Raw genomic sequence first — 72,089 nt, forward strand, 5'->3', positions numbered from 1 at the left:
CCAAATCACTTCTTCCTTTTTACTCACAAGGCCACAGCATTGTGCATGCAGATGGTGGCAGAGGATGGATGAGCCAAGACACAGTAGCACTCCAGATTTTCTGCAACCCACATCCTCCTTAGCACACAACAACAATGGCAGCCTTTGAAGTATGTTCTCTATTGCAATAGGAAGAAAAAATTTCTGATCTAATATTAGGAACTTTCTTCTGCATACAGGTGCACAAAATCTAGCAGATAGACTAGCTATTCCTGAACCTTGGAATAGATGCTTTGCTGTCATCTGAAAAGGAAATGCTGGCACAGAAAATGAGATCTGGATTGATGAAATATCGCTGAGATCTGAATCTTGCTATGAATACAGATTGATGGTTCCTGGGGGTACTGTTCAGCTCCTGACATACCTTCAAGCTTGGCTTTAAATTGCCAAACCAATTTAATCTCAGCATTTATCTTGGCCCTGCCCTACACATATCATCATCTTGTCTTTTACACTGCTACTTTCTCAAGGTATCATTTTATTGTCAGAACCTCTCTCACAGGGGCAGTATACCTACAACAGGTGCACTTGACTGCAGCTGTGTCAGACTTTTGATGCAATCCCATTATATTATACAGATGCAGTAATATATAGGAGATTGCATAATTTAGCAAGTCCATATTTTTCACACAACCATTTTGAGATGTAAAAGGAAAAATATTCCTCATTAAAAACTTTGGAAATGTTTCACAAATTTTCATTAGGACACTATGGAGGCCTAGAGGGATGGGCCAGCAAATAAAGGGGGACAAATGAATAGTCACATGAGAAAGAATCTCCAGTATCTTAAATTCCCCTTTACCCCTCTTACAGCAGAAACATTTTGTGGACTTTAACTTAACTGGCACATTTTGTTTCTTCTCCATTGCCCCTTTGTTCTACTCATTTTTAGACCCTCAGAGCTACAGAAGAACGCAGACCTTTGGCTGTATTTATATTGCAGGTTTAATGGGTGGTCTTAAGAGAATATTAGGCATGCTAAGCCCCTCAACTGCTACCTATCTGTTATTATTATGTTTATCAGATGAGCTTGGATTAGAAACCAAGATTGAGATACAAGCTCAGAGTACTTACTGTCATACTAAGTTATAACATGAAAAACCCTAATTGTGCTGTGCGCAACCCCTCCAGGACCCATTCTTGACTCAAGACATGCTCAAACCTTACCTACCTCGTGCTTCTGATTATGTACTGAAGACCCACCTTTATATACAAGTACACAAAAAATTGTATGCGCATATCTATGCATGTGTGTACATTTATATATGTAAACATGCATACATGTGGATGAATAATGCAGATAATAGGTCAGATACGTGAAGACAATATGTTTTGTCTTTGGATGAGCTTATACTTCTCGTAGGGAGAACATGCCTCTCTCGAAAAGGGTGCCTTGGAAACGTAACAATAAGAGGATCTTTCACCCCGTAGAGAAAAGGTAGACAGAAAATCCTACTTTTGGCTTACATGTTTTAAGCTTTAAAAATGTTACCCATTACAGTTCCTTATTTCCAGAAGCATGAAAGCTTTAGACAACAGCGTTATTATTCTCTTGTAAAATGGACACACTTTACCATGAAGATCTAGTCAGATTTTTAGCTGTGGTTTCACCCTTCACTGCTGCTTGTTGCAATGTTTATTTGTATAACAAATTGCACAGTTAAAGCTGAGGTACTCAATGCCTTTGCTGTCTCAGTCTTCATCAACAAATTCGCTCTCAGGTCGTTCTGCCTATAGGTAAGATTCAGGCAAGGGACTGCCAGAAGTGGAATAGCATCAAGTCAGTGATTGCTCGAGAAATCTTAACCTATGCAAGTCCATTGCACTTGATGAGATGTATCTGGGGCTGCTAACAAAGCTGACCGATGTCACTGTGACACTCTCTCATCCTGGAAGGGTCATTTAATCAGGGAAGTCCCACAATGGCTGAAGAAAAATACATGTGGCACTCATCCACAAAAAAGACAAGAGAAGGATGACTCAGGAGCTACAGGCTGCTTTGCCTTACTTCAGTGCCCAAAAAATCATAGAGCAAGTCCTCCTGATGCACATTTCTGCACAGATAAAGAAACAAAAAGGTAACTGGGAATAAATAAACAGCATACATTTGCCAAGCATGAATGAGCCAATAGCAACCTGATTGCCTTCTATGATGAAATGACTACATTAGTGCATGAGAAGCAAGTGGTACCTTTCCACACAGTCTCTCACAGCATCCATAAGACCTTAGTGTCTTAAGACATAGTGTTAGAACACTATGACTGGACTACCAGACAGGTAAAAATGGTTCAAAATGGTATTGGTAAATAGTTTGCACTCCATTTGGCTGCTGGTTAAAAGCAGAGTACCACACGGGTGCAAAGTAGTTTAATATCTTTATCAATTACCTGGAGGAGATGGAGGGCCCTCTCACCAAGTTTGTAGAGCATTCCAAACTGAGGTGTATGTTCAGAGGCAAGGTAGAAATTCGGAGAGGACGAGAGAGGCTGGAGAAATGGGCCAACAGGAACTGCAGGGAAGTCAACAAGGATAAATAACATTTCTGGCAACTTCTAGTGGACTAACCCTGCAGCTGTACAGGCTGGGGAGTGGGTGGCTATAGAGCAACTCTGCTGCTGGTAGAAGATGAGAGACAACAGCTATAAACTGAAACAAGAGAGGTTCAGCCTGATGAAATTCCTTCCCTGTGAGGACAGTCAAGCAGTAGAACAGGCTACCTGGAGAGTTTATGCAGCCTCCAACCTTAGAAGTTCTGAAGACTTAAGTGGATAAAGCCCTGAGCAACTTGGTCTCAGGTTAGTGTTGGCCCTGTTTTGAGCTGGAGATTGAATTAGAGGCCTCCTCTGGTGACATTCAACATAATGATAGCATGATTGTGTGTTTGTTGCATTCACTTGGCTGGGTAACTACCTCCACCCTTACGCAAGTACACTTTGAGTCTTTCTGCTTAAAACTCACAAAAACACTGAGATATTGTGCACTCTCTTCAGATATCTATTGTCAAACATAATCCACTGACCTATATAGTGCCAGAATAAAGGCTGTTGTTACTGAGCTGCCATCCCCCTTTTGTAAGATTCTGCTTTTGTGCAGTAAGAGGGTTATACATTTTACACCTAAATTCAGTTGTCATTTTCCTAAGGAAATATCAAAGAACACTAAAGTCTTTAGAACTGACAAAGAATTCATGTTCAAATCAAAACAAGTTTAATGGAATCTTCTATTCTTAAGAGTGAAGGGAGAAGTTTTTCCTGAATGCTCTATTTTCCTCCACACAGACTGTGTCAGTCATCTGCTTCATAAATAGAGTGAGTAGGAAAAAAAGGAGGCATTTTGCCAGGCAAAGATGACCCATGAATGCAGAACTATGATTAGTTTCATTTTAAGAAATTAACAGTAATGAGGTAGGAAAGATATTTTTATTAAACATTAATGGTACATTTACGTAGCTGTAACTCTTCCTACAGCCTTACACAAGTCAAGGAGCCTACTCAGTTGCTTCCCTTCCCACTTCACTTGTGTGTGGCACTGCCACTGATCTTGGTGGCATTTAAAGAGAATGCCTCCTGTCAGTGCAGCATGGTACTTCAGTTAATTTTTAAGTATGTGAGTGTAGGAGGTTTTGGCCTCAGAAACTCACATGTTTATCTGAGCTATCCAAACCTCTACAGTGTGGGAGACTGGGCCAAAAGAATCCCTAAAGACTGCTGTTCTCATGAAACTGCTACAGTGAGCTGCAAAACAAACAAACAAAGAAGGACATATGAAAACTCAAAGTACTTTCACAAACTGCAGGTCAGGAACAGCACGGTTTCAGGCTCCATTTTTCTGAAATGCCTTCTTGGAAAGAGTGGGAATGTAATTGACTTCCGGTCCATCTCTCACTGATAGGTAAAGCCACTGTGAAAGTAATGCCAAGAAAGCTACAGCAAAACATCATGCCTGCCAAAATCCTGAAGCCTTTGCAATCAGGCTTTCAGCCAGGTCATAGCATTTAGAAAGCAACAGCAGCACTAAAAGATTGTCTCCCTGTGGCAACGGATCAGCTCTTTCCCAATGCTGAAATTACTCCAACTCACCATTGTCTCCAGCAGTCAGTCCCTCAGGGTTGCTGTCCCACTTAAGTGACATTTATAAAGGTAGCTTTTATAACTGTACAATGAATTACTATTATGAGGACCCAAAGAGTAGTAATGGTAAACTGTTACTCTACTAAGGAGTAGTGGAAAAAAGATAAACAAGATTACAGCTGCACCCTGTTAGGAGATGTATCAGTTTATTTTGGATTATGAGAAATCCTGTTCTACATCGGTTTAGGTTGGAACTGAAATGAGTGACCTGCAAATGTGCCAGGATGTTATCCATACCAGATCAATTATGAGACACCTGGCTGTCCTGGAAGTCCAGCAGGCACAGAGCCCTGCCAACAGGCTCCGGAGGTATGTGTGGATAGCCTCATCCTTCCAGGGCCCAGGACGCCAGATGCAGTGCCTGACTTCAGCAGTTAATGGCTGACACTGAGACAAAACCTAGCATTAGCATTTCCTACCACAGGAATATTAGTTAAATGCCAGCGAATACATTTGTAAAGCCTACTCTGGAAATTCTTTAAAAGTCCCTTCCATGATAAAAATTTCTGAGTTTTGTTTGTGTTCTAACGTTACCAGAAGTTCTTTACTGTGAGGGTGGTGAGGCACTGGCACAGGTTGTAAAGGCCCCATCCCTGGCAGTGCTCAAGGCCAGGTTGGATGGGACTTGTATCAACCTGGTCTAGCGTGAGGTGTTCCTGCCCATGGCAGGGGTTGGAACTGGACAAGCTTTAAGGTCCCTTCCATCCCAAACCACTACATAATTCTATGGCACTATGGTATTAAGACGTGGTAGTTTTACTACTGTAACAGAACTACCAAGGCTGACATGGTTTCAGTCCTAGAAAGGAAAAAACCCAAAAGCTGAAATGTGGAGGACAGATACTGAAATATTTTAGGGACCTCTGCTCTGATCCATGTCTCTTAGGTGGTTAGAAGCATATTCCCCAATATATTTGTTCTGTGGTTCTGCATTTCTTTTCCAGATAAAGTCCTGTTTTTTTTTTCACTCTTTATTTTTTTACACTTAATTTCTACATTTTCTGCTAACCTGAGAGAATATTCCACACTGATTCATCTCAAAATCATCACAAGTATTTAGGGTGCACCAAAATAGATGTCTGGGTAACGGCAGGTCCATGATAACAGCATTTGCTTGGTACATATTTGCCAGTCTTAAGACTAGAAAAGAATTAGTTCTTGTCCTGAGTTTGAGTCTAATCTTGGAAGCATCTAGATACACCAAGCTCTCTCCTGTCCCCAATTTATTCTGCTGCTGTAAGCACAGTCTAAGCTTCATTTATTATTATTTGGGTGTGAAATGCTTTAATTGTAAACTGAAGAGAACACGATTTTTTATTCTGGATGTGAAAAACATTTAGCATAACAAAAATCCTGAACAGTTCAAGCTTTTGGATCCTTCTTTGGTAAAGAGAATTTCTAGTATAAGACACAGGGTGAAATGAGAGAACAGGAAAAGTAACAGCAGTGTTTTAAAAGCCTAACCAAAAGAGGCAAGTTGACTTTGAATACATGTTTGCATTCACAGGTTGACTCAAAGGCCACATAGTTGATGAAAATTATTTCAAGGATCCACGGTGTAGGCCCTGATAAATTTCTAACTTCTCAATCTGCTGTGTGATCTTGTTAATTCTAGGTGTAACATCGCCATGAAATTGCTGGGTACATGAAAGGTTATTGTCAAGTACTAACACAAAATTTAACAGCACAAATTTGTCCTGAACAGTAAGCAGCAATGTTGCTCTTCCTACATAGATCACTCCCTTGATTGCTGTTAATATTTTCACATTACCATGTCCTGGTTTCACTTGGGATAGTTAGATTTCTTCTTAGAAGCTGGTACAGTGCTGTGGTTTGGCTTTAGTATGAAAATAACGGTGATGACACACTGATGATTTAGTTGTTTCTAACTAGTGCTTACTCTTTCAGTCTCATGCTCTGCCAGTGACGAGGGGCACAAGAAGCCAAGAGGGAGCAGAGACAGGACCCCTGACACAAACTAGCCAAAGGGGTACTCCATACCACAGCACGTCATGCCCAGTACAGGAACTGGGGGGAGCTGGCCAGAAGCCATGGATTGGGAATGGGCTGGGCAGCAGTCAGTGGGTGGTTAGCAATTATATTGTGCCTAATTTGTGTTTATTGGGTCTTATTCCTCTCTGTTTCCCTTATTATTACTACTGTTATTATCATTATTACTATCATCATCGTTGCTGTTGCTGCTGCTGGTGTTGTTATTATGACATTTAACTTTATTTAAATTATTAAACTGTTCTTATCTTGACCTACGGGTTTTACCTTTTCCAGACTCTTCTGCCCATCCCACCAGGGGTGGCAGGGGAGAGGGAATGAACAAGCATTTCCATGGTACTTAGTTGCCAGCTGGGGTTAAACCACAACATAACAAATGAAGGCAATTAACGGGATTACACGGCTCCTGGTCTCTCAATCCTGATCCCACTGTCCAAAACCTTTGCTCTATCAAAGGGATAGTGCTCTCTCCATGTTATTATTCTATACTGGTACTGCAAGAACAGCTATAAACTAGCTCATTACTGAATAATGTTTCTGTTTGGCAGTGTGAGAAAGGTTCATACAGAAAGTCACCAGCTGATGCTAAGCAGTGTTCCTAATTTTGATGGGGATGGTGCACTAAAGCAACATTTGAGACTCCTAGTAATAGACCTTGAGGTCCATAATGGGTTGTCGGGCATTTTTCTAAGCCAGGCGGTTCTTAACAGAGAAAGTCTTGTGGTTTTACTGCTTGCTTTGCTCACTGCATCAGACTAAGGCAGCCACAAGTACAGAGGTATAAATATTGTTAGTGGATTGCCACTAGCATATTGCTGATTTGGTGGATCTATATTACTGTAGTCAAATTTAATACTTTCCAGGAAAGTCAGCAGCTGATGGAAGCACTGTGTGTAATACACCACAGTGTGTATGCCCTTACTCCCTTCCTGTTATTCCTCAAAAAAATACATCTCCTTAAAATCCAAAGTGTAGTATACATTGATGAAAACTACGTTGTGTAATGATTGGAGACCAGGATCAGAAAGTCAAGACATCTGGGTTTCCTTCTATAAGCTGTCCATAGTCTGACTCTGTGACAATTCACTCACTTCCCTGTGGATCTGTCTTCTCCACTAAAATGTCTTAGGCCAAAATCTAGCAAGAAGGCACCAAGTAAACTAAGGGTCCTTGTGAACAACAGATAGTGACCAAAATCCCACCTTACAAGTTCACATCGAAGTCCATCTGTCCCCCAGGAGGCTGGAAAGATGTAGGCAAGAACCTCAAAAAAAACCCAGATGGTCCACTAAGACAAGATGTTCACATCATCTTAAATCTGGTTTCAGCCTAGTTACTTTCAGCACCTTTTCATGAGATGGTTGCTCCAAACTGTCCCTGCTACCAGCTCAGTCAGTCTATGTGTCCTCTACATTTACAAGTCAGTTCCCAAAAGAAAGGATTCAACAGGAACAATTAAGGTAACTTGAAGAAGATCAATAGATTCAGGTTCCTCCCATCTTCACATAACACACACTGCAGAGGGGAAAGTAAGGTTCTGTTTATGCAGGTAGAATGTGGGTTAGCCCTCAGAAATGAAGAGTACTTTCTTCTCCACTGCGACTTAAACACACACACACTTTGCATGGAATAAAAGCAGCTCAAGAAACGAGGCTGAGGTTTTGAATATCAATAGAACTACCTATTCATGATAGCAATCATAATGCTTGCTACCTTAAGGTGACAGAATGAATAAGGCTAGACTGTATCTGAGTAATATAATTTATTAACATTAGCACTGTTCTACACGTGGGATTTTGCAGTAGCACTTATCTGGCTTATATTAAAAAAAGACTAGACTAAAATACTTGAATGAGTAGATCAGATTTTGCATTATGATATTACTTTGTTAAAGCCCCTCCTGCCTTCTGGGAGGCACTGCTAAAATGAATAAAATTTAAAGAAATAAAATAAAATGCATTAAAGAAAGCATACCAGTCATGAAGTCCATAATCCTTCATCACTGGAAACATCAAATCTCGCCCACTTTAAACAGACAAACTCTGTCTTGGACAAAAATGTTAGTCAATGAGGGAGACTGTTCTTCAAAAAAAAACCAGGAATATATTTGTAGAGATGTGAGGATTGTTCTTTGCCTACATGAGCTCCAGGGTTTAATAAAAAGAGAAAAGATTAGTTGCCTTGGGAACTACGCTGCCTCCTTTGCTCCTCACAGTACTGACTTTTCTCTTTTTCTTTTTTAATAACTTGTTGCCTCTTCTACATATACTTACAGGAACACAGCCACACACAAACAGACTCTGTACTATCATTTCCACACATTCTGTATGCACACTTCAATCATTTGTAGTGGAGAAAAGTTGATGCCTGGCAAGAATAAAATGGCACAGTGGAAAGGGTGGAAACTCACCTGCATGACTAAGCATGCAGTCTTGTTTCTTGTACATACAGAGAACTGGCAAACCCTTTAATGATCTGGTTTCACTTGGAAGCTGGAGACAGGCAGTGCTTGTGAGAAGATTTTTATACCACTGTAGTTGATAGTGTAAGGGCTTCTACTGCTGAGTTTGTGTAAAATATGCCAAATTAGTTTAAAATATCATTAGTTTAAAGCATGAAGTTTTAACATTAACATGTTTTACTTGGCTGTGAAATTACCTAGGGAGTAGTCACTTGTATGCAGAAGTAAGGAGGCTTAAGATACTGGTATCTTTGTTTTCACTTACCCTTTTCTCATTTGAGGTGCTAGCAACACTGTAACATGAATGGGTTTAGCATGCTTCAGCATGTCTAACATGGCCATAGACTGGAATAGAATAGATAGGAAGGAAAGAATAAACCTAGGAGAGAATCCAATATTTGATTTTATGACACACTGTGTGACATTAATGCAATTCCTACAACCTTAGACTCTAATAGTCCCTCTTCTCTTCCACTACAAGTCATGGCTGCTTGTTAAAAAAACAGAGGTAATGCAAGAGCAACGAAATTTTCAGCAAGACCTATTTCTGTATATTCTAAATATTGAAGAAATGGTTTGGTCTCGACAGCTTGGCTCCTGGCACTCTTCAGATAAGTCCAAAACCAGAGTCCTTTCTTCCTTGCCAGAATCAAGTTTCACACTTGTGGTGGATGGTTACCTCTCAAAGTATAGGTGTTTCACAAGAAGATGTAGTCTTTACGCAATTAAAGCACTCATGCAGATTCAGGAAAGCACAGACTGTATGTGCTTCAAGTGCACATTTTCCATACTTAGCAAGCAGAGCCTTCGGGGCTCCCACTGGAACATCTCTGTCTTCTCTGTGGGCTAAGAGGGAAGGAAACTTGTCCAGGGTGCAATCCAGCACAGACACCTTACTCAAGATATTCTAACCTTCTAGTGGAAGGTGTCCCTGCCCATGGTAGGGGTTGGAACTACATGATATCTAAGGTCCCTTCCAACCTAAATCATTCTGTGATTCTACGAAAGGGCAGTACCCCATGCTTACTAGCTCAAAGCATAGTTCAGGCATATCACTACACAGTAATAAGGACATCCATTTACTTTACTACCATGTCATGACTCATCATGTTCATGAGGCAGAAAATGAAAGATAGAGTAGTATTTGTAATTATCATACAACGTAGTTCAAATGAAACTCAGCACTGTATTGAATACATATATACGAAACTCATATATATACATGGTCTGTTCATGCAGTAACTAAAATTGAGGTATTTTTAAAAGTAAAACAAAATATTATATAAGGCAACACTCAGTGACACAGACTCCTGCACTTCCCTCCACTCTTCACATTCATGCTTAGGAACCAGAAGAGAGAAGACAGGAGAAAGAAAAATAAACATGCTTTTGACAGATAGGCAATACAAGTAGCAAAGGTTCAAGTCATTGTATCTTCCTGGCCTCACCACAGGTCACTTAAATCTTACACCTTAGCACCTGCTAATACAATTCTAGAATCCCAGAAAACTCTTGAGCATGGCTCTGGCAGCTTGCTTTAGGTGGGTTGGACCAGAAGACCTCAAGGAGACCCTTCCAATCTCAACCCTTCTGTGATTTGATCATATGTGACTTTTTAGCACAGTGCTGAATTGTCTATCGTGCTGTTACACGAAAGGCAAAGAACACTGACAAAACTTCTGAGTTCATGGTCCTCCCCACTGAGGTCAACAATAACACTGTCATTACTTCAACAGAGCAATCTAGAGCTCAATTCACCCAGAGCTAAATTCAATCTTACACCACAGAAATCTAGCAATTTTCCCAAAATAGTAAGAAACAATTCTAGTATTTCACAGAGTATCAGAGGAACAGAATTCTCTTTGGAAAAGACTGGCACAGGAGTGGCAAAACACCAACCCCATTTCATGGCATTATTAACGTTTTCACCTACCACTGCCATCACCAGAAATGCCAACAACGTCCCACTAGAGGCTGATATTGTAGCATCTCAGTTAAGAAGTATTAAAGGAAGATTTTTCAGACTACATTTTCTGAACCAGAAAATCCAGTCAGTTCAGATAGACATAATCAATTAGGCCAAGAAAAGCATCAAGCCCCATTAGTAAACATGTATTAAGGAAACACATGTACATACAGTTTGTGACAGGTATTGATGAAACTGTCAGTCTAACACCGATGGGATCTGGTGCGGTCTGTAAAGGAGGAAAATAAAACATAATGTTTAAGTGCTCTGTGAGGAACACATTTAATTTCTGGTAGTGCCTACTGATGAAACACAAAGTCCTGCAAAATCTATTTCGTGAATGCAACTTTTTAGCATGTATCAAAGTAACATTTTTAATTGGCCTAAACATATTCCTACCTTTTTATTATTTACATAATGGAGGCACACATATTAATCTCTCTAACCCATAAGACAATGGTACTGTCAGTGTGGTATTTAACTTCTGTTATAGAACATGGAAAGAAGAAAGGAACACATTATACTGTATTTCATGATATTATGCAAAATCAATGTTGTAAATCCATTTACAATCTCATAATCATTTACAGTCAAGAGCTACACAGCACTTCTGCTAGTTAGCTATTTGCTTTAGTGACAGATCTCTCTAGATGATCCAAGTCTCACTGATGCTGCACCGTAATGGAAATTTATTGCACACTCGGGATGATTTTATGTATTATAAGGGATAAAAAGCATTTCCACTCTCCAAGAAACACTGATTTAGTGTCAACTTCAAAACATTCACCTGAAAATGTATACAAATTTTAGAGAGAAATTATGAGGAGGTAGAAAAGACAGCAGACTTAAGAAGAACATTTGAGCACAGTATTTACTAACTGCCCTTTCCAGAGAGTTCTGTTTCTATTTTACTCTGCTCGTGTTACAACATTCTCAGTGTTCTCTGAGTACAAGAATAGAATGATGAAATTATACAGAATACTCAGTTCATTACAGTTGAGTGCACTACCCTAAGCTTATCAAATGAATACTGGTGGGTTTACTGCTTGTTCCTGAATAGACTTAATTTTAGTAAGTTTCTTATTAAAAATTCATGTTTAATGGAAACAAAAGAAAAGGCTATGTTAGCTTTATGTGTGTATTATCTAATGCTGGTCAGGTACTATTATGCTCTTTTCCTTGATCTAATGAACTAATGCAAGCAGCCAGTGTTTATGATCAGATGTTGGGGTTTGTATTTCTTCATTGAGTGGATGACAATAAGAAGACTGGAGAATGTAATTAAATTTTTATATATTTTGCTTTTAATATTCAAGGGAAGAGAGGAGGTGAAGGAACCAGAACAGAGACACTGAACTACTAAGCAGATAAAAAGCCATAAAAGGAAAGAAAGACAGCCAATTTTGATTTTACTTCTCACTTGAATTGGTTTAGCCAGCATGAAATTTGATGCATAAAACTGCTGATTCCTAATTTCATTGGATAAAAAATAAACCCTCTGAAAGTTTGCCCATATATATTGGATGTGGAAATTAAGCTGGCCCATTGCTTATGTTTGAAACAATGAGCAAAGCCTGTTCTTCCACACATTGCTGCTTCTTATGCATCCTCTTGTGCTGAGCTGTTAAAAAGGAGCTGTGACAGTTTATGCGACACACTATCCCTTTAATATCTCTTCTTCATGAAATCTGGCTATTTTCTGATGCAATTCCATAGGACAGGTTCTATCCCTTCTATCCCCACAAATATCAAGCATTCTTGTTACTGCCATCATTTTATTACAGTACAATTATTCACCTTATCAATGAAAAATCAACTCCTGGATATTAAAAAAAAAGGAAAAAAAATGCTATTTTCAGTTCAGCTTTAAAAGAATAGCTGCTTGCAACTAAAGAAACATTACTACAGTCATCCTTGTATTCATTGCAAACCAGATTTTCTAAGTCCCTTAGGCATCTGTACCATGGAAAACACAACATGCAAAAATGCACACACCAGTTCTTCCTTCTACACTGCCCTAAAAAATACATGTCCTCAGAGCTGGGAAGCAGTAGTCAAGGCAGTGACACCATCTGATCCTGTGAAGAACATAAGGGTCAAGTCATGCAAGGAGTATATCCTGAAATAAAACCAGGATTTTGTGACAGCTCAGGAAATGGGTATCAGCCTTCAAAGAAACGTCTTTCATTTAAAACAGAAGGGTCAAATTTGCAAGAAACAAACACTCTACTGTTTATGCACAACAATATAAGGTTAGCAACACCTGAATGCAACCTGGAATTTAGAACACAGAAGATGGTAGGTTTCTTATTATACAGGTGAAAAGGAGAGGTGTGATAATCTAAGAATCAGACATTATAGGAATCCCAAGAGGGGTGTAACGGATATAAGCATTCTCCCTCAGAAAAGCCAGGATTTTCATTAGGAATCCAGACTCATTCCCTCCTCTGTAGTTTTCTTCATCACTGTATTTGTTTTTTTTTCTTTACCATTTTCTTGCTTTATTTTTCTTTTGTTTTGTTTTGGTTTTTTTTGAGAAGCAGCAGACTGCATTCGCTATCTGCACTGTTTTCTTCTGATAAATGGATGCGGAAAGATGGTCATCACTGTTTGGTTATTTAAACTACAGCAACACCCTCTTTTTGCAATAAAACAATGTAAGCAACACACTGACTTTCATGTTCCACCCTCTAATGAGCTTTTGAGGCTAAAACTGTAAATAAATTATGGACTTCTTATCTCCAGAACAGACACTAATCAATTAATCATTGGGTTTTGGCCGTTGTAAGTGCTCCAAAGAAATTGTTTCTATGAGATATTTATCACTTGCCAATCAACACACCCCACAGGGTTAGAAATAATTGTTGTCTTATTTGTAGCAAACCAGATAATGCAGTTCAACTTCAGCAATAAAACCAAGTTAACATTCAGCAAGGCTTTTGTGCTGCTCATTTCCGAGTTGGAACTTCTTCAGGCTGGAGGTTTGCAATACACTAAGTTAATAAATAGGCAACAATAATTAAAAAGAGAATAATAAAAATAATTAAAAATATAATAATAAAGGTGTTTCAGGTCAAATTCAGCTCTGGAAGGACTATATTGAAGGGCATGGCATTCTGCTAGGAAGATTACTGACTTACTGCACTTGAATATTGGAAGTGTGGTGTTGATTTGAGACAGCGACATTCTGCTACATATTTCTGCTCCAACAGGAAACTCTTTTACAGTGGTGGTGAAATCTTTTTTCTCCAGGAAAGAAGTTTCCCTACTTCTCAACGCTGCAACTAATGGTTTAACCCACCTGAATCATTTACCGCTTTCTGTCTATTCAGAGAGCATTTTTACAGTTCCAAATTCAAATGGGAAAGAAATATTGACTCTTTCCAAAACAGCAATCACACCTAGTCATGGGTGGAGCAAATATCCACCCTGTAGCTAACGTGGGACTTCACACTGGAGCAAATGGATTATTTCCTGAAAGAAAACCTATAGTGGAGCAGGTTTATCCGGAAGGACTGGAGTCCATGCACAGGACCCACACTGGAGCATGGAAAAAGTGTGAAGATGAAGGATTAGCAGAAAGGAACTGTTACAGACTGACTCAAACTCCCATTAACCACCCCCTGTGGCATTTGGGAGATGGAGGCGGTAGAGCAGTCGGGAATGAAGGAGAGAGTTGAGCTTGGAAATGAGGGACACGGCGGATGGTATTTTCATTTTTTGTCTTTGTTCCTTTCCATCCAACTCTATTTTAGTTGTCAATAGATTAGTTTTGCCCCAAATCAAGCCTGTTTTGCCTATGATGGTAACTGTTAAGTGATGTCCCTGCATTTATCTTGGCTCATGCTCTCTTTTATCTTACTTCATCTCCCTGTCCTGGTGAGAGGGAGAATGAGAAAGCAGGCAGGTAGATGTCTGGTAGCCAGCCAAGGTCAGACCACTACGACAGTTTACACAGCCTTTGCTATAGATGGATTTCTCCGTTGAGTTAGGACCCCAGTTACCAAAGAGATACAGCCAGCACATCATAACTTACTCATAGGATGCCAAGTCTGCTTTCTTGCTGTACAGCAAGAGGGCTGCAAGGCTTCCCCACAACACCTTAAAGAAATGTTGTGGAAACAAATGCATTACAAAAACATTTGCATCCAGAGTGAAAGAAGGAAATTCTTAGATGGGCTATGTGCCTCACTGGGCTGAACAGCAGAGACTCCTTTTCTTGCATTTCTGCTTAGCGATAAATCCTGTTACAGTGAGTGCTACAGAACAGGTGGCATCATCTTTGATGAGACAGAACGTTAGACTTGAAGGTTAAACCAGGGATTCTTTTTCCAAGTCCCACATTAACAAAATTCCAACCCTATGTGCCTCAAAAACTAACAGTAACTTTACTTTCCAGGAAGCACGGGGTCAAACTTGAATGCTTTAGACCTCTGTACAACTACCCGTGAAGGAAAAAGAACGTCTTCCAATGACTTGTGTGATTTTTTTCTGTGACTAGAAGAGACAACAATCTATCTTGCCTCCTACTCAGTGTATGCCCTGTTTTGCCTGTGCTATCTTCTCCAAGCCATTTAGCATACCCTACATTTCCTACAGGAGGTTACTCAGTCTAGCAGCTACTTCAGTCTTTTTTTCTTCATTTCCTCTTTCATTTTGGCAGCACCATAAGAGCGCAATGTAGGCTGAAAGAGCTGAAAAAAGCACAGTAGCTGCTCCAAGAACTTCCAATCTGCAATTGAAATGACTTTTTATTTCTTCCCACATGCCTGTTAAACACTTCTAAAGCTATCTGTAGTTCTAGAAAAGCTGACCTTCCAAAAGCATATCAGAAGCAAAGAAAAAACCCAGACACTTCCTTCACACCCTTGCTTATCAGCTTTCCAGAAAATCAGGTTGCAAAGTCCCTACCAAGCCTAGAGTATAAACCAGTGCTGCTGCTCAAGGCAGAGTCAGTTAGAGAAGGTGGCTCTGGATCTTATCCAGGGTTTTGAGTGTCTCCAAGGATGGAATCTCCGGTCTCCCTGAGCAACCATTTCAGTGTTTGATCACTGCCACAGCAAAAAATGTGCTGCTTACACTTAAATGGAGTTCTCTTGTATCCATTGTCTCTTGCCCTTTCACTGGACACCACTGGTAAGAATCAAGCTTCATTTTTCCTTACTCCCTCCCGTCAGATATTTAAGACTTAAGCATATTGCTGAGATTCCCCTTTATTCTTCTCTTCTCCAAGCTAAATAGTCCCTGCTCTCTCAGCCCCGGTTCATGTATCAGATACTAACTCCTCCATCATCTTTGCGGCCCTTTGGTGGATCCACTCCAATATGTCCGTGCCTCATACAGGCAGGCTCACAACTGGACTTAGCATTCCAGATGCAATCCCACCAGTTTTATAGAGAAATGTCTCTATCCTCCCCTCAACAACCCTACCTCCATTCCCAGTTGCAGCTCATGGAAATGAATACACTTCTAGAGAAGTCAACGGAGTTACAGCATCTTAGAATAGCTGAAAAACTGTCTCAAAATGTCATGATTCTGTGATATATTCTCAAGCCATTCCCTTTCTAGTCACCTTGTGGTTATTCTGCTTACAGCTTCAGTGTATGCTAGAATATTTGAAGACACATTTCTTTCACTACGAGTTTCAAACGACCTTTTAATGAAGGGCTGAACTGATTTTAAAACCCAATTATGTTGTTAATTAAACTTCTATTTTCTCCTCTTTTCACCACCAGCTTCACATATTCATATTCCTGTTTTCTGGTACAGTCTCTGGAGTTTTTGCTTTCCTGGGCATTCTGACAGTTACCTTTACAACCGCTTCTGAAATACCACCTCCAGCATTAACTTTATTAGATTCTTCTTGAAGCAGCAGTGGGTCAGTCTCAGCAGCACCATTCTGATCTCCTCAGCCAGCATCCTCAGGGCAGACTTATTTTAGTTTTCAAAGTTAATAAAGAAGTAGCAGTAATCTGCCTTCCAGTGAAATGTTCCAACTGACTGGAGCATTTTGCCAATAATTTATTTTTCCCTGCACTAATCTCTGCAAATGGTAAGTCTGCTTAACTGCAGACCTTCCTGCCCACAGACTGCACTTCAATACCTTTGCTCCATCATTAATGCTTTTACAGCCCAAAGTTTTCATCAATATATCTCAGCCTATGGATTGCCCCTGGACTGCTGGTGTCAGCATCCAGTGCAAAGGAGGAAATCCAGCAGTTTAAACTTTAGAAAAAACAGACTTCCAATGAGCAGGGATTTCCACTGAGCATTTTGTGGCTTGCTGCATAATTACACAAGTTCAGTATAATGCTGTCTGTTATTAAAGTTATATGCTGACATCCATGTCTTTGACATGTATGGGTAATAGCAGCAGCTACGTTTTAGATAAAATCTGGTATTTATTGCTTTCAGAAATAGAAATTCCCATGGAGGTAAGATTTAGTTTCTTGCATTTTTGAGTCTCTGGCCTAAGTTGTACTACAGTGTTTCTTCTCTCCAGTAGGTAAGCACTGAACCCCGAACAAGGGACACGGTGTTCCCTCTGATGCAAAGGCACAAAGAACTTTTCTCAAGGAGCTGAGTGGTGCTGCTGTTCTGCTGCACAGAGCCTAGCTCAAGAGTAAAGGTGATCCCTCTAAATCAGAGAGATCCCTCTAAATCCAGAGGGATCAGGAAGCCAGTTAAAATCTAGAGACACTCTAACCATCATCCTACATTCCGGTGCTCTCATTCACCTTAAGGTGTATCAGAAAGACCACTTGCATATGGAGACACTAACTAATATGGAACTGGCTTATAAAACCTATTCTTAAAGAGGTAGAAAGAAGTAAGCTTGTTTAAGAGTGATGCCATAAATGAAAGGTTCTACGTGGAAGAAGCTCTCAGTCCATGACCTGCTGGTCAAGATTTCGAGCTGCAATAAATATCTCCGAAAGTCAGAAAAAGACATGAAAACCTTTCTTTTCAAAGGTTTTGGGCACTCCTTTTTCTCCCTGGACTTCATCAGAGAGCTCAGGAAAAAAAAAATCAAGCTCATTACTTTTCCAAACAGCAATTACTTTAGAAGTTTTAAGCATTAGAAACAGAGAGCCTGGAAGGAAAGGGGAGAGCTAACCTACAAAATAGGCTTATGAATAAACTTGTGAATGTAGCATCCATAATCACAATATGATTGGGAAAAAATATCAAACAATAAGGCTCAGGCAGGAAAAAAATGGTGTCTTTTGTTTTAAATGTCCAGAACTGCAACTTTATTGTTCAGATGCCTGACAGTTAAAGATTTCCTTCTTCCCTTCTGTTTCCAACAGACATTTTACCCTTTGCCAAAACTGCTACTTATGCATTAAATGTTATAGATGGAAGCAATTTTTCACTATATTCTGCAGAACATTTTTAGGGGTGTAATTTCTCAGACTTAAGTACCAATTCCTTTTAAACTAAAGATTCAATCAGCTAGGCTTTGTAATATTCAGGACACTTTGATCCATGCTTCATTCATCAACATTTATATTTACACAGGAAATACTGTTAACACTCGCTGTTTGATCTTTGTTACAGTATGTCCACTTTGTTTCCCTCAGCCTTTGCCCTCAGTACAGAGAAAAGAAACATTGGAGCAATTTCACGGTAGAGCACCAAGCGAGAAAGGCAAGCACTGAGATGGCATCAGACGTTTAGTTTTTGCACTTGCAGCTTGGCTATACAAAAGCATAAATTAGAGCAGAAAGACATTCAGGAGAAATTGCAATGGTTCAAACTGTGTTGTACATACCATAACTAAATATTCAGCAGGGAAAAAGAGTTAATATCTTGACTGAAGGATAAAAAGTGTTATAAAACCAATTATGTTGAAACATGAGCCAATCTTCTTATCTGGAGAGAAAGGCATTCAAAGGCACCATGTTTAAAGAGTAAATGGAGCCTTACTTTTAATCAAAACAGTGGAGAGGTAAACAATCAAAGGCCAAATCTGAACAAGGACTTAGGTCATATTTACAAGGCAGCTATAAAAACATGACTGCCACCACCACTCAAGTAGGCAGCTTAAATTTACTTGAGTTTGTTTACAGTGCATATCAATAGTTTACTGCAATCACTTTTCAAACCCCTCAGTTGCCTTCAATTGCTCTGCAGGGTAGATACACCCAGGCTGGCTTTACACTACCCACCTGAGGTGCTAGCAGCACAACAGATGTCTGATTTCTCCATGTACAAAAAAAAACTGCCTGGTTTTCTGAGGTTTCAGCCAGTCAGAACCCACTCTGTTTTATGACAACTAATGATCCAAGCTGCAGCTGGCCACCTGTTCAAGGTGGGAGCTGTGGATTTATGTCCTCTTGAGCAGAAGAGGAAAAAGGGGAGCCTGGAAGCTCTCAAGGCTGGGTGCTCAGGATCAGAGTTTTGAATGTGGATAGGATTCAAGGCTTAGGGAAATGAATCCTAGTACAAATTTCAGGTCACAAACCAACAGCATTTTAAGGGAGCAGCCAGTTAAAATTTGTCTTAGTCTGCATAATAAAGAAGAGGTATAATACTTGAGGCTGAAATCTTGGAAGGAGTTCACACATTAGACTAGGTGAGTGCATGAATCAACAAATATACTTTGACATCACGTATTCATGTACAGTTGACATCACATACATTAAACATAGTTGTGAAGTCAAGCTCTGACAATGAAGCGTTAGGTGGCTATATACCTGCTGCTGGACATGCAACGCTATATGAGTTATCCCATACTGTATTTTGAAAGGCATGCTTCTACTCAGAAATATAGGTGAATATCGGACAGATTTCAGGGGTAAAAAGGACATATTTGAGGAGTTTGCTCTGTAATGTTTTTTCTGCCGTGAAAGACTTGATCTCTGACATTCATCTGCCTCCTGCCAAGCTGAAACAGGAAGCAAGCAAGGTAAAAAAAGCTCTGCATTATGTTGAAATAATCCTTAATTTTAGCACTGAAGAGTGTTAAATTTGCATCGTGTTTGCTTCTGCTGTTTAAACACACAATACGCTGTATAAAGATTGTGATAACTTTCAGGTGACTCCATAGAAAGATAAACCTATTAGAGGAATAAACATATAGCCCTGTTTGTTGAATACACAAAAACCACATAAAAATGCTGCTAAAGACCACTTCAGATACCTACTTGCTTTATTGAATCTGGTTCTGACTCATAATATCCTTTTCAATTTGCCACCCTTAACTTCAGAGATTTTTTAAATAGCCAGGCCATAAACCAAAGACCTACTACTCTGTGATGAGCAGAAGCAATAGAGGCAAAACGAACTCTTCTCTTTATTATTCAAAACAAGGTTGGATGGGGCTTGGAGCAACCTGGTCGAGTGGAAGGTGTCCCTGCGTGTGGCAGGGGGTTGGAACTGGATGAGCTTTAAGGTCCCTTCTACCTAAACCATTCTATGATTCTGGTGGTTCAAAACGCAATGCAATGCAAATAAGCTATGTGTTCCCTATATTGAATGAGCAGCAATGAAAAACAACTCAGATATGACCAGTTATGCTTCCCAAACACTTACTCAGCATCTTTCAGCATGCTATCTCCGGACACTGAGAATTCAGAAACACTTTTTAATGATAAACTAAAAACTTTGCTTCATGCTTTATTTTACTTAGCTGGAGTATTAAATGGATGATGATCTTAAAAATACATATTTTATTTAAATATCAGTTCAGACACAGCACAGCAATATTTTTATATGAGTCCCAAGTTAAAAGAACATGGTCAAGGGGAATAAAAAGCCATTTCACCAAAGTCAAATGTGGAGAAGCCACAGCCAAGCTCCCGTAGTCTTAACAGATGTTTCAGAAAAACAATGTATTCAAAAGTTTTAAGACCTGGTTTTAAGCATTTTCCATCAAGTTCCTCATTTCTTCCTCAGGAAAATCAGAAACGTCCTTCAAATTAAAACAGAAATTCTAACACTGTTATCTGACCCCAGAAATTTTGTTGTTGCTTTATTATATCAGTGTTGCTTTATTTTACCAGTTGTTTCCAAAGTTCTCAGAAGAGGCAGAGTCCCTGTTTCAGGCACCCAAAAAAAAACCGCAAAGCAACACTTCAGAAAGACTATGACTTTGTGAAAGGATTTTCACTCTGGCTCATGAGGTTTCTGCTGGGGGGATCTTAACACTTTTTCAGCCTTGTCCCTCCCCCACTTCCCCTTAACATCTTATTCATGCTGCCAGCGTGAGCCACCAAGCTCCTAAGAAGAAAACAGAAAACTTAATGTAAAATAATAGACAGACCCTTGAACAACATTAGATTTTGCAACTAATATAAGGGTAATAAAGATGGAAATAAGTAAGATTATATACAACAGCCAGAAGGAAGGACTAACTCGAATTTTGAGTTATGCCATCAACATCCAAAGTAAAAATTAATACAGTTAAGAAATTAAGAAATATCAAACCAGTATCTGTCCAGAATTAGGAGGTTAGCTCATTACAAGCTAATTATTTTGCCTGTTCACATACCATGGTTTCTGCATTTCTGCTGAAGCCAGGAGAACAACTCAAGGATTCCTGACATCCCTGTGACATCAAGCTCTTTGAAAAGTAGCACTGAAACTTGTTCTAAAATTTCATTCCTTAGATTTAGTTCCTTTTAAATTCAAAGTATACCCATACACTATTCCCCCCTTCCACGCTACTAATACATGCCATACCTTGGGTTTTTGAAAATGCATTATACAACAGGCCTTATGCATTCACACCAAGCTGATGTTAAGGAACTCTTTAAGTCCACTGCGTGTGATCTCCTAATTTTCAAAACAGCTACTGGGAGGTAGGACCTCCAACTGCCAAGTGAGCATATCTGTCTTCAGAGCTGCAGTCAGCTTTGGCCAGAATTCATTCTTCTGGCCCAATTGGAATGTACATGGCTCATGAATGTACTCTATAGGTCCCCATGAGCTGACTCAGCTGACTCACTTTGCTCTAATGCCAGCGATCTCACTGCAGCTTACGGCTATTCACATTCATTGAGCATCTGCCTCCACATGGAGAACCAAAAGCTTGTAGATGTTTGTGTCTAAAGGCACCACCTCTGACTATTATAACACCAGTGGAAAAGGTCCACTCTATTGCATATTGCCCATTAGCCCTTCCTTTGGCAATAAAAGAAAAACTGCTCCACTCATACCAACTTCTACAGAGCAACAAACAGTTCAGGAGAAATAACAAACACCACCACCCCTGCTGCCCCAGATTTGTGCGTGAAAATCTGCTTTTGGAACTATTCATGTTTCTTTTCCTACAAGCTTCAGTTCTGGAGGGGAGAGAAGGAAAAGGAGTGACAGCCTTCTTAGAACAATGTACTGAGATGTGTTTGGGTCCAATAGCCAGAGACTAGTAATACAGCTAAGAGGTAGGCTTACTGGTGTGCACATGCATGTGAGAGGAGCAAATACATAACCCTATGTTCTACAATGGTAAATAATAAAGCATGTGTATCTGGATAACTTGTAACGAAAGTAATCATTAAACTTATGTACCATTTGATGAAGAACAGAAAAAAACCCCTCTTTATGGTCTTGATGCAGCTAGGTAATTGCCCAGGCTCTTCACTGAAGGTAAAGTTTGTGGATTGTCACTCAAATGCCTTTTAAGGTTAGCATTTTCAGTGCTAGAAGGCAATACTCTGTGATTACAGGGCACCTTTCTGAACTGAAAATGAGTATGTGTGGTTTCAAGTCAAGATAATTACTTTTTGGTGCACATTTTTAAGAACAACAGGTGACCTGTGAGCCAGCTAAACATCAAGGGTTCAGAAAAGTTGAAAAATGAGAATAAACCTTTCTTTTTCTGTACATGGCTACTGCAGGCGCATTTATGCATGAAGTCTGAATACACTGGTCATGCAGCCAAGACATCAGTGTAAACATACAGATTTCATAACAAACGGCAAAATTAACTAACAAAAACAATAAAAAACATCCTACTTGACTATAATTGTGTTTGAGGTGTGATTACCAGACTATCAGTTCTATCAAGTCACATTAAGTTGTCTATAAGGCAATTCTGATCAATACACTTTGTGTTCTCAGTTAAAAGGTGAGTGTGAGAAATGTTGGAGAGCTGAGTTCACTGATCAAAATCTGCTTGGAAACCAGTACATCAACATGATATACAATTGATCCACAGTTCAATAGGATGCTCATTTAATTTCAACCACGCCAATGAATGGCTTTCATTCTTATCTAAATAAGCAAGGTGCTTAGGAAGTGTAACAGCCTATTTGACTCCTGTGATCAATGAACCATGTGTCACCTGGACTGAACTCCCCCTTGCCCAAAATGATGGAAGGAGCTCTGCTGAAAGAGTGCTGAGGTGGCTACTAATGAAAGCTGAAGATCTTCTACAGAAATAGATCCAGTTTTGTCTTTGCCTCTTAGTAATTGTTTCTGTGGCAATAAACCACCCTTTTCATTATTATTATTTTTTAGTGGCAGAAAGGAGGAGATTTAGTTACAGTTGCTGAAACTGCTCTGAGCATCTACTGTTATTACTGTAACAGAATGCTTTTGTACTGTGGCACCTTGTCATTTCCCTCATACAATCTGAGTCAATTTGGGCGGGTGCAACTCCATTAAATACAGTCAACTTCTGTAATAGAAACATTTATGTACCTATACGTTACATAGATTCTTTCATTATACTTTGAATTAAAGTTGAGAAAATCTCCAGTGAGAAGCTAACTGCAGTATCTTGTTTTTATACTTCACTGCTTTGTACTGTACTGCCAGAAAGCTATTTTTAGACCTGCTCTGCAATTGCACAGTTGTTGCTTATATCTCGTCTAAAGGAAGTCAGGTTGCCCTACTGAGACTTCGCCCTTCTCTCAAGGGTAAACTGAAATCCATTAAACTTGAATATATACTGTAAACCCTGCACATTAGTGGCTGTGATGGAAATATTATGTAGTTATTTATAACAAGATATCCATTTGAGGAAGTGAAATAGATAGGCATATCTGAAAATTATTGCCTCTTCATTCTCCTCTTAAAGTCATTGCCTTTGTGCCTAAAGCTTGGAAATTTCTTTTGCTGGAACCATGACAAAGCAAGCAAATGTATGTCCACAGCACAGACCAGTGCTGCCTACAGCCCCACACCAAATAACTTGTGAAAGTTAGCACAGACATCCAACCAGATCCTATACTGCTCCAAAGAAATCCACACATAGTTCTGATTACAGGAGATGTTTTTCAAATGCAGGTGCTCATATTACTGGGGATAAGCAAATAGCAGTCAGGGAAAAATGTTAATCTACCTATAATATAGCTAGATAGGCATATACCTATAATGACAGAGATTAGCATCTATGCACACACACATGCACACGCACACAAAAGTTATTGTAAAACTGACTATAGATACAGTGAAGGTGTCTTGTCCTGACTTGGCTTTTATAAATTACTCAGATTCAGGTAAATATTATTTCACCATCATCTTTCACGGTTGATGCTAAAACAGGGAATGGAAGATGGAGTGAACAGGAAAGGAGGAAACAGAAAATCTCACTGAGGGATTCCTTGGAATACCTTCTATAACCTATAAGCCATGCTGTAAGATACAAGTTCCCTTGAACTAAAAGAAAAGACTACTTAATACTAGTCCTTCTAGTACTAAGTAATCTTCTCCAGTCTTCTTGTAATCTTGTTCTCTGAATCTATGTTATGCATCCAAATGTACTCAAAGTTAAAGGGCAAGTGTTGTATCCTAAAGCAACACCCAGTGACTTACAAAGAGGACCAGCAGCTGTGGTTTTCCCTGCTATTCTTTGGAGGGATCCTGTACAGTCCTCATATTAAATCCACTTTGATTAAATTATACACACACTAGATGCAGGAACTGACCTTGTCAGTCTCTCAGATAAGCCCTTCTACCTTCACCCACCTACAAAAACATTCTTTATCACTTATGGCAAGAAGCAAAGAGATGCACTGACAGCTAGTTGATCTTACAAGACTTGATGGGCTCTGCAGTCAGCTGTCTTATAAAATGGTAAGAAAAACAGCCACAGTAAAATCCTTAACAGTAAGAGCTAAATTTGTCAGACTGAAACTGTAGCTTTAATTGTTCTAGCTCAAAATTCTGACCAAGATTATGACTACTCTGAAAAAAACAGAACACAGACAGCAGCCACATCTAGGTTTCTCAGTTGTGAAGCTGAACCTCAAGGCTTCTGGTTTGTGCGTTACTACAAAAGAAGGCAGGCATCATGAGTGAAAAACAGAGTATTAAAAGAGGATGTGTGCATATATGTGTGTGAAAATGTATCGCCTCTCTTCTTGCGATCACATACTGCTTGCTGATCTCCATTCTACTTGAACCAATCTGTGCATTATCTGCATCCTAGTCTCATATATTTGGGGGAAAAAAAAATAGATGTCAACAATAAGGGAAAGTTACATAGAGAGTAACGGGATGGTATTGCTCAGTATGAGAAAAAGATAAAAACAAAGCCAGGCACGGCACTTGACTGATAAGTGGGCAGGTTCTCCTACCTTGTCTCATAGCTTACCATGAACGTTTTGTGAGTTTGACACCACAAGCGAGCCTGTTGCTCTTCTAGCAGTGAGAAGAAAAAGCAAGTAGGTGCTTTTTATTCAGGTAATTGAGGGAACAGATCAAATGTACCCTTGAGAACAGACCCATCAAAAAATAATTGCATTAAACATAAGTAATCCTGAGCTAGAATGACATGTTCAGGGTATAGAATTATTTTTCTAAGGTTACATTGAGCTTCTAGGCTCAGAGAGGCCACATGGGAAAATCAAATTGATGCTTTGTGGAATTTCAAACAGTTATGATTTTACTAACATGTTCTGGCAGACAGAAGCATGTACTGTATATATAAATGGCCAGGATATGTTTTGCTTCAAGTTCAAAGCCTAAGCTGTCACATTTCCATGGCCATTTGCAGCGTCTGAAAACAGAGTTCATGTGCGAAGAAACCTTGAGACAGACACCTTGAAACAAGACAGACAGGTAAGCAGGGACCAAGAGCTGTTTCAGATGCAAAACCAAAATATGCCAAGACACTGAAAAAGTTTGTGTCAGCTTCTTATCCTGCTTTACAAAACATCCTGAATTCAAACAAGCTAGTGCGCATGAACTGAAGAGAAACTTTCCCCTCTCCAAAAAGCATGTCGCCCACCTTAAGCCCAAGAGCAGTAAAACTGATAATACTTTTGCTCCTTTGGCTATTTACCTTCTTTCTATTTAAACACACGCTATAGAGAGGACTGTGATTACCATTAGTAACACCATCCCACCATCTTCCTCTCCAGTCTTACTTCCCACACTGAATTCTTTTCAAAGCTTTCTTTGATGCAAGAAGGTTATTTGTTTCAGCGTGACTCCCCCAGTTCCCCATGCTTGCCACATGTCACTGCTCAACACATCCCCCAAAGTATTCTGTAGCTTCCAGGTGCTGTGTTCTGGCACCTTATCTGCTGTTGCCGTAACTGCATTCCTGGTACTGGACATACAGTGCCCCCTTTGCTTGGCACCATCTCTAATTGAGTAGAGGGCTGGAGAAAAGGCCTGCACTGCGGTCAACTGCAGCTCCCAGCTTGCCCCTCATGAAGCAGCCGTATTTGTGCTGCTTTCTGATGGGATAGCTCCCACTCCCCCAGGCAACTATTCACTGTAGCAGCAGCACTAGATTTGCTTGACAGGGAGCAGACATAAAAAGAAGATCATCTCCTTTTCCACATGACCTACCCCTATCTTGCTCTTGCTGCTATGCTCGCAGAGCTGAGCATGTTCACTGTGCCATCAATGTATTAAAAGAAAAAGCACAGGGGCCTAAAGTACCAGACTGCAACAGACCAGCTTAATAAAAAGGTATAACCATCTCATGAGACCAAAGGAGTTCTCAAGGATACATAGGATGAATAAGCACTATCACATTCTTCTCTATCAGTTTTGGTACTTTGTATCCAAAAGGGAAGATCTAGTAGAGCTTTTTTTGACCATGGTTCTAGTGTGATGATATCAGGATGAGGCATAAAATAGTTTCCATAACCTGCAGAAAATCTAAACATTTCAAAAGAATCCTTATCCCAAACCAGGGAGGGAGAGGGAGGGAAGAAATCAGAGTGTCAAGAAGTTCACAGTGCATAAATCTTTTCTTATATATCCAAAGCAAATTAAATCCCTTTGTTTTGTTTCAGTAACTCATAATATTCTACTTCACTAAGAACTGCTTTCTATTTGAGTTACTTTAAGTGTGAGATCAAAAAAAAAATCCCCTTTTTCTACCACAGAACTGGAGTTTCTCAGTTTGCCATGTCAAGCAGTTTTACAAAACCAAAACACTTGTCCTGTGTTAAATTATTCATGCTTTCTGTGCTGGCACTTGGTGAAGCCCATTCTGCAGAACCAGACTTCCTCCACACACTACAGAATAGCTTAAGGCACCCACCTCAGCATTGACAACTCCAGGATGGAACCAAACATTTCACAGCTAGTTTGAAGGCAAGCTTTAGAGATGCTGGAGACACAAAAGCTCTACAGTAGCCCCCAAATGACCACAAGTAACCACAACAGGCACTTAACATATTAAGCTTCATCTTCTTTATACAGAAATACAAAATCAATGCTGTGTTTTTGTGCAAAGAAATGTCACTTTGATCTTCTAGTCTTTGACATCTACACACAAAGCTATCTTTCCGAATATTTAATGTGTTAATTTCTCTCCTGAGCAGAATATACACTAAAATCCAGCAACGGACAAAGCACTTGGGGGGGGGTGGGGGGGTGGGGGGTGGAAGGCAAGCAAACAAAAGCCCCTACATCCTAAGCAATCTTTGGAGTCAGAGGCCAGATGAAGCATTAAAAAGATAAATACACATTCTCTGAAGTTTCTTCCCCCACCTGTTTTTGGTTTCAGTGATTTCTGCTTGTTTGTTCTTCCTCTTCATTACTCCTTGTAGAAATCTCAGGTCAACTTCCTTTTGCAAAGCTTCCAGCCAAGGTTCTTCAGAACTTTGGGCTGACGCCACAGGTTCTTCTTAATTGCCACTAGGAAAAGAAAAGAAGTGATTTGCAGGCCATATTTTTAATTACTAGCTTAGCTCTTTTTAAATGTCATCTATTGTTTAACGCTCTCTTTTTGACTCCCGCTGTATGTGAGTTGCATTTCAGGCCTGTCAGGAATAAAACTTGTCATTTGGAAGACAGCCACTTCAGCTTTGAGAAAGGTTACCAATACTTTACCTCCTTCTGTGAGAAAAGACAACACCCAGGAATCTAGGAGGCTAAACCAACTGTACTCTTATCGTGGCTGATACTGTGGCAGCTCTCTCCCATGCGGAACAATGCTACACCATTAACACGGAAGCATGCTGACAAAACCAGAGCCAAGATATCACCACAAGCTCTTCAAAAGGGTGGGCACTTGCAAATCCAAATGACTGTTTTAGGAACTAAATACAGAGATAAAGTATTGTGTTCATTCTCCAGAAAGAGACACTTGTGTCATTTAAGAGGCACCAGGGTTTACAGAAGAAGGAATTGGAATTAGGGTTTCTGTAATGGATTAATAGTCATGGCGAAGTGTTTTGGTGCAGTGATGCTGCTTTGATAAAATATATACTCCCAGCTTTCTCTGCCATATGATCCAAATACATTTGACCCAGAATTTCAGCAAAACCCTAATCCTGCAGTGGAGGATGTCCTTTACATTGCAAAGTCTTTATCCTATACTTGAAAGAAATAAAAGGGCAAACAATTCTTATAGTGAATAACATGAGAAGTATTCCTCTCCTAAGTAACCCAGTAGAATTCTATACGTAAGCCACTTAACATTTTATAGAAATAGGTGCCTGCTGTCACAGGGAACAAAATCCCTGTAGTACCTAAGGGTTGGAAAGTACCCTTTGGTTTTGTTACTTGCAGTAACAGCTGGTTTTCTGGGAACAACTACAACCAGTCCCTCTTTTGTTTCTTTGTAAAATGAAGCTTTACACTGTAAGACTTCTTTGTTTGCTGTTCTAAAGAGAAAGTAAGGAGGAAAACTATGTCAGACCTCATGGCATTTGAGAAGGATCATGCGAGACTATACTGTTACTGGTTGGTAGCTGGAATAGCAGCAAACAAGGAATTCTATCACCACCTTTTCTTTCTTTGTGAAAAGCATTACCAAAATGGATGACAGGGGTTGTTCCCATCACATTCTCATCAACATACTCTATTATAAGACACCATGAGTTTTTTCCATTTCTTAATATTTTATAGGAAGACACATGGAAACAAGGAAAAAGACTTCGTATTGACTGTTCATGTTAGATCACAGCTTTCAGGCATGACTTCTAATGTATATTAAACTACTCATGATTATGCCCATTCCTGGGTTCAGTATGTTTATACTAGCTATACTTATTCTTGAACCTTTCCACTGTAAAAAAAGAACAAAAGTGAAATGGCTTAAAATCTACACAGAGGAGAGGATCACCTAACCTGAGCCCACATGTACTGCCTGCTGTTTAGTTTAGGTTCTTTATGAGTAGAAACAGAGTGAGTATCTTTGAATGCATAAGGACAGAATCATATTACTAAGCTAGGTGTATGATAGCAGGTGCCTGTATAAATTGCTATGACAGTGTGCCAAGGAAGATGTGACACCTACATTTCCTCATGTAGATCAGGAGGGAGAGGAAACTAATATTTCTCTTATCTAAACGAGGCATGTTTACAGGGAAATGAAGGCTTAAAAAAATCATATTGGCTAGGCAAGAACCAAAATGGATAGTGCCTGAATAGCAAGACTGTCACATATATCAAGTTCCAGATTAGTAACAGGCAAACACTGAAAGGCTTGACTTAGATCTCCTCTTTTGCATTTAGGAACTGATTCCAATCTGCCTAAGCAAATGGGGGAGAAAAAAAAAGAAATCAGTGCTCTGTGATTCAGTTGCATACGCATTTTACATCAGAATCTCAACATAGTTTACTCATTGTTTTTATTATCTAGACGGGAGATAAGCACTGGGCCTTTTAAAATGAGGTTGATCACAATGCAAATCAGTGATTTTGGATACTCATGTTTTCAATTGGCTCCCTGATCCCAAACCCTTGGAGTATGACTTTTAGAAGCATAATACTGAGTTCTGTCACTTCAATAATGTCTAATTCTGTCATGGGGTCTCTTCACTTTGAAAACCACAATTTGCATAAACTCTAAGCACTGGCCTAGGGAAACTAGATTCAAGCTTGCATGATTACCATACCTTCAGAAAAGAACAACGGTACAGGTAATATCTCTCAATCATCAAGCTAACATAAGAAGGGCATGCAAGAAGGTATGTGAATAACAGTCTCAGCATAGCTACATGTTGCAGAAGCAGCAGTATAGATATAATTAAACATCTAATTCACCTTCTGAACCCCAGTTTAAAATAAATTCCCATAAATCATCCTGCCTTTGTACTTAAAAGACTAACTAGTTATTGCCAATGTTTGAGCAGACAGACACTTTTTTTAGCCACTGGTAAGAGTGAAACCTTGGTAGTTTGTGAGTGGAAGTGAAACATGCCATCCGTTCTCAGTGGCCACAGTCCTGCGTCTCTCCTACCCCAGGCAGATAGAAGGTGTGCTGTGTGGTAGGTGTAAGAAGAACTTGATTGCAGCCAATTCCGTAAGGAGAGAGTAGTTGCTCTGCTTGGGAGGGGAGCATAATTTCACAAGAGCTGTGAGAAAGCATAGCCAAATCAGTTCCTGACTGGACAGGACCACACTGACACTAATTACTTTATTCCAGAATATGACTGTTGTTTCAAAATTCCTCTGACAGGTCAAGAGTTATTTTTAAGGTACAAGACATTACAGTTCTTCATAGCCCACAGAGTTTCTGCTTCAACTATCACAATTCTCAGTTTACTGTGATATTCAGTACTTGTTAAAAACTTGGCTGGAACATTAAAAGTTTAGTGAAGGTGAGTCTCGAAGGGAATCAGGTGTTTCATCTGAGACCTTCATAAGTGATCTGAAAATCAAGGTAAGCTGCTCTTTTCTGTATTTCCCCTCCCATTCACACACACCACTAACACATTATTTATCCTACATAGAAATTGAAGACATTATTATTCCATTGTTAAGGAATAACTTAAGCAAAGTGAGTCTAAACAGAGATGTAAATAAATACCAAATAAATTTAGTTATAGCAAGTAAGTTTAGTTTTCTTTGGTATATCTGAAATTAAGGTCAAAATAACTTTTGATCCCATCTGAATAAATACATTTGCCTTCCACATCATTAGCAAGGTAATTCACTGAATTCAGTGAATTTCAAGGGTCTCAGCAAATGTTTAAAGTTCTTCACATAGAGGAACTAAATAAATTCTCACCTGAATATTGACAGCTATAATCAAGAAGTTCTGAGTCACATTTTGGTCTCCCCCTTTATAATGGTAAAGACAACAAGACTTCCAAAATATTCAAAAGCAGAAGAATGAACATGAAGAAACCTGGGAATTACATGGTAATAAATATGAAATCTTTCAGATGAAGCAACTTTCAGTACTCTGAGGGAACCTGCAGAGGAGGCCACTTGAAGCAACAGTGACGGCAGTGCTGGTTATCAGGCAACATGCAGACAAATCTTGAGTAGTCTGATTATGCATCATCCTACACTCTCTTCACCTCAAAGTGTTTTAAGCCATCTGTTATGAAAGGGCAGAATTGGTCAGAAATAAAGACAGAGCTACTGCATTTTCTTCTGTCAAATTCTCTGCCTGGCAGTCTAAACAGACTTGACAAAAGGAGGGCAGCCAAATAAACAGTAAGACTGTTACATTACATCCCACTCTATCTCATGTATTTCTTTTTTTTAGCCACTGTCCAGTCTTACAATTAGATTTTAACACCTCAAGTCTGACTGATACAATTCTGCTGCACCTGGATCTCAGACCCTTGGAAATCATTTAAACTTCCATGTCTTCCACTACCAGCGATGTCTCAAAGTAATGGACTACGGGACATTATTACAAATGCAGCCATAATCCTAATATTTTATGGCTCTAGATATTAAATGCAGTCCAACAGGTGACTTCAGATTTGATTGCATCCATAGGTAAGCATGAAGGCACAGATATTTCTTAAAAGAAATAGATTATTCAGCCCAAGTGAGGTTATGCCAGAACCCTCTGGCATGCAGCTAACTAAATACTCCAGTTTCAAACAAGTACCATTTCTGAGTAGCTCTAGTTTCACATAATACACAGTAGTGACCGAGGCGATGTTTCTACCCAAATTGCCAGATTTAAGCAACAAAAGTCTGTGATTGCTTTGAAAAGCAGGGATCCCTGGATGCTGTTTGAGAACAGCATATTTGACTTAGATATGTCTGTGAGCTACTCATGCACTCACAGAAGATGAGCTTAACATCCTTCCCAAAGAGTACAGCTTAACAATCAGCCACAGAAGTGACAAAAGCAGTGCTATAGCATATGTCATCACCAATTTACTGCTACTGCTAAAGCCACTATCCATAGGTCCTGATAAGGGTTGTCTGAGATTTTCTCATTAGTCATTTCCTTTTTCCGTTTTGCTAGACATTTCTGACATTGACTTTGTTATTCACAAGTTGTCTTTGTCTAGGAGCTGGGGATAAACCTTTTCAACACAGACTGTGAAACAGAGAAACAGAGGAAATGAGTTACAAATTGAAAGGACAGCTTTGGTAATCGCTTTTTGTTCATCTAGTCAACTGTGCTACAGTACAGCTGAATGAACTGTTTCCAGTATACTTCAGAAAAAATGTGAAGGAGCAATGAGCATGTATTTCTTTTCTCCTTTTAGTACAGCACATAGAATCATAGAATAGTTAGGGTTGGAAAGGACCTTAAGATCATCCAGTTCCAACCCTCCTGCCATGGGAAGCGATTCCACACACTAAACCATGTCACCCAAAGCTGTCCAACCTGGCCCTGAACACCACCAGGGATGGAGCATTCACAGCTTCCCTGGGCAACCCATTCCAGTGTCTCACCACCCTTAAAGAACTTCTTCCTTATATCCAATCTAAACTTCCCCTGTTTAAGTTTTAATCCATTACCCCTTGTCCTGTCACTACAGTCCCTAATGAAGAGTCCCTCCCCAGCATCCTCATAGATCCCCTTCAGATCCTGGAAAGCTGCTCTGAGGTCTCCAAGCAGCCTTCTCTTCTCCAGGCTGAACAGGCCCCAACTTCCTCAGCCTATCTTCATATGGGAGGTGCTCCAGTCCCCTGATCATCCTCGTGGCCCTTCTCTGGACTTGTTCCAACAGTTCCATGTCCTTTTTATGCTGAGGACACCAGAAGTGTACACAATACTCCAAGAGGGGTCAGAAGAGCACAGTAAAGGGACAGGATCACCTCCTTTGACCTGCTGGTCATGCTCCTTTTGATGCAGCCCATGATACGGTTGGCTTTCTGGGCTGCGAGCACACACTGCCGGCCCATGTTCATTTTCTCATCGAGCAACACCCCCAAGTCCTTCTCCGCAGGGCTGCTCTGAATCTCTTCTCTGCCCAACCTGTAGTTGTGCCTGGGATTGTTCTGAGCCAGGTGTAGGACCTTGCCCTTGGCATGGTTAAACTTCATAAGGTTGGCATGTGCCCACCTCACAAGCGTGTCATGATGTCTTTAATGCTGTTTCAACTTGCAGAAATTAAATTGCTACCAAATGATCCTTATAGTATAAGTTGTTACTGTCTATGAAATTTGAAAGTAGTAGTATATACAAAAAAAACTACAACACCTTACCACTTAAGCTCCCAGGGAACCACTGGTAACCTCAGAGAAAACTATCAGCTTGAATAACTCGCATCATGTCTTGCTCAACTGACTTCTTACAACACCTGTTCAACTGGATCAATACAGCTTAAAACTAGTTGTGTAAATGTGTTGTAAACTGCTTTCCAAATACAGCTCTTGGTGTCTGATACTGATGTTTAGGGGAATGTAGAAGGTATCCGACATGAGGGACCTAGCTTCAAGCTGTCATGAATACAAAGGACTCACTAACTAAAAACCTGATTTAGAACTACATCTCAGTATTCAGGGATTTCAAGAAATCCTGACTCCTGGATTTGCTTCCGTGTAATTTGCAAACCAGTTAAAATTAGCAATATTTGTTTTCCATACACAAACTTTCTTAGTAGGGAAAATAATATGTATTTGCATATAGATCTATACAGAGAAATCATATTGCACATATCTGTTTAGTAATTAATTAATGCAACTGTACAAATATTCTTCAAAGAAAGGGGGAATGAAATAGTAAACTCAAGATACATTAAATTTTAACTAGGACTATTATCCATATGAGCTGGGAAGCTCCTGGAAATCCTGGAAAATCTATAGACAAAAGTCATTCTAGACACTTGTAATGGCCATGATCAATGTTAGCTTACATGATTACGGATCTTGATTATACGGTTAAAACATTTCCTACAACAGATGAAAACATGAAGCAAACTATAATGAAGAGAACACAAAAGAGAGAATAGGAGACAATCTCAGATTTCATTTTGTTTTTAGCAAGAGTACTCAGCTTAGGCTGATACTTCAAACAGACCCTGTGCTCATGTGCAGGAGTTATGAAACCACTGGTTTGAGATGGCGCAGTAAAAGCAGTAATAAACAATGGGACCCACATTTGTATGTTACACTGAGAAGAAAGAGCATATGCAAAGCTGCTGCACATACCTTGATAGAAGCAATTTAGTCCAGTTTAAAATTTAGCTGCTGTTAGGAAACAAACAGCTCACCACTGCATTCCTCCCTTTGTGCTCCTGTTGATGTGTGTCTTGCTTCAGATATTGTGAGGAGGAAATCTGCAGCCTTGGGGAAGCTCTCTAACTCTTTCTAGTTGCTTGAGCTTCCACTGACAGAAACAAAAGCTGGTGCTTTGCTTCTTATTTCTATCTCATACCTGATCAGCCATGAATTTCACATTTACTGAATTAAATCTACTGCTTACAACATTGTGACTTCACTGTGTGAAGGCAGAGACAATGTCCTATTTATAAAAATACACACACTCTTTGGAGTTATGTTTGGCCCAAGGTTCTGAATGCTGTTCTGACTACCTTGAAGAAATTACAACTGAAACTATTTCTATAAAGGAATTATTTTATATAAATTATATAAAATGCGAGCTCAGACTTTTGGCGTCAAGAAAGGTATTTAAACTCAGAAGAACTCTGCATTCAGTCAAGAACACAAAACAGCACAGTTGGCACAAACTAAAAACAAATGCAAAAGCAAAAAGCCTTCCTCTGTCTACAAAAAATTGATATGAAATTCTAGTAACATTAATTTGGGGGGGGGGGGTTCTTCTTTTCTTTTGTTCCCATTCCTTGAGATATGGTGGCAATGTAAGTTTTGATAGGTAAGTAATAGCTACCTGCGGTAGATTCATAATGTTCTTGGAAAAATACCTTACCTTCATTCAATGGACAGGGAAATGGAGGCACAGAATGACAAAGCAAGCTGGTAGCTCACCCAGCAGAACAGTAACAGGAATAGAAGTCAGCATCCCTGAACCACAGCTCCAGATCCTAGCATCCAGGACACGCTATTTCTCATAATTCATAGTGACACACAAAAATGCATTTTTCCCTTCAGGAAAACATTTATATTGTTTCTACTGCTATCCCTTGTTGAATCATTTCCACAGTGATGCTCTTAATGCCCCAATACCATTTTCTGTTACACTGTAGCGCTGCATCCCAGATAAATATGCTAGGGGAAGTCTAATTATGAGTATATTGGAACCTGCTCATTTAATTTATAGTTTTAATGTTCTCTGAATGCAAACTTTTATAGTGAGTGAATACAGTAATTGATCCACTGTGAACTAACTGCTTGAATTAATTTCACTCCTGCCACAAAGCCTTGTCTTGAGACTTCAGGCCCCAGCATTAAAGGTAAGTAAAAAAGGACTTAAGAAAACAGTAATGAGCAGATCAATAACGTGCATTACAATAGATATCAATTTTTACATGCATACAAAATGAGTACAAGGTGACAAATTCTGATACGACTGAAGCTTGCCCAGTTTCAAGATGGCACAGAACCTGCTTGGATTCTCTATTATCTCTTCTCTGAGTAAAACAGACTTGGGAGGGGGTGACTGCTGTGAAGATTTAGTGACCTCTTCCTCGTACAAAGCAAGACACTCTGGAGCTGTAATCAAAGGATCTAATCAAACTACAAATCAATCACTTCCTTAAGTATTTCCACTGTACGGGACCTACAGAATCATGAGATTGCCTACTGGCCTCCCAGCTTTTAAAATTTGGAAGAAATTGTCCTCAAAACAGAGGTCTAATCCACCCTATAAATCCAAAGGCAAGGGTGCACCATTCCCATGCTGATAAAGGGACATTCTGTTCCCCTGTCCCAAAGAACCCAGAAATATAGAATGAAATAACTTCATCACTGAGTGATGAAGCTCCTCCTGTAAATTGCATTCATCTTGACAGCTGTGAATATTGAACCACAGTCAGTCCCTACCTCCTCCTCCCAAAGTTATTTTTTCTGTCCCTGAGGAAAGCTATTGTTCACAACAGTATTTCACATGGAATATAGTTAACGTAATTATGTATTATATTATATGTTATATAATATATATATTATATAATATGATAACACATGTAGCCATTGCTACTGGAAAATGTTTTGACCTAAGAAGCCAGAAAAACTGTTTAAGGTCTCCTGGCTATCTATTGCTGGAGTTTTGCTATACCGGTACACAGATGCCATTTGTTGCCTGACATTATTACTTCAGTATGGTGCCTTATCTAGCTTTGTCCTGCTGTTTTCTTTTTTGCTTTTCCACTTACGTAAAGCTTTGCGTACAATAAGACAGGACTATTGGATTTTGTTTTTAAAATAGTCTTCTCCTCCTCCCAAGAGAAATACCCTCTATACCAAGTAGTAAAGCTGCCTGCAGCAGCCTGTGACTTGATTTCACGCATCTCATGCCTGATGCATACACGAAGTCCAGTCCGTTAAAACTGAGCTTTGTGAACTAAGCCTTATGTTTCAAAAGTGACTTCAATGCTTTTTAAAGACATCACTGGAAGGGAAAAAGACCAAAAACATCCAAGAAACCAAAAAAAACCCCACACACCAAACAACCACCCCAAAACCTAGAAAAGAAAGAAAAAGAACTAGTGCTTATGAGACATGACCTGGGTTTGAAATTAAAGCTCTTCAGAGACCTCCTATTTTAGCTCTGTGAGACTTCCCATGGTGGAGCTTTAGATTAAAGCTTTTAATGAAGCTCAAATGCGGAACACAACAAAATACCAGCCTTTTATCACTGTTTTGCTGAATTACAATTAATTTCAGCTGATAAAAAAACAGCAAAGAACATTGGATAAACAGTAGCAGCTGTAAGAGGCCAATGTAATTTCAGCACTAATTTGCACAGCATGGAAGTTCCCCACACACACATTTGCCAGTCCCAGCTCTCTAATAGGTGTGAGCTCCCTGGTTTCTCTTTTCAGCAGCCCTGGTTGTTGGGAGGTGTCAAAGAGTTTCTAATGTCTGCTACATTAACAGTAATGGTTTCCATCTCCATTATTAAATCTTTAAGACAGAGTCAGAAGCAAACATGAAAGTTACTTTTCCTTTTATTCTACCACTTGTGCATTTTCAATATTGTGCTTATCCGATGTTTCTTCGACCAAGCATCATCTCTGGAGGGAACAACTTCACTTGAAACAAATCTAACTTAGAAAACGGCTTTATTCTCATCTTGAAATATCACAAGTAACTTTGTAACAAGTGAACAAATAACACCCCCTTGCCTCTCAATTCTGGAACAATAAAATAAAATTTAAAAGCCTGTTTGAATAATAAGAAACAATAGGCTGTGTTTTACTTGTTGAAAAACTGAAAAGATGTGGTAGATAAGTAATATGCAGTTACTCAGTGGCCTGGGAAATTGGCAATCTGTTCTAAGACTGGACTGGGTCTGGCTGTTATTGAGTTAACTGTCTTCATAGCAACCCCTGTGGTGCTGTGGTTTGGATTTGTGACTGAAAAGTTTTGGTAATACACAAGTATTTTGACTGTTGCTAAAAAGCACTTGCACAGCAGCAATGGGTTCTTTTTTCCCATTCTGCACTCCCATCCCTCCACTGAGAGGAAGCTGGGGGTGGAAAAAGGTTGGGAGGGGACACTGGGACAGCCGACCCAAATTTGCCAAAGGGATGTTCCATGCAATATAACATAGTTAGCATTAAAGTGGGGGTACAGGAAGAAAGGTGTAGGGTTCCTTGGTTTACAACGTGATCGTTACTTAGAGACGGGCAAAGCAGCAGTCTGCTTGTGGGAGACGGTGAATGACTGATTTGCTTTGGTTAGCTGGGGGGGGTTTAGGGGCTCTCTGTGTGTTGTTCTTTTCCTACACCTGTTAAACTGTCGGTATCTCAAACCATGAGTTTTGTGTCAGGGTTTCTGTTCTCTCCTGTCCCACTTGGTTGGGGTGGGAGACAGAGCAGTAAGTGGCTGTGTGCACGTTCAGCTGCTGGCTGGGGTCAAGCCGCCACGAAAAGGAAGGAAGAAGAGTCAAGGCAAAAATGATTCCTCTGGTAGAAACAGTCACTTTCAGATAAAAGGGGACAAGTTCAGAGTGATACAGATCAAATCCTGTACACGCACAACAGAAGCACATGTAACTGTAAAAGGAAAACTTTGTCTCGAACTGTATTTAAGGGGGGGGGGGGAAGAACAAATCCCAAACAAAAATATCAAAATGTCCCATTATGACCTTTCTTACCTTTCCTGAAATCTTCTCTTGCTTTTCCAAATCAGTCTACCTTACAATGTGGAAATGACTGAAAGTCCAAATCCAAGCAAAAATCTTGACTAACCTCAAGCTCTGGCCTGAGGGGGAAGAAGCTCCCCCTGGCTCTGGTCTGCGGGGGAAGAAGCTCTCCGGGCTCTGCTCTGAGGAGAAGAAGCTCTGCGGGCTCTGGTCTGAGGTAGAAGTTCTCCAGGCTTTGGTCTGAGGGGGAAGAAGCTCTCTGGGCTCTGGCCTGAGGTAGAAGAAGCTCTACGAGCTCTGGTCTGAGGGGGAAGGAGCTTCTGGGCACTGGTCTGAGGGGGAAGAAGCTCTCCAGGCTCTGGTGTGAGAGGGAAGAAGCTCTCTCGGGCTCTGGCCTGAGGGGGAGGAAGCTCTGCGGGCTCTGGTCTGAGGTAGAAGAAGCTCTCTCGGGCTCTGGTCTGAGGTAGAAGAAGCTTCTGGGCGCTGGTCTGAGGGGGAAGAAGCTCTCCAGGCTCTGGTGTGAGAGGGAAGAAGCTCTCTCAGGCTCTTGTCTGAGGAGGAAGAAGCTCTGCGGGCTCTGGTCTGAGGGGAAAGAAGCTCCCTTGGGCTCTGGTCTGAGGGGGAAGAAGCTCTCCCAGGCTCTGGTCTGAGGTAGAAGAAGCTCTCCGGGCGCTGGTGTGTGGGGAAAGAAGCTCTCCCGGGCTCTGGTCTGAGGGGAAAGAAGCTCTCTTGGGCTCTGGTCTGAGGGGGAAGAAGCTCTCCCGGGCTCTGGTCTGAGGTAGAAGAAGCTCTCCGGGCGCTGGTCTGAGGGGAAAGAAGCTCTCCCGGGCTCTGGTGTGAGGGGGGAAGAAGCTCTCCCGGGCTCTGGTCTGAGGTAGAAGAAGCTCTCCGGGTGCTGGTCTGAGGGGGAAGAAGCTCTCCTGGCTCTGGTGTGAGGGGGGAAGAAGCTCTCTCAGGCTCTGGTGTGAGGGGGGAAGAAGCTCTCCCGGGCTCTGGTGTGAGGGGGGAAGAAGCTCTCCCGGGCTCTGGTCTGAGGTAGAAGAAGCTCTCCGGGTGCTGGTCTGAGGGGGAAGAAGCTCTCCTGGGCTCTGGCCTGATGAGAGAAGCTTTTGTGGGCTTTTGCCATGTCCCTGTCCGTCTGGGTGTACCTGCCACAGCTACTTACAGCCCTTTAAAATACTTGTTTAAATATTTATTAACATTTATTTGTTTTACAAATTCCTATTTATTTTTTTTTACTTATACTGGTTGATTTTCCAGCCTTACTCTATTATATCCCAGTCAGTATCTGCCTAACTGGCCTCCCTGTCACTTTACAATGAAATAAACCTTAGGGCAGTGTCTTGCTCTTGATACAGGCAGAATCTCAATGATAAGCAGCCACTTAGCTTAGGAAATAAGGTTAAACCTAGCTCCGCTAACATCAGTGTGGCAAAATCAGCAGTGATCTTTATTCCAATCCACACACATTCCCAGTTCAAACTCACACTAGCTCATCTTTAGGATGTACTCATCTCCAGCATGCTCACTGGGACCCCAGCCTGGTTGATCGTATGTTCTTTCCATTCAAGACTTCCTACAGTTCTGCTACATTAGTTTTGCTTTCTTCTCTCTCTCAATTCAAAATCCTAAATAGTCAACAGAGGCAGCTTCACCTGCTGGTACTGCAGCCGTTCATAGGCAACTTCTATGCCTTTTCCTAAGAGGTCTTGAAGATTCCATGATGTTCAACCCAGTCATCATATCCTCATCCTTCGTGGGCTTTAACCTTACCAACAGTATTTCTGTTGCCTTAAATTCTGCTATTATGTGAGAATTAACATCTCCAAGAGTGATTCAGAGCTTTACATCTTATTGAACCCCTCCTGTACAGGAAATACCAAAGCGAAGAGTTGTCATTTTCCACTGCACAAAATTAAAGAGGAACTGAAGGATATACTGGGAAAGATTAATTGCTTGGTTGTGAATGGAAATATTATATACAGTGATATCACACTCATGGCCACGTACCAAAGCACATCTTCATATTAATCTTGTAAATAGCATTCAAAATTAATTAGAAATCCAAGCACTATCATTCCTTCTGAAACACAAATGGTTTATTTCAGCTGTAACCAGAAAGATAATAACCAGCACAAGCATTTGAAGGGAAATCATGTTCCAAGACAGCAGTGCTCAGAAGCCCCAGTGCCTTTACACTGCTGAAGCAGAGCAAAATTCTTTCACATGTCAGCCTAGATGAAAGCCATTCCTGGAAAGATGTGCATCTCAAACTGGCACAGTGTGAATGGCTTGCCTGGAACATGATTCGTGTTTTCCTTTGCCAAAACCTGTGGCTGACACTCAGCTGCTTCTCCCTGTACCCAACCCTTCATACCCTGAAGTTTCTGGGAAGGTTAAGCCTTCAAAGTCTAATGAGGAAAAAGGAACACTTTTCACATACTAGCTCCCATTCTTTGGCTTTAACCTTTTGCTCATCCACACACCACTTTCATTTGCTTAATACATGTAGGTCAGACATTAATTTGGGCTAGGCATAGCCTAAGATTAAATATTTTCATGAGTGTGTGACTAGTGCAGAATTGCCAGCCAGCTACTGACTTCAGCGCTGCTGTAGTGGTTTGGAGCAGCTCAAGGTCCACTCTTGGTCGTATTTGACAAGCAACACACCCAGTGCCATAATTTTTAGACCACAGTGCAGGAATTGCTGGAAAATAGTTTTAAATATACTTCGCTTATGATGAACTTTGTAAGATTACAGCTTTTAGTACCTGTCAGAATTCCAGCTCCCCGAGTACAGGGAAAATGAACAGGATAGGAAATTACATGAGAAAAGGTTTACTTGTGGATATATTTGTATTTCCAGTGATGAATTAAAAACTGTAATAACAGCTTCATTACTGGAATTTTGTCATTGCTGCCTTGACCAGAATTTCAAGTTATTGAGGCTGGGGATAGGGAAATAACTGCGAAGAGTAAATACAAAGCTGAGGGGTTGTTTCCCTCCCATCTTCCCAGAATTCTACAGTTCTTGGGAACCAGTATCTAATGTGTGGCTCCCCATCTCTCTTCCTCTTCTGCTTTTATGTACTAATTTCTTGATAAATATGCTTCTGAAGGCTTTAGCGATTTAAGATGAAAGAATCTTCCAGTATCTGAAGGGGGTCTATGAGGATGCTGGGGAGGGACTCTTCATTAGGGACTGTAGTGACAGGAAAAGGGGTAAAGGGTTAAAACTTAAACAGGGGAAGTTTACATTGGATATAAGGAGGAAATTCTTTACTGTAAGGGTGGTGAGGCATTGGAATGGGTTGCCCAGCGAGGTTGTGAATGCTCCATCTCTGGCGGTGTTCAAGGCCAGGTTGGACAGAGCCTTGGGTGACATGGTTTAGTGTGAGGTGTCCCTGCCCATGGCAGGGAGGTTGGAACTGGATGATCTTAAGCTCCTTTCCAACCCTAACTATTCTATGATTCTAAAGCAGAATAGCATATTGTTTCCCGTATGAAGTGAAGCATAATAATTAACAGTATTGTTTTTTTTTAATAGTATGTAAGGCAATCAATTTTGAAGCTTACCTCTCAGCAAAACAGACAATTCAATCTCTGTGAAATTGCACTTCAAACACGTTTCTGGGGTGACAAAAGACAGAACCTGGGATATCCAGGTGACTTATCTGCTTCCACATTTACCTTCTGAATGCTGCAGTGCAGCCACAGTGGAGGAATTTTTCCTTATGTGTGAATATAAGTGTTGATATTGCCTGTCAAAACACCCCACAGAAGTACTGACTTACATTAGTAAGGGCACAGCTTAAAGCAGGTAGCAAATGGCATTTTGTTACTATTCTTATTCCCTATCACCACCTTCAATGGCCCCATTCAGTACTTCCAAGCGCTTGGCTCTTCCAAACAACGTGAAGCACGCTGGTTTATGAACAGCAGGTCCTGACAGCAGCAAGGAGATCTCTCGGCCATATCTTGGTCCTGTGACAAGCAGGACTCTATGATCCCACAGGCGGTTCAGCAAGTAGAGTCTGCAAAAACCTTCCTAGTGAGGGGTCAGGAGTTTGCCTTGCTGGAACTGCAGCCCTAGTTCATCTCAGAAGAGACTGGGAGCATTGAGCTTTTTGTTCAGCGGCTCCTTGGTCATTCAAAAGTCCTCTATTTCAAGATGCTTGCTAACCACTTCAGATGGAAGAATAGTTCTTTAGTATAAAGCCTCCTGAAACAGGGTCTTACTTTACACTAATGGCTGTGTAGGCCCTGATGCAATACTGAAATCTGTGGTGAGGGCTCTTACTAGAAGCAACAGCACAAATACTGGCAGAAGAAAGTGTGATACCAGAATTTTTTTCATACAAAACAATGGTGACTTATTCACAGTATTTCTCAAGACAAAAATGCCATTATATATGTACTAACACATGCAGACTTCTTAAAGAAGTTGTTAGAAATCAAATTAATTTGTTCCTACTCCCCGGTGCATTTGTTGCAATATTACAGATCCAGATTTTCTGAGGTTCAAAATAATGTACTGGTTTTGGCTGGGATAAAGCTAATTTTCTTTGCAGTAGTTTGTATGGTGCTATGTTTGGGATCTGTGACCAAGCCAGTGTTGAGTGCATGCTATTGCTGAGCTCTGCTTACACAGCATCAAGGCCTTTTCTGTTTCTTATGCTGCCCCTCCATCACCTAGGCTGGGAGGAGAGACAGTTAGGATGTTGACCGAGACTGACAAAAGAGGTATTCCATGCCATAAGATGTCATGTTCAGCAATAAAAGCTGGAGGAAAGAAGGATGAAGGGGTGACATTTGGAAGTATGATGTTTGTCTTCCCAAGTAGGCATTGAGCCTGATGGAGCCCTGCTCTCCTGGCAATGGCTGAACACCAGCCTGCTGATGGAAAGTAGTGAATGGATTTCTAATTTTGCTTGGCTTGCATGCACAGATTTGCTTTAGCTATTAAACTGTCTTTATCTAAACCCATGAGGTTTTTCACTTTTTCCATTCCAGTTCTCTCCTTTATCCCACTGTGGTGGGACTGAGTGAGCAGCTGCATTGGGCTGAGCTGCCTACTGGGGTTAACCCACAACAAATAATGATTGTTCTACATGTATAAGACACCCATCACCCCCAAAAGCTGAAGAATTTAACCAGATGCTTCTGGTTTTCTTACCCTCCACTGGTTTCTTGGTTCCACACACCCTCAGAATTTAACTATACACTTTAAAAAAGGGGAAATCAGGCCTCAGCTGTTGTACTTCCTATTTCTCAAGCTATGAGCACAGGTAACGTAACCTCCTTTGACCTGGTCACTCTTCTTATACATCGAAGTATCAGATCACACATTTTTGCCACAGCAGTTCAGCACAAGTTCATGTTGAGTTGCTAGTCTCTATGCCCTTTACAAAGAATTGTCCAGGCTAACATCTCCTATTCTTCATGTATAAATACATTCTCTGGCATATGAATACATCACATTTGGATGTCAACTTTAATCCATTTGAATACAAATTTTCTATAATATGCATGCTCATTTTTTGTCTGCCCATAAAGCAGCCAAACACAAAACCTTTGAAAAGCCAACCTGGATAACAATTTTAAACAAAGCTTACGTATCTCAAGGAAAGAATTTAGCCCATCTATTTTTTACAAACCATTTCTAACTAATGGCAACTAAATTCCTTTTGGCTTTTACATGCATACTGTATCACCTTGTCTGGTGTTCTGCTTGGCTAACAGCAGCCCTGTAGAGAATCAGATCCATTTTCTAAAATCAGACGAGCCCTGCTTATTAATTGCTTGGACAAAGAGCATCAGAAGTAGGGGAGGAAGGCTTCTAAAACCAGTAACAGCTTCTGCTCATGTCTAGACATAACTGCAACACAATGAGAGACAGGTAAGAAGGTCAAGCATTTATGCAGTTCTTGGACAGAGCTGTCAAAGGTTTGTGTAGGTAAAACTAATATTAGAATGTGGGAATATGAAAATGAAATTTCAGAAACAGTTACCTGAACTTTATCATGGGAGAAATCCTAACCTCTCCTTCTGCAATAGCATACCTGCCTGTAACTTAATCTGGTAATAAATCCGATGCTATTCTAATTGTTTCACTGGATGGCAAAGATGGCTCAAAGTACACCCATCCTCTCAGCTATGTTTGCTTTTATGCTGACATAGACATTAAAACCCCTTGATCAGTACCTTGGTCATACCTCTGATTGTGTAGTTCTATAGAAATAAACCAGCACTACCCAGAGGGTGACAATACATGTCTGCAAAGAAACACAGGAACAGGGAAAATGTACAGCTATTTGAATTAGCCTTGCCTCCAAGCAAAGCATTCCCTGTAATGGACTCCAATGAGCCCAATGGGAATTAGTGAATGTTTTTTTCCCCCAACTGAATCCAGAGTCAATTTCAATTAGAATTCATAGCCCAAAGCATCAGTGTTACCATCACTGCAAAATCACATTACAAGAGATGTCACAAGTTACTCAAACTGAGATTCAAAGTTTGCCATAGTTTCAAGAAGGCGATTGTAATTACAGCGTATTAATACAGGCTGTGAGATTAAATTACACATTTAAAGCTGGTGGAGGTTTCTAGATTGAAAAGAGATGCTAGACGCAAGAGATGCTAAGAAAGCAACTTTGGCTGTAGTCAGGTAAGAAGAGTAACCATACAGTGGTTATCATGACGTACATATACTCATTTATTGGTAAGAACCAAGACAAAGTTTAGAGTAAGCTCTCTGTGAAAAAGCTTTCCCTTTGATCAAATCTACACTGCCTTTATAACAATAATTCCTTAAAAATACAGAAGAAGCCTCCTTGGAAAAAACAATACCAGGAAGCTTCTGGCTAAGTAAAGTCATTGACATTACAAGTTATTTTCACAAGCCTTGAACATTGCCAGGGATGAAGCATTTACCACTTCTCTGGGCAACCTCACCACCAGTAAAGAGCTTCTTCCTTAAATCTAACCTGAAATATTTTATAATGATAAAATATTAAATTTTGATTTATATCTTGATTTATGATAGGTAAGAGTTTACTGAAGATACGCTTATGTTGAACTATGCATTCCCTGGAATTTCTGTTTTGATCAGCCAGTGGCTTTGTCATCTCTAAGTCTCAGCAAGAATGCAGAGCAGGTTTATCAAGCACATATTAAATCCCTGGCATTTCTCTGAAAAAAATGAAGCAGAAAAATCAATTAGTCTCAATAGTGCTAATAGAAAGAGAAAATCAAATGACAGTAAGGGCAAAACAGTTGCAGAAAGTACTCAATTAAAATGATGGAAAAATAAATTTTCTCATGCACTGTTTTGAAACTACTCTTTTCCTCAGAGACATATCACTTCCACCTCCAAAACTCAGCATTAGCAGTTCTCTATTTTACTTAATAGAAGCTATAACTCATATTGGCAGTTACTATGATACGTTTCTTTGGATGCAGTTCTCACTGGAACCATTTTTGGAATAAGTTACAACATGACAGCAAGGAAAACATTAACTGAGTCCCTCAACACTGCATACCAAAGGAAAAAAAGATAGGAAAGGCATTTTTACCAGGGTAAACAACAGAGATCCTGGCCAAATTGAATGTAAGCCAACAATATGCCCTTGCCACAAGGAAAGGCAATGGTATCCTGGGCTGCATTAGGTAAAATATTGCCAGCAGGCCAAAGGAGGTGATCCTGTCCCTCTGCTCAGCACTGCTGAGGCTACATCTGGGGTGCTGTGTCCAGTTCTGGGCCCACCAGTAGAAGAGACATGGACATGCTGGAGCCTAGCAAAGGGCCATGAAGATACAGTACTTGTGAACTTCAGTATAAATAGCGGATGCATATTCACCTTTCTCTGATAGATCACTAGCTAAAAGGTTGATTAGTAGTGACAGGACAAGAAGCAATGAGCATAAATGGAAACGGGGAGGCTGAACACAAGGAAACAATTCTCTGCTGGGAGGGTGACAAAGGACTATGACAGGTTGCCCAGAGAAGTTGTGAGTCTCACTCTTTGCATCCACAAAAGCTGTCTGGATACATCCCTGGGCCACCAGGTCTCGCTGGCCCTGCTTGAGCAGGGATGGTGGACCAGGTGACCTCTAGAGGTGTCTTCCAACCTGAACCATTCTGTGATTCTGTGACTGTTTCTGTAGCTCTAGGATATATAAATTCCACTACTTTAAAATAATCTTAGGTGATCAACATTGTAGTGATTTAATATGGGATGTTTGTTCCTCCACAAGCTGTTGTTCTTGAAAATTTGATCTATAAGAAGTCTAAAGAGAGCTGCAGTACCCACGTTAATTGTGTCTCAGGCTTTTAAAAAGAAGATAATCCACTTATCTCATTTTAAACAAATGACTACCAGAAGATACTCAAATATCTGCTATTTCATTTATTTCTAGCAGATCTGTTAATATCCTAAACTAAACATGAAATTTCAAATAGTATCTAGTCCCATCATGGCTTTATAGTTTTCACTACCTTTCCAAAAAGACTGTTGAACATGTTGACAAATCACCGGTTGCAATATATTCACTGTGATACTGAATATTCCAGTCCCTTAAAATCCTACGGCTGATGTGTCAGCAAGCAGGGAAATTTTAGGCTAGACAGCACAAATCTCAGCATTAAAACCAGGCAGTTCAAACATGTATGGCAACAATCAAAACCATCCACTCTTAAGTCTTTCTTTGTGGCCTTTCTATGGAAATTTGCAAGGTTTTATGGAATGCAATTTGCTTGGTGAAGAGTCTGACAGACTTAGCAATAATATATTTGGAAAAGTCATTTTCTATCATGGCAGATAATGAATAGTTTAGGATTTCTTAAATATCAGTAGCAGTTGCTGGATGAAGATGTTATCTTCTATTTGTGCGATTTTCAGGATGCTGACAGTTAAATTGTTCCTCCTACAGCTATGATGAAAAAGAGAACATCAGCTCAGATCCAAGACAATCTCTCATCTTCTTCCTGATTAAACAGAAATATAAACAAACTCTATAAAGAACCATGCCCCACTCTTGGGTAAAGCCACTGAGAAGTCCAATTACTCTAGAACACAATAATCCATAATGGAACAGGAGATGCAAACAGGACAACGAAGAGCTCAATTTTTCAGGTGGGCATTTTGAAGTTCAATACATTTTTTACATGTATAAAATAGGAAGCACTGTCACTACAGTCTCTAATGAAGAGTCCCTCCCCAGCATCCCTATAGGCCCCCTTCAGATACTGGAAGGCTGCTCTGAGGTCTCCACGCAGCCTTCTCTTCTCCAGGCTGAACAGCCCCAACTTCCTCAGCCTGTCTTCATATGGGAGGTGCTCCAGTCCCCTGATCATCCTCATGGCCCTTCTCTGGACTTGTTCCAACAGTTCCATGTCCTTTTTATGTTGAGGACACCAGAACTGCACACAATACTCCAGGCGAGGTCTCACAAGAGCAGAGTAGAGGGGCAGGATCACCTCCTTCAACCTGCTGGTCACGCTCCTTTTGATGCAAACCCAGGATACGGTTGGCTTTCTGGGCTGCAAGTGCACACTGCTGGCCCATGTTCATTTTCTCATCAACCAGCACCCCCAAGTCCTTCTCTGCAGGGCTGCTCTGAATCAATTCTCTGTCCAACCTGTAGCTGTGCCTGGGATTGCTCCAACCCAGGGGTAGGACCTTGCACTTGTCATGGTTAAACTTCTTGAGGTTGGCATCAGCCCACCTCACAAGCGTGTCAAGGTCCCTCTGGATGGCATTCCTTCCCTCCATGGTACCGAACCAAGTCCATAAATTAGTCTGACTTTTTGCCATCCTTATGCAACTCTAATGCCTTGTCTGGTTTTGGCTGGGATAGAGTTAACTTTCTTCATAGCAGCTGGTATGAGGTAGTGTTTTGGGTTCGTGACCAAAACAGTGTTGATAACATGGATTTTTTTTGTAATGCTGAGCAGTGATTACACACAGTCAAGGACTTCCTGCTGGCTGCATCTTCTATACCACAACCTTAATGTCAAACCAGCATGTCACAGGCAACACCAAGCCAGGAGAAGCTGCTAGAGTACCTGAAGCTAAGCATGTATGTGCATAACCACAACACCATGTAGCACAAGCTTCAGCAGGGCTTGCCTGAGCGGTGCTTGGAGGTGACATGCCAGTAGTACTTTCTGTTCCATCCAGGCTATTCTAAACCTAGCTGATCCTATGATGCCATTTTTTTTAGAGAAGACTTTTGAGTAACGTTTAGATTGATGCTAATCAGTTCCACTCACAAGTACAAAAGAAATACTACCCTTCAATAAAATGAAAAGATCCAAGGGAGAAAGTACTGAGTTTTTCCTTCTCACATTGTAGACAGAGAGAGCAAATCTTGAAATAGAGAGGAAAAAAAAGTTCTTTTAGCAGCTAAATTCATTATCCCTTTTTCCAGCTATTTCTGCCCTTTCTTTTTCAGCAGTTAACATTTGAAATACTCAGTTACTCTGTTTCATCTTGCACCATGCATAGCTTTCACCACTCTATCAAAAGGTGTGGTGCTATGCTATGGGATAAAAGAGCATTGTTCCCACATTCTATTACTGATTGGCAGGTGGGAAAAATACCAAGTAAGAAACTCATATAAATTGGAAAGAATACTTAAAAGGCACTAGAAGCCTGAGTTAAGCTTTAACTGTTTTTTTCAGAAGCTGTGATCTGTCGGCTTTGTCTTCAGCCAATGTCCACTCAAAGTGAAACAGGCCTAAAAAAAGCCCCTCTGCAATAAATAGATACCTCATGGAGATATTCTGGCCAGCAAGTCTCCCCCTTTGTGCTTTGAACAAAAGCTGCAGGAAAACCTTGAAAAACCCTCCATGAAAGATAGAAGGAAATGGGAGATTTCTTTTTTCCCCTCCTTTCTCAGTAAGCAGAGGTCTTCTAGTTTGCCTCGCAGATGCTCTATTTTAATAGCAATGTCAGGGCAATTCGGTGTCTGCTCCAAGTTCTGAAGTACATGTTCTGAAGTGTTACTTTGCAATCCATTTCACGTTAGTCTCATAATAACCTTGTCAAAGAGGCATAAATACTTTGCTTGATCTCAGCACAATGACGACCATCTTTCGGGCAAAGATAGGATGCTGAGAAAAGAAATACATGCATATATATATATTTGTTATATATACAAATGATAATATTTATAGTAAAGGTTAACTGTAAAGCTGAATGCACTCATACTGGAGGGGTCTCTGGTTTTTTGTCCCAGATGATGGAAAAAGCCTGGCATTTGAAATCTCAGGGTGAACGGCAGCATTTTAAAATGAATCCAAGTCAGATGAGGTACTGTATGACTGGGGAATAGTAAAGGGCAAGAAGTGATCTTCTCAGCTACAGATCTGTTATTTTGCTCTCAAGACAAGGTAAAGCTTCAGAACATTGGGAGATAAATGGCAGATAAGATAATGCAATATGACTCTACCAGAGAAGGAATATTCTGACATGAGGTACTTACTTTCTTCATGATGACATTTACTTTCATACAGGGAACTAGAAAAAATAATCTCTCTGGACATCTACAAATGTTTCCTATCATGCCAAATGGAAAACTATTGTAAAACCTGGCAAGTATGGGTGTCAGAAGAACTATGAGGTAAATGAGCAACTGGCTGAAGGGAAAGCCCAGCATGAGTTACGCTGAAAAAGGAGTTTTGAAACTGTAAGGCTCAAGAACACAGTCTGGGACTTACACTTTCATTTAATGCTATTGCAATTGTTATGCACTCATGAAATTTGCTGGTACTGTGAAACTGGGAAGCAGTCATTACAAAGGAGTCTTGGAGACAGAACAGCTGACCTTGAGGACTGGAGCCATAGAAATGGGCTCGACCTCTCTATTACCAAATACAAGTTCACACCCTTTGGAAGAAACAATAAGCTGAGAGCTCACTAACTGGCAGCAGCAGAAGGAAAACTGCATATGGACTTCAGGTGATCACAGGATATTAACTGATGAAGGTGAACACTGCCACAATTGTAACAAAGGCAAATACAATCCATAACCAGGTTCAATATGCAGCAGATATACGCAAATAAAAGGAAAAGTGTAAGAAAGATAAAAATGAAAGGGAAAAAAAGAAAGTGAACAGAGAAAACTCTTTGAGCCTTCTCTTTACAGGAGAAATTCAGAACATCAAATGAAATTATCAACATAATCTGCAAGAATATACATTTTCACAATGTTCATAATTAATACTGTGGATTTTATTGAATGAATTAATTCTGTGTGATGCCTTATAAGTCAGAAATATAAAAGGACTATAAGATAGTGGAACTGGATGCAATATTCCAAGGGAGACTCCTTTTCCTATGGTCTTGAAGTTGTGTACTTTCCACAGAGGGGGTTTCAACACATGTACTAAATAATATTTCTTTTTTCTTTTCATGTGTTTGGGTAAGAGACCCCAGTCTCCTTACTCCACCCCTCTTTACAACACAGCTCTGTTGGGAAGAGTTACATGACAGGTTTTCTGTCATGCATAATGGCAGTAATCAGACCTCTAAACCATTTTCTACTACACTCACAATACCTACTTTAACCTACCAACACACCCTCTAAGAGGACACACACCCCTGCTGTAGGCTTTAATATTTTGCTTTGAAATATACCCATGATAATGCTTGCATGAGGTATTTTAATAGATGAGATTGCAAATTTCCTTCCAAATTGCAGAGCTTGCAAGTACGCCCACATGCTTAAGCTGATAAATGAAATGCTTACAATTCATGATTATTATGAACATTTTTAATAAGCCAAAATGCAGAGGAGAACCAAGCAGTTCTGAAGAAGTTAAAGATACAGAACCGCTGCTGCCTCCAAGGAATGCTATGGATTTGGGGGTTTGCACTTATCAAGGTTACAACAAACACGGTAAGAGTTCTTCATGGGTAATAATTCCCTTGCCCCTCCTAATCCAAGACTGAAAAGTAAAGAATCATCAGACTAGAAGTAACATAGCTCTTCTACCATAAAATCCACACAGCTTCCTAAATCGGCTAACGGGTGCACTTCACATACTTCGTAAACCTCACCCACTTCCATCCACAATAAATCTTATTTAGTTAGACTTAAGAACTTTAGAAACAGGCCGGAGCCAAAAAGTTTGGATTTGGAAATGATACTGAACCAACCATCAATGTTTTAGCATTAAACCCTATTGTCAAAGTACATCATTACAGTGAAAATGAATTATGTTGATGAAAAAATATCTCTGTACTACTTTACAGCAGAAACTACTGGGTTTTGCTATGTGACGTTAATTAGTGCATATAGTAAACATACATTTCGGTCCTTTGTGTAATATATGAGGATGCTGATAGAGCAGCAGAACACAGAACTGGAAACAGACCCAGCTAATATTTAATTGAGAGTTACATGCACATAGTTATACACCACACATATACATAGTATCAAATTCTATCCTGATCATTAAGAGTCAAATTCTGCCTGGTCTTTCAAATTCTGCACCTAGTTTTAGTGCAGACTGAGGGGGAGAAAGGGTTAAATGTCTTCATTTTTGCTGCAGCCTTCTAGCTGCTTATGTGTGTGGAGTTAAGTGGAGCATGAAACTGTGCAATGAAAGGAGGGAGGGAGAGAAGGAGGGAGGGAGAGAAAAGTTTCCTGAACCACCTTCTACTCTGCCCGCTGTTCAACACAACACACAGTAACTTGGTGAGAATCTCCACTGCTGAATTCCAGAATTCACAATTACAAATGGTCACATCACAGATGCTCAGTTCAAACTTTGATCACAAGCACACACAAAACAATTCTTGGTACAAATCTTAGCGATGATACTAAGGATAAAGGAAAGGAAGAAGGCACGAAGCACGCAACAAATCTTGGATCTCTGTTACAGCAAGGATTTGATAAAATAAAACTCCCAAATGATCTTAAAGGCAACTACAGTCATGCTGGAGAAGAATCTTATGGAATCATAGAATGGTTAGGGTTGGAAAGGACCTTAAGATCATCCAGTTCCAACCCCCCTGCCATGGGCAGGGACACCTCACACTAAACCATATCACCCAAGGCCTCGTCCAACCTGGCCTTGAGCACCGCCAGGGGTGGAGCATTCACAGCTTCCTTAGACAACCCATTCCAGTGCCTCACCACCCTCACAGTAAAGAACTTCCTCCTTATATCCAATCTAAACTTCCCCTGTTTAAGTTTTAACCCATTACCCCTTGTCCTGTCACTACAGTCCCTAATGAAGAGTCCCTCCCCAGCACCCTTGTAGACCCCCTTCAGATCCTGGAAGGCTGCTCTGAGGTCTCCACTCAGCCTTCTCCAGGCTGAGCAGCCCCAACTTTCTCATCCTATCTTCTTATGGGAGGTGCTCCAGTCCCCTTATCAACCTCGTGGCCCTCCTCTGGACTTGTTCCAACAGTTCCATGTCCTTTTTATGTTGAGGACACCAGAACTGTACACAATACTCCAGGTGAGTGATCTTACTTGACCCTTAAGACTCAAAGAAACCCAGTAGTTCTTTTACAGATATCTGTAGCTTTTTTGTCTTCCTATCCTAACACAAAGCTTTCTTGCAGGTGCATATTGTTTCAGGAGTGCAGCTTGCTTCCATCTCAGCTTCCAGAAGTATGTGCATAGTGACACAGCAGAAACTCATTTGCTGCAGGCAACAAATCTCTATGCTAAAGAAAGGTACATATTTGCTTCTCTTTGGAGAGAGGCTTCACTTTTACAGAAATTAAGGTTGTAAGTGTTACTGAGGAAAATGGAGTTCTGAATACAACATGGCAATTGGAACTTCTGTTGTTGTTTGCTCTGGTTTTACTGTTTTGGCTAGTGTAGATCAGACATCAATATACAAACAAGGATTTCTGCAGTGCCTTCTATCCCTTTGTCTATCCACTCTCCAACTCCAACTTGTCTGTTGAGGAACTCTTCCCACCTGCATGCCTGGTACTATACCCCAGATACTGGCAAGATACTGTGTTGTGCCTGCATGTCAGATGAATCAGGACCATAGCAAACAGGTGGGAGACAAGGAGTCAAAGGCAGGAAGAACAGTAACAACTCTTCTCAATAGGTTCCCTCCTATTAGGTAGGCAAATAAGACTTCAGCAACAAGCAGTCCCCAGCTTCCCCCCTTTCCAAACTCACACACACCAACATCTGTATCTATGTGTTGTCATGAATTCAGCCATGATGTTAATAAATGGATAGGCACAGATGCAGTCCTTCCCTCCGAATGTGGTACAGAACAGTACTAGGCTAATTGGAGAAAACAACAATCCTCCTGTTCCCTCAGTAAATTTCAGCTTGCAAGGAGCTCCATAACTTGCTATTTTTAATTTCAAGATAATTAAAATACTCCCTACAGTCTTAGAGATCCCCAGCGTCTCCCTTCAGTAAAATAAAATAACCTTCCTTCTTTCTCAGTTTTAAATGTCAGTTGTTACACTACAGACATAAATCTAATACAGCAAGTGGAATAACTAGGCCACTACTGAGGACACAATTGAGGTTACCATCCCTGGGGTTGACCTGTACTGTAAAAAGCTTCACTGACAGTGACATTGTCCCACATCTACAAGACACACTATGTTTACTTATAAAGCAGCTACTGCTGCATAAAGGAAACCATAAGGTTCACAGTGTGAAATGAGATATATCTTTTTTCAAACTGATCACTTCTGAAATCCTGCAAATTTTATTCGACTCTGAAATACAGAGAGAATAAAAAGAAGGCTTGTCAGCACTTCCAAAGCTATTCTTAGGATCAAGAAGAAAACAACACCATCTGAATTTTCCATATTGTCAAAATAACTGCAGATGAAATTCAGTGAAATATGATATTCCAGAAGATTTTTACATTGAGGGAAGCAATTAATGTAATGGAATAAATAAGTCATTATTTCCAACTGATGTTAAGTACATTGCACACCTATTAAGGAAAACATCTATATTTGTCTTCCTGAAGCTCAAGTATTCAGGACAAAGTCTTAGAAGCTCATTAGCAGAATGCTAAACTAAGTAAGTGCAGACTCTTCTAGTTTGTTTTAATCACACTCACTGCATATATCTTATTCAAAACTTCATAGAAATATTGAATAAAATGAAGTTCAAGTCAGGGCAAGACCTCAATTCGAAATACTCCCATTTGCTTGGTAGGCTATTGATAACTTCTCTCCGGGAGTTTTTCAATTGACTCTATATTCACTTTATCTCAGTTTTGCAGGCTGTGTTGCTCTAGTTTAGAGATACATCTAACATTATATTCTTACAAGCAAAGATACACTGCTGCTTGCAGCTATTAGCCTGCAACAGAGAAGAACTAGAATAAAAGTTGGCATCAATATGGATTTTTTAATGAAATACCATTCTCATATTTTCTTATGTATTGATAATTCATCTTGGGATCTTACCAGAAATCAACCTTTGGTTATAAGATTTGTGGTTAGTCTTGCCGTCCCTCATTTATTTCATGGTTTTCTTTCAGCGAACTACTATGCTCATCTCTACCTCTGAATTTCCCCTTATTCTCCCCCATTTTTTCCCAAAGTTAATTGCTAGTGGAGTGGAAATTGTTTTACCCCTTTACATACATTTATCAAGACATCTCTGGGACATCTAACTTATGTAAATCCTTCCTGATCTGATTTATCAGTACCTTGTAAGAGCTGGGATAATGAATAAATGGAATCTATTTGGAGAGTTAACTTGTCTTCTCCTGAAGTGAGAAAGCAAAACCCCTTAGATTTCTTTAAAGCACTCCACCTGATATATTCTACTCAAACAAGAATTAGGAGTTAAAATATGGTTTTCTGAAATAATCAGAAAAGAAATGGAATATTAGAAAATTAACAAAGAAGAAACAAGGAAACATCTAAGTCACAGCATAAATCCATGGTTTTCCCAACCTTGAATAAGAATTATGATTCTGGTCCTCTCATCTCAAAGAGAACAGAGCTGAAGCAGAAGGTTGAGAATGAGTGACACAACCAGAAACACAGGATGGCTTAAATGTGAGGAAGATCCGAATATCCTCTTACTCTTGTAGAAGATGAACCTTCTACTGTTCATAAAAGAGTGCTGGCATGGTCTACAAGTCATGACCAAGGTGGGAATGGTTCGATAGGGACCGTTTAGTGTCTCCTTCAACACAAGCCCTTTAGAAGCATGTTGGAGGAAAAAAAAATCAAGAAGAGATAAAGGAAGCACCTTTTCATGCGGGACACTATAGACCTCAGAAGCCTTCTGAGGGACACTGAATGAGAGGAGGATACAGGGTTCAAATTGCTACTGGACAAGAGCAACTAAGGCGGAAGACAGCTCTGCTAGTTTTGCAGACTTCAGCCCTTTTGAGAGGAGGAGCATTCCCCGTTGTTTGTGAACTCATATCTGGGAGTTGGTGAATGTAGGGACAGGAGAAATTGTGGCTGTTTGCCCTGCTCTTGTTTTCTCCCAGGGGGCAGTTGGGGAGCAGAATACTGGGCTGGTGGGACCCCAGCAGCACTAGCTGATAAACTGGGAGCACTGTGCCAAGCTACACGTGATGTGGAAGTGGGAACAAAAAAAGGTCTAGTATTTCAGCCTTTTTGAGCTCTTTGCTTTGTGTTCACCTTCATCGCTACAGGATGGAACTAAAATTCCCCTCTCCATCCTTTTAAGTTTATATCTTTATGAACCCTTCATTGATGCTTCTTTGGTCCTTCCTAGTTAGTAGGAGAGATTCAGCCTGTAAGAGGCTTTCTGTTGACTACTAGGCGCCAAATAATGGCTAAGTAACTTTCAAATGTCACACATTCTCTGACATGACATGGTGTGGTGTTGTCATGTGGAACAATTCTTTTTCCAGTCAGTTCTCATATAGCAGTGCAGTGGCCTTTCACTTCACATCCAGCCTCATACTCTTTAACAATAAGCCTATAGGTTATGTAGGTTATGTAAACCTACAGGAGTTGGGTGGTAATATATTGATTCCCTAGGTAGCAACCTCCACAAGAAGCACTGGAGGATTCCCATGGCACATGAGGAAGCTGGGCAGCTCCAGACTGAAATCACACAGGTAAAGAACAATTAATAGAACTACTGAGTCTATTAATATATTTCTGAAATACTGGGAGCAATTAAACCTGTTCATTAAGTCATCCAGAATCCAGGATTTTGCAGTGGGATGTTACTGATACAGGTTAATTGAACTGGGTAAATCTCATATTGCCGTTTTCATGCCATGAAACATTATTAAACTGCAACTTAAAATCATTACGGGAAAAAAAGGACACAGCAGCAACAAAGGTTCCTAACAAAGAAATGATCATTTGTAGGAAAACAAAAGAACTGACCAAATCAGCCAAAAAATAACAGCTTAACTTAGGGGCCTTATTTTGATGGCAACAGGAGGAATACTGGAATTGAAAGAATGCAGTTTTCATTAAATAAACTGAATCATCTGCTCAGAAACTATTTTCTTTTAGTTTCTGTGAAATAATGTCAAGATGGTTTTCCTGTCCTGGAAGCATCATCTTGTTAAAGCCCAAGTCATTCCCACCAGGCCTTCCTAGACCATATCTGATGGTCTCCTGTGACACTAAACAAATATGCACTACTGCAGAACGAGCTGGAGATGTTACTGTAGCGATGGCATACACCTCACAAACCCCACTGGTTTCCATCTCAGTGAGCAGAATACTTTCACTTCCCCATGCCCTGTATTCATAAAAGGTTAATGCAGGTTAGAGAAGACTTCACCATGACAAGCTTAAAGAAACTGCTGTGGAGCCACAGTAGCTGTCAGCAGTTTCTTTGATGTATTTCTTGAGGCTGGAGTAAATCCAGACTCATTTCTGACTGAACTCCTTGTCTGCAACGGTGGAGTGACTTTATGATTCATCTCATGTAGTAGATCAAGTGTGATGCACTTGAGTAACTACTAAATGACTGTAATAGCACATAAAGGTAAGCATGTGTCTTTGCAGAATCAGAACCCATGAGAAATTTACCTTTCTACATGATAAATTTGATAGCTATTGGGTATTCATCTAGGATTTAGAAGCCTGTCATTTTAGACACATCGGTTTTTAATCTCATATTCTCCCCATCCCAAATGGTTTCAAATATGGGAATTATTAATGACCCATTGTCCCCACTGTCCATAATTGCTGATTTTGCATCACACTTCATTAATTAAGTTTACTTGGCAATAAAAATCTAACTGAATTTCTGATCTGTCTTGAAGCAAAAGCACCAGAACAGGCAAGAAAAAACAACAATATGCAAAATGGAAAACAACTTCTCAGCCACAAACTGATCAAAAAGCCACTGATTCCAAACAGAGGTAATGTGGGTTCTGAGACCACACACCTGAGCACAACACATGACTGGATTCACTGCAGTATCCCTCTTTTCCAGTATATCACAACAGATATATTTTAGTCAGCCCACACATGCTGTGTAACTACATTTTTAAACATAGCTGTCTGCTCAGTAAAACGGGGATTTGGGCTTAAGTGTTTGATGTTTGTTTGGGTTTTTTTTTCTGCTTTGTTTTTAAAGCAGGTCATAGAGCTTTCAAGAGTGCATGAGCTACTTTAGGACTGCACTGATGCCAATATCAGCACGTGGTGCCAGTACAGAGCTCAGCACAGGCTAACATGCCTTGCTAAAACTTGCTTTGTGTGTACACACACACACAGAGACATTATCACTTTATAGCTCCGAGCCAAACACCCAAAGTCTATGAGAGACCACTAGTCTCTAGTTCTAGTTCTCTTCACTATCAACTCTGAAGACATAAATAGCAAAGTAGTGTATTTACCTGGGTTTGTACCAGGAACACTAATACAAGCATTTGCTGATGCAGAACGAGGAATGAACCAGACTCTCCTGAACCTCATGGCAGCACCAGGTCCCCCCACATTGCGTTCCTGAGATCCAGGGCTCAGGCTGTCAAATACGAAGCAGATTCATTCACGGACCACTGAAAGGCCATTCAAAGTCTTCTCATAAGGTACACACCTCATCACCCCTGAAGACTGGCTGTTCTCCCAGATATTCAGCATCACCATCGTCTTTCTGAATTGCATTTGTACCAGCTTAATTGCAGGGGCAGTCACAGGGTTGGCAAACCCCTGTTGCTATGACTGGTCTGTTCTGACACCAGAGATTATTAGCTCTATTATCTACTAACCAACTTAGTAGTGTAGACACAGCCTTCATGACTGTATCAGCTTTCCCAGAAGGAAAGCAGACAGGCCACTGTGGTGACACACTTTTTTCCTCTCCCTCTTGAGTAGAACCAACCTGATTACAATGAAGGACACAAAAAATAACAAGTCATGATTTTTGGCTATAGAGAATCAGTATCTCTAAAGAGACAAAGCGTAACTTTGGACAATCTACCATTTCCTGAAACATAAATTCAGCAGTTCTCTCTCCTTCTATGACAACATCCTCCAGTGTTTCCATGACTGCAATTACTGTGCGTTCCAACTTCTTGAAAATCCCACACTGTCATCCAACTAAATTCCTTAGCATTCCCTGAAGCATCCTATAACCAACACTGTTTATTGATAGGACAAGAAATGCCATGAGAAAGAAACCATTTGCTCCTATTCGCATTAGAAGGTGAGAATGAGAAAGAAGGGGCAGAACTAATCATTTTACCTTCATGAACATAATGGACTAGTTTCAAACGAAAGGCTAAAACACTCCTCAAAGGATGGGAATAAATGCCTTCCAAAGTTAATATAACATGTAACTCAATTGTTAATTACTTCCAGTGTGAAGCATGTTCAACAGACTCATTTGTAAAGGTATTCTTTGTGTTTTACATTTTTTAACGTACATATCTTTGGTATAAAGGGTCTCTGTCTTCTGTTCAACCAGGAGAAGGAAGATTATATATAGGAGAGATATATATATATGTGGGATATATATATCCTACATAGGATACATATATATATCTCCTGTTCAATCAAGGGAAGGAAGAATAGTGTGAATAAATAGTACGTGTCTTACTTGAGTCATGTGGGAAAACCCCATATTCTAAGAGCTCCAAAGCATGCAACGGGCTTACTAAATAGTATGCCTGAGAACTACAGTCTTTTGGACCTATTCCTGAAGCTCTGGCTTTCCTTGTGATGAAACAAGATATATTCCGGTCCTAATACAGAACATCTGTGGAAATAAGTAGCTTTAATAAAAGGAAATACCATAGTGTATGTACCTGAAAGGGACAGGGTGTGCATCATGGCTTTTAGAGGTTTTTTTGCAGCAAAACTTTGATCAACTACTATTTCAGCTGAACACACTTACCCATCCCTAGGTAAAAGCCAACTGCAATATTTAACTCTGTCAGGGAATGCCTAGTGGGGTTTCCAATGGATGTGCACTCAATAAAACACACCACCAGGTTCATCTCAGGCGAACAAAACCCAGGAACATGCTTGCAACTGTCATCAAGAATGGCTTTCATGACATAGACTTCAGTGGCTAAAACTGTATATTCAACTCTCATTAACCATGATTCTGGTGCTTGTGAATTCTCCAGCTTCAGCTTGTCAAGGATTTTAAAACCCAGCTGAATTTAAGGAAAAACTCCATGGCACGGATGAGCCATTTCATTTCACCATTAACCCTCAGTGCTCTGGAAAAACAACCTCCAATTAGCAGCTGCTGAACAGCTCCAATTTCTGTGAGGATTCATAAAGCTCTTCCAACACTAGACTCCTGAGGAATTGCTTATAAAAGGCTTTAGCCACAATTCAAATGCAAGTAGGAGAGAGACATTGGACATTCCTGTGCTCTCTAATATTAGTTTCAAAACTTCAGGTTTCATTCCTCTTAACAGATGGCTCTTTTTCCCTCTAAGTTCAAGGTTCTTAGGGCAGGAGGATGGGTACACTAAGCTCGCTGCCCTGCATGTCAGGAGAGGGAAAACCAGGGAAACATAACCCCCATTTTTAAAACGGGAAAAGAGGAATTCCCAGGGAGCTACAGACCAGTCAGTCTCATCACTGACGCATGGCAAGAGCATGGAGCAGATCTACCTGGAAACTCTGCTAAGGCACATGGACCATAAGGGGTGATTTGTGACAGCCAACAGGGCTTCACTGAGGGCAAATCGTGCCTGTCAAAGGGGGCCTCAAGAAATCTAGAGAAGGGCTTTTACAAGGGCCTGTAGTGACAGAACAAGGGGGAATGGCTTTAATCTGACAGAGGGGAGATCAAGATTAGACATTAGGCAGAAGTTCGTCCCTGTGAGGGTGCTGAGGCGCTGGCACAGGGTGCCCAGAGAAGTGGGAAATGCTCCATCCCTGGCAGGGGTCAAGGCCAGCTTGGACAGAGCCTTTGGCAACATGGTCCAGTGTGAGGTATCCCCTGTCCATAGCAGAGGGTTGGAACTGCATGATCTTTAAGGTTCCTTCCAACCCAAATCATTCCATAAGTCTAGGATTCTTTTATTTGGCATCAGCAGCGAAGTTGTTTCTCTTTTTAGACTTAGGGAAGTAAATAACCATAAGACATTACTGTATGGTGACAAGATAAATGCTGACATATTAATGGAAATTACTGCAGATGCTTTTATCTGTGCTTCAAATGGGCTGCTGTTAATGGCAGCAAATTAAATGTTCATTTGACCAAAGTGAAGAACATGTACTTGGGCACAGTGATCAAGCCGCTAGCCTGAAAGAGGTTTCAGATTGTTATAAGGGCATAACCTGGGACTGAGCATACAATTAATCAGGCTTATTCTGAATAACTTTCATGTTGTCAAGCTCCTAAATGAAATACAGGAATTAAATAAGCCGTAAGATAAAATAGGGGGTTTGCCTCTAAGAAACCAAAGTTTTCCTGCCTGACCGCAGGAATTTGCAATTCCTCTAAAGGCTTATTCTATTCAAATAGCAAGCTATAGACTTTCAGCAGAGTAAGCTGCTATGTGGAAAACGAAGGTCTGATCGCTGCTGTTATTGCCATGAGCAGAAGGTAGGAATCACAGAAGTGTGATTCCAGCGAAGTACTATTTGAAATGAGCCTTTTCCTGAGTTTTGGAAACCATTTTCAGTACCACTCTTGAAACAAATCCCTTCCCACCTTAAAATTCTCCTTCAAAAGAAGTGATTGTAAAGGAGTAAGTTCAGAACACTCAGATGGACTGGGTCTGCAGCTTTTCTTTCACCTGACCAGTTCAGTGTCATTATGCTCTCTGTCAGTAAATCTGCCTGTTGTTTCATCCTCTGTGAAGGAACACTGCTGCTGTGTTGTGGTCTGCTCAGTAACTAGCATTGCAAGGTCAGAGAGGGGGATATGCCAAGAAATACCTACTTTGATTCTTTGATTCTGTAAGAGCATTACCAGGATGTTCTTTAAAGGCAAAAGGAAAAAGAAGAACTATCCCGTCAGGATGAACATGTTTTCAAGAACAGAAGGAAGTCGAAGTAGCATTTCAGATGGGCTGCATTTCTGCTACTTTTTGTCTACTAATGGAAAACCATGGATTACATAAAAAGCAGATTTCGAATTTCATAGTAACATGACCAATTCCTCATGTACTTTACCAGCTTTCCATTAAAGGCCAACACAAGATAAGTGATGAAATATAAAATGTCTATTATCAAATGCTAAGTAATAATTCTAATACCTAACGAACATCTTGCTACTTTAAAAGTACATAAAGATCATATAGCAGTTAAGTTCTGCTTGCCAGAGAGAAAGAACAAGCCATGAGTGATGAAATGGGAAGTTTCTCCCTACCATTGTGTTTACTCCTGATTTTGTCTAAAGACAGCCAAAACTGTACAAATGGGAACCTCAAAACACTTGACTTTACATAGCTGACGTTTGTCCATTGATGGGGAGGTGTCAGCAGGACAGGAGGAGAGACTACAGAGAGGTATATGAGTGAAGGAAAACTCAATAAAGATATCCGTGCTCTCATTTAACAAAAGCAAAACCACTTCAAATAATGGAATTTTTCTTTAGGCAAAAAAAGCAAAACGAGAACCATAGCCTCAAACAAAACAACTCCCCAACTGACTGATACTTTTTCACGTTTAATTGTACTGCATTTCCATGCCATTTCTCTACAGAAAGAATAAGGACTTCAGTGATCGGTGTTTGAAGAGGAATAATCCACATATATATCTGCATCTCTTGCGAAGCAAATTCCTTTCTCTTGTACAATGTATGCTGTTGTGTTTCCAACAGTATTGCTCAGGTGAATGCAAACATGGTGATTGTTACGGACACACTGGACCAACCCGATACCTAAAAGAGCACCCTGACAATGCAGTGAAGAGACAGTGAAGATGGAACAAGTAAACCAGCAGCTATCTATCACCCAAATTCTATATTAGAGCATTTGTTAGTCTTTTCTACAGAAGGATTTGAAGAAATGAAGAAAAAGCCTTCATCCTCACCTGAAACTCTTTAAAAATGTTTAGACTAAGCATCAGACACTATATTCAGGAGACAATTATATCATGTATATTTGGTTATCTGAAAGACATAGACCAGCAGTGCCCATTCAGTACCTTATAGCTTTGTGCTAACCTACACTGAAACACAAGGCAGTGGTTCATGAAGCCAGCAGTAAACTCAACTCCACTGACTCAAGCAGAGTGATGCTTCAATTTACAGTTTTCTGCTACTCTTACTGAAAAGTGTATTAAATAAATATATGAAGGGAATCAGTGGCCAAACATGCTGAATCGTATATTCACCATAGCTAAATGTGCTAAATGTTTGATGAAGGATATAAATAATTAGTAACACCCACATACATTTAAGAAGCTTCTTCAGCTCAGGCATGCATATATCTGACAGGAGTTTGGAGTGGCACAGTGCGCTTTCTTTGCTATTTCTCTTCCCTAGCACTATGTGTGGCTAACCAGGGACCCACATTCATTCCTTGTGCCTGCCAGAGAGGCAGCAGCCCAGCAGCTCACTCTGTGCTCTTTAAATCCCTGAACTATAACAGGGAGGTACTGCTGTTCTTTAGCTGCTCACTGGGACTTGTATGTCATGGAACATGACATAATCCATTCATTCACATCTCTATTAATGTCATTCTTGCATAGGCAAAACACTGCTAGCGTACTCTCCCAAGCCTTATTCAAATGACACCACACTTCAGGAGGTCGGACTTTGACCTCTTGAGGGATCTGCTTGGTAGGGTACCATGGGATGAAGCCCTAGAGAGAAGAGGGGCCTAAGAAAGCTGGTTAACACTCAAGGATCATCTCCTCCATGCTCAGAAGCAATGCATTCTGACAAAGAGGAGGTTAAGCAAAAGTATCAGGAGGCCTGTGTGGATGAACATGAAGCTCCTGGACAAACTCAAACACAAAGAAGAGGCCTGCAGAGTGTAAAAGAAAGACAGGTATCCTGGGAGGAATATAGAGAAATGGTGAGAACAGCCAAGGACAAAGTTAAAAAAGCTAAAGCCCTGACAGAATTAAATCTGGCCAGGGGCGTCAAGAGCAACAAGAAAAACTTCTAGAGGTGCATTGGGAATAAAAGGAAGACAAGGGAAAATGTGGTCCCTTTCCAGAAGGAAACATTAGACCTGGTCACCCAGAACATGGAGAAGGCTGAGGCTTCCAATGACTATTCTGCCTCGTTCTTTCTTGGCAAGAGTTCCAGCCACGCCGCCCAAATCACAGAAGTCAAAGAGGGATTGGGGGAATGAAGAACCTGCTGTAGGAGAACAGCATGTTCCGGATCATCTAAGAAATCTAACCAAAAGGAGCATGAGCAGCAGGTTGAGGGAGGGGATCCTGCCCCTCTGCTGTGCCCTGGGGAGACCCCCCCTGCAGTCCTGATCCAGCTCTGGGGCAGCAGCACAAGAGGGACGTGGAGCTGTTGGAGCGAGTCCAGAGGAGGCCATGAAGATGCTGTGAGGGCTGGAGCAGCTCTGCTCTGGAGCCAGGCTGAGAGAGCTGGGCTGGGTCAGCCTGAAGAAGGGAAGGCTCCTTAAGGGGAGACCTTAGAGCAGCTCCAGTGCCTGAAGGAGCTCCAGGAAGCCTGGAGAGGGGCTTTGGACAAGGGCCTGTAGGGACAGGGCATGGGGAATGGCTTTAAACTAGAAGAGGGTAGATTTAGTTTAGATGTGCCTATATTCATGGCAAGAGAATGTATGTAAGAGGTTAGATAGAAGGAAGTTCTTTACTATGAGGGTGCTGAGGCACTGGCACAGGTTGCTCAGAGAAGCTGTGGCTGCCCCATCCCTGGCAGTGTTCAAGGAAAGGCTGGATGAGGCTTGGAGCAACCTGGTCTAATGAAAGGTGTCCCTGGCCCATGGCAGGGGGTTGGAACTGGATGAGCTTGAAGGTCCCTTCAGTCTTAACCATTCTATCAGTTCCTGAATTCTAACGATTTTTCTACTCACAGACAGTCTTCTAAGCTACTTCTAATCACATGAGCCCTGAATTGGGGAAATATAAATAAATTCTTTTGATTATAAAAGAAATCCATATATACGTATTTATACACACACATAGTCATAAAATTCACTACTACACAGCCTGCAGATATCCTGACAAAAAGCATATTTTAGGGAATCAAATAGAGCTGTAGACATGAAAACATTACGAGTATGCTAGAGTAAGCATAAGTGCATGTGCTAAAAATAGGGAACGTTCTGCAATCTTCACATTCAACCTGCAATAGAAACACTAACTTAACTGTAATACACCATCTAACATCTAAAGACTCCCAAATAGCTGCATATTTACCATCAGTTACCATTACCTTGATCTGGCAATGACTGTTCTAAAGAGAAAAAGGAGTCCTGTGAATAAGCTACTTTGTTCGTGTTTTAATTTAACTATTCCAGAAATTGCACTTGAAACGAACTGGAAGAGTTCCAGCAGAGCCAGGCTTCAGGAGAGGGCTCTAAACAATCCCTGAGCAACAAAATTAACTCAAAGTCCTCAAAACGAAAAAGAATATAATCACTCCTTTTCCTTCTTTCTGTTCTAGTGAGATGATGGAGTCACGATATGTTGTGTCTAAAAGACAAAGTCATAAGGAAATGCTCTACAGTTACCAAGAATCCTTGTTTCTTTCCCGTTTACTTTGCTTGCCTACAGGTGAAGCAAGTTCCTCTATGTCTGCTGGACTACTCAGGTCCTTTAAACAGCAACAAGGGGAGGGCTTCTGTACAAGCAAAAAACTTAACAACTCCCCATCCTGAATGCAAAATGATGTGGTTTATGTCTACAGGGACAACGATTAGAGATGTTTCACTGCAGCATCATTCCATAGCAAGAAAATCTGAGACTTGGATCCATAAAGTTAGTGGGTCACAGCTACTTTTTATGCATTTCCCAACCACAGAAAATTACTTGAGGTATTGGTCAGTCTATCAGGTGACAAAAGTGATTCACATATGACCATCTCTATAAGCACTCTTGCACTTGGGAAAATATAAACCCCCCCTCAATTTGTTTTCTTTTTCTGCCTGAACTCAAACAAAAATCCAATCATGAATTTTACAGTGACACACAGGATACAATCCTTAAAGACACATGTTTATGCAACTGCACATTAAACCTCAAAAGCTTTAGGAAAGGTTGTAACTCCTTAGAAGGTTTCTGCCTCAATATGTAGATTTAAAAATCAGAGCTCAAAGCTGGATCATTTTATAACTTTAAATCAGGAAAGAATGAAAGAGACTTTAGTGCATCAGGTAAATGAACAGATGGAGAAAAGAATCCCTTTATAGTAAGATTAGAAAGAACAGTCTAAATAAATAAACACAGTTAATGGAAGCACCACGCCATCAGCTCCTTTCTTGAAGAAGGTAATAAAGACTAATACCATTTTTACCTCATTCACTGAAGAAATCCTTTTTCAATGTGCAGAAAAGCAAGAATAACCTGCACTAAAACAGCAGTTCCATAAAGAGTGCTAAGATGCAGGGGGTGAGGGAAGAGTGCCAGTGATCTGTTTTGATTTTAACACAGTACCTAATTTCTCATCAACGTCAGCTTGGTGTCTTTGTCTCGTGAACAGGCTCAGTACACTGAAAAGGTCATGGAGTCTGCTCATGCCTTAGGGAGGCCATTTCACATCTGAAGGACATTTGTGAAGATCAGAGGCGAATAAAGGACAAAATATGTCTATTTCCAGTCATCCAGAACATATCCTAAGTAAGCAGCAAAATTCCTCATGAAGACTGCTGAGCAAGAAAAGCACTGGGAAAAGCAAAGGGCATGTGCAAATACACGTAAGTATCCAACTATCACATTTCTGGCCTTCTCTCACGGTGCCATATCGCCATAGTATTTCCTTCTCCCCAGCTCAAGAAGCATCCAAGTTAACACAAAGAAAGCACGAAAAGGATAATTTTAAACTCTAGCCAACAGTGTCTGTGATCTCCTTTGTCCTCTGGAGAGAACACACTGGAGATTAATTCATCCCTCCCTGATCTGTGCCAAGTGGCCTGGGACCAACTTGAAGCAAACCCTTAGCTCTTACTAGCTCAGAAAGATTTAATGTCATGGATAGAGCACCTTATTTACATCAGGGTGGCCACCCCAAAAGCTGGGCATTTAGAGTGCAAACTAGGCTCTGTGCTTAGCAACACCATCCATGTCTCTAGGCTTCCAGACATCCCAAGCGGTGACATACTACAAGTCTCAAAAGAGTACATCTGCAGCAGTAACATACGACATAACAGAAGAGACTGTCAGAAACGTTCTAAGTCTTGATATTCATTCAGTCAAGTTGTCAATATCTTCAGCATTCATAAAATGCCTCCTTCGAATCCTCTGAGAAATAAGGTAGTGAAAGGGAGTTATCAAACAGAGATGCTGTTAGATACACCTGGGTGCATTTCAGAATGAAATAGCTACTACAGGAAAATAATGTCAACCTGACAAATGAGTGAGAAGCTTCATGTTTTCTGATCTCCTTTCACATCATGAGTTTTGAAGATAAGAAGAAACACTCTGTACAAACACGTGCGTTTTGATCTAGCAAGTGCACCACAGACACTAAAGAAAGGTCTTTAGTTTGCTCATGGTACAAAGTTTTGCACCCACTTTACAGACACGTGCTGTCTGCTGACGTTTTAGCAGTTCCTTCCATTTGACTTCTGTATGAGCACTTGCAAGTGCTCTTCTGTCCTGTCCACAGTCTTCAGGGGGCAGAAAAGCCCTTCAAACTTTCACCAGTTTATCAGGTTTTTTAAGTAACTTCAAGGATTTCTGGCCTTAAGCTTCTTCAGTTTCAGGTGAGCAATTCAGTGATCATCTCACCTGAATGAGTTGCTAAAAACACCTGAAGAACTGTTTGCTACATGCATCTCAAAACACTGTATTGAAATGTCTGATCATTGGTGCACAGCACGTACATAGTAGTTAAAAAATACTGGATATTTTGTGGTATCTCACTGACACCACTATCTTGGAGATTCTTCTTCCTAATCCTTTGAAATAGTAATTCCACCCTTTTCCAGGACAGTGCCTTTGAAGCACAGAGGAAGTTACACTTTTCCCCATAATTAACATTCTAATTGCAACATAAGCAATTAAATGAGTGATGTGGCCTGACATCCTGCCTCCTGATCACATCAGATGAACTCAAAGAGAAGAAACGGATGCATACTGGAAGAAATTAATGTAATTCTCCATCTGAGCATTTTTAAATAGATTGAAATGTGTATGTTTGAGTGATGGCTTGAAGCCCCTGGAAAAATACTGAACGAAATCCGAACACAATCCTTTTTCAAATGGACCCAAAAGTGAGGCTTCTGGTATCTGTTTGCCTCTTTCCTCCTTTCACACACTTTGAAGCCCAGGACTTAGAACAGAATCACAGACTGGTTTGGGTTGGAAAGCACCTGAAGATCACTCAGTTCCAACCCCCTGCCATGGGCAGGGGCACCTTCCACTAAACCATGTCGCCCAAGACTCTGTCCAACCTGGCCACTTAGCTCTCTCTCGCATGAACAAACCAATGTGTGAAAGTACTGGATCACTGGATATGAGCAACTGTGACTCACTGCTTTCTGAAAGCAGCTATATGGGGTTTCCGTTGACCTTCCATGTGTGATAAAATACCTGGCTTTGGAGAACTGCAAGCCCACCAGATTGTATGGGGAAATCTGTGAGCTGAGCCAGTCCCTTCACTTCAAGGTCAAACATTAATATTTTAAGGACAATTTGACTTCTGTTTAAGATTCTCAACAACAGAAATAAAAAGCAGAAGCAGCAAAACTTACTAAGATTAATCCCCTCCTGTGACTAGTTGTGCCATTATTTAAGAACACAGTATTTCCATCAACTTCACAGATACAGAGGAAAGTCCTGACTTCAACTTCCACAGCACTTATGCTTTGATCAATGCATTTTGTGTTACTCTTCAAAAGAGCTGACATCTGCTTATTTTGTTCTGACACCATTCCAGTACTATTCATCCCATAGAACTTTGCAAGGGTAATGCAGACTTGATTTCCTACTAAATTAGTTGCATTCTAATGCATCATTAAGTCATGTCCTTAGAGCCTGGAACTGCATTTCCCAAACTAAGAAACTAAGACGTTTCACCACCCATTGGCTTCACAGATCTGCCCTATATTGTCTTTTATTATCTAATCATAAATCATGAAGTTAACTTTTACCAGCACTCATTTTCTACCCCATATCTCTACTTCTATGTTCTGATTCCTGTTTATGACCTTTTTTTTCCCCCTCCCTTTCCAGTCAGCATAGCTAGTGTAGGTAAATATTCCCCTATGCATACTTCTTCTGTGCTCTTCACTTTTTACAGATTTCTAAAGTGCTCAAATTAACAGCCCATGACAAGGCAATTCTTCTGCACCATTAGCTCCGCAGGAGCTCGTGCCTCTTATAGAGATTACTTGCCAAAACAAATAATGCCAATAATGTGCAGTACACCCATGTTGTTTGCTTGTATTGACAGCCTAAGGCCTCAGCTTTAAGCAGTTCAGGACAAGAATGGATGCCAAGAATCAGCTACTCCTTCTCTGCAGCTGTTTCGTAAATCGGAACCCCAATTTCTTTATCCTGTCCGAGGCTGTTCTCACAACTACAATAACTGAAACCCCAGGGGTTTAAAGCCACTGCCCCCAACAACCATCACAAAAGCCAGAGAATGGAAACACTGCCCTGATGTGGGGAGCTGTCAGCAGGCTGCAGCTGAATGGGAAGTTGTCAGAGTTACTGTTCTGCAAATTAAGCTGGGTGCTTACCGCAAGCACAACTTCGGACACTGCCACGTAGTAACGTTGCTACTGTGATCAGGAAATAAGTGTCTTACCCGTCTGCCTTTTGCAGTTCCCTGAATGGATCCTTTCTTTTTCATTTAAACTATCACTTACATTTTATATTCCTTAGAGTATGTTCCTTTGATTTCCCACTCCTTTATTTTTTCTCTCTTCTTTAGCAGTTCTTATTGTAGGTTTTTCTGATCTCTGTTAGTGTTATGTCAGCAGGAAACCGCAGCATGAGGGTTTAAAGCCAGCCACAACAGCAGTCAGTCGCTCCCTTAACCAAAGCCCAAGCATCCCATCTCTTGTTCCTCCTTTTTTTCCCCACCTCTTTCCAGAAGATAGGGAAATGAAAACAGGGATGAAGGAGGGCCACATTCTGTTTGAGTCTTAAAATTTAAATGTAATAAACCATATTATGTGCTTTATATCACAACATGGATACATAAATGATCAGGTAAAGGGATTAGAAACAAGTAGTATTTACATTACTTACATAGTGCCCTTTTGCTATTAAAGAAGGATTAGTGTTTGGCCATTTCACAATACAGACATTAGTGCCAGTATGTGCTATGTGAAGTTCTTTACTGTCATACTGCTATTGTATTGGGCGAGTTATCTCAATAGTGGAAAGGACACATTCTGTCTTCCCTTTCATACTTGTCATGCTTATTAAATCACAGAAACAGCAACAGGGCAATTAATTTCAGATGTTTTTCATTATCATGATAAAATTAAAGCATTTGTTTCTTTGCATTGCATAATGAGGGAATTTATTATTTTTACAGATGGAGAACAGTTTATAGCCCAGAACCACCAATTAACAGAGAAATTCAAGACCATTTATTGTACATATGCAGTGATTCTGCTGACTGATCCCTCTGAGACATTTTAGAGGCCCTGCTCTTTCCATTATATGCAAAACACAGGATTTAATTATACTTTTAAGTGAGATGTGATTATATAACATAAATCTCACACCAGGTACTAAATAGAAAGATTGCATAAGGAGAGACAATTCCAGCTCTATTTTTCGTGGTGGTGGGGGGCAATGGCCTTGAAAAACACAGCAGTAATGAATTCCTGGAATATTAATGCAAGGCTTTGTATTGCACCAAGGAATGACAGCAGTTTAAGGAAATATGATGGCAGCAATTTTTAGCTCCCTGAATATTAATAGCCTTCTTTTCAATTCATTGTAACTGTCACATTATGTAATTGTGGAGGCAGATTCTACCACCTACATCAAACAGGCATATACACTGGAAAAGCAAATCCTAGGCATGTGTACCGACAGAGCTGGGAATACTGTGTGATTAAGCAGGAAAGGAAATCAATTTCTTTAGCTGTACCATTTACGTATCAGAAAATTCTCTGTGAACTCCCCCTTCACTAAAGAACCTTCTCAGACCTTTGTATGTGCTCTGGCATATGTTTAAACTGCAATCCAGACTGCAGTTAAACAACAGTATTAAGTTGCCACAGACACAGAATAGATGGCACCGGCAGATTGTTTCCTGTTATCCTTTCAATAATAGCACTTGACACCGAATCAGGGCGCAACCACTTTGCTGAGGCTGCTCTACAGTGAACTATCTCCAGCGGTGCCAAACTAATGCTGCAGAAGACATTAAGGCAAATAGAACTATGACAGTCGTATTTCACAGGCTGTGGTCTGCACCGTTTGCAACCTACCCAAAACTACAGGAAAGCAGTTGAATATACATGTCTTATTTCTGGAAATCAACAATTTCAGGCTAACTCACTATGCAAGACTACATATCCTGTTACTGTTTTTGCGTACGACCTGAAGTAAAGACCTCCTATAGAGTTAGGAGGGGAGAATGCTGAGAAGTATGTAGACTACTGGCAGTACAGGCAGAGGTTGGTTGTCAGATTTAAATACAGCCCTGCTCATCACGACAAGCAGAGAACATGGCAATCCTTATTTAAGTTGCAAACCCTGAAAAAAGGAGGAGAGTGGGGTAGCACATCCAGTGAAAATGTTATGACTGGCTGATACACCCGGGAGAGTACCACATCATGTATCAGTCAAACCCAGCCTTCTTTATCACTGACATTTGAAACATGCTTAAAGAAACACATTGAAAATTTCAGAGCCTTATTGTGAAAAGAGTCTTATCTTGTTAAAACTTACTCAAACATATCCCTTAATGATTGTGCAACAGTATCACTTCCTAGAGCTATAACACAATGTTTCCTGAAGAAACAAAGAGGCATCCTGAAGCTCCCATTCACTGCAGTGAATAGAGGATGAGGACCTACAGAAACGTTAACAAAAGATGTATTGGTACAATACACCACATAATACATCCATATTAATTAGAACTGAAGTGCATTTATACTGTTCAATCAATTACTTTGTAATTAAAATTACTCATTTAACTAGAAGCAAGAATTAAATGTCTGAATTGCTCAATTATGAAACAGAA

At 40.4% G+C, this 72,089-nt stretch overlaps 1 long non-coding RNA gene across 2 annotated transcripts; it reads right to left on the reverse strand.

Annotated features, from left to right (window-relative positions):
- Window positions 1-10,670: 10,670 nt before the first annotated feature.
- LOC130611063 (uncharacterized) lies at window positions 10,671-36,898 on the reverse strand. Of its 2 annotated transcripts, none has more exons than XR_008975148.1 (4): window positions 36,817-36,898; window positions 35,064-35,178; window positions 27,512-27,658; window positions 10,671-10,835 (listed from the first exon to the last, which is right to left on the reverse strand). It is a non-coding gene; the product is annotated as an uncharacterized LOC130611063 (long non-coding RNA). The 2 variants fall into 2 exon arrangements; XR_008975147.1 differs by lacking the exon at window positions 10,671-10,835 and adding an exon at window positions 11,120-11,393.
- Between the last annotated feature and the right edge of the window lie 35,191 nt (window positions 36,899-72,089).

Source organism: Pezoporus wallicus, unplaced genomic scaffold (genome assembly GCF_028554395.1).
Source record: "Pezoporus wallicus isolate ANWC-B61680 ecotype Strahan unplaced genomic scaffold, APGP_CSIRO_Pwel_v1 scaffold_11491, whole genome shotgun sequence".
Taxonomy (NCBI): domain Eukaryota; kingdom Metazoa; phylum Chordata; class Aves; order Psittaciformes; family Psittacidae; genus Pezoporus; species Pezoporus wallicus.